Source organism: Pecten maximus, chromosome 4, assembly GCF_902652985.1.
Source record: "Pecten maximus chromosome 4, xPecMax1.1, whole genome shotgun sequence".
Lineage (NCBI taxonomy): Eukaryota > Metazoa > Mollusca > Bivalvia > Pectinida > Pectinidae > Pecten > Pecten maximus.
The window spans coordinates 23,767,463-23,839,551 of record NC_047018.1 but is presented as its reverse complement, the minus strand read 5'-3'; the positions used below and the strand labels follow the sequence as shown (position 1 = coordinate 23,839,551).

The following is a 72,089-nucleotide window of genomic DNA, read 5'->3' as shown; positions in this document are numbered from 1 at the left end:
GTCCCGTTTCGTTGATCAACACATTTTACTTAAACATAGAGAGATGTGCTGTGATATATGCGCCTGCCAGGTGATTAGATAACATTTTATCTCTTTATTTTATAGTCATTTATTGATAGTTATTTATAAACAATTTTACATATCCATAGATGTTTATTTCATTGCTGAAATTGTGTTGGAGGAGTACATATCAAGACGAAAAATGCGTTACGTTTAGTTACGTTAGGGCTGAAGCTCGTATTAAAAATTCAAATCAAGTCGCCCAGGCCTCCCCTTGTCTAGTAACCTACACGTTAGCCCTAGGGACTCTAAATATAACATAATATGATTGTTGTTTTAATCCAATTATAACGAAATAGAAAGATCTACTGACATACATATTATTTGAATATATCTTTTAAATATTATAAATTAACTTCTCCTTTCATTTTGTTAAAGACCAATATGTAATTATTATCAAAGAGCCGAGAGGTATGATAGGTAAGTTTTTACAAGTTGTGTCAATAACCTAAGAGGAGTGTTTCCGAGATAATTGTTGAATAGAGTCCCCGCCCCTTCTACAGTTACCGTAGATACAGGAGTGGCAAATTCGTAATAAGAATAAATTATCTCCATAGTTTGTCACTTGTCCTTGGAATGATATATACTCCTGGTACCCTTTCTGCCATCCGCCATCGAATAGGCAGCGAGGTAGTCATTGCATAGCATATCTAAACATCACTCATGCCCTGTGTATCGAGTTTAACATTCATCTCCAAAGAAAACTAGCCGCAATCATAGTACTCTAGTATATTAATACCAGGTTTGTACGACCAGTATAATGCCAAGCGCGACAACAGCATAGAGTCATTGCAAAAATAAAAACAGAAAAACAAAACATAACCTTTCAGGTAATATGTTACATATTTTGCGATTATTATATTTTACGTAGAATGTAATGCTTGGATTTGTACTACAACCATAGAACTCTTCCAACAGCAAAAAAGAAAAGAACAGTATGTGGTGCAATAACTGTTATGAAAGTGATTGATTAAATGTTAAAATAAACAAAATAATGTTAGTTAAAATGGGAATAAAAGATATATATAAAAATATAAAAGATAGGATAACGTGCCATTATTATCGGTAATTTTGAACAGTTCCTTCAGAAAAAATATCTATTACCTCGAGTCACTGAGATGGACAAACAATACAACAAACATCTTCATCGCAATTTCTGGGCGTGTTCTAGTCATTGCTCAGGCTGTATTTTCCCACTTCCCTTCCTTATCGATTCAGTTGTAACAGTTCTGATTCACTATGCGTATTTAACAATCATTAACATTTTAACAATCAGTAGCATTTAATGCTTAGAATGTGGTAAAATTACGAAACTTAGATACACGGAACAGCTGTGTAAATCATAATTCGAAATCCAATGTGCCTATTACTTGTTCACATTTGCATATATTGTTAACTTTCTTGTACAGTATAATGCTTATATACCGAGGCAAATGGCGATAATCTAATGCATTATTGCCAATTGTATGTACGGACTTTGTTAAGATATGGGATTATGTACAATTGTTGAAAGCTTTGACAGCTCGAAGAAATAATGTTACTGTTATGCCTAGTTAATGGCTTTTAAAAGTATTTCCTCTTTTAGAAAAGAAATACCATTCTGATACAAAATGCTTGACATCACTATATTATAGCACTTGACTCATCTACATTGCTGAGCGAAATTCAATTCAGTTTCTGAAAATGTATCAATGTTATTCAAGCCAAACCTGGCAATAAGTTGCTTTGTAGTATTGACATATCTCCTATTGGTTACGTGTATCGGGTGGTGAATTGTTACTATAGACCTGGTCAATGTGATGTTGCTTATTTTTCCACGCCTTTTTAATGTTCTTTTAGTGTTGCAACATTTTTTTAACATTTACTCCTATTTATTCCTGCTGACAATTTTGCATATAATTTCATAAGATACCCTATATTGTAAAAAAAATGTCTTAGAGGTGTACCGATAACTCTGGGTGTTGTCAATATTATCTCATTCGGGCGCTGAAAAGGTGTTTCCTCATCCTCCAGGCAAAGCCTCAGATACCGTCGGTATGTAGGGTATGGTGAACCACCATTTTTATTTGGTTTGTCTGTCATTATGTTACGTCTATCACGGTTTTTTTTATTTTCTACATTTCCTTGATAGCTCGTTCCACACTGTTGATTGATCACTCGTGGTATTCACAACGGCTAAGTGGTCTGTATGCGCTGTTCTTCCCTCCACATCGTTTGTGTAGAATCTAAAATTTGTTGTTCACATATTTCCAAACTGATTAACCTTTTTTAAGATACGTGTTGTTGTCTAACTTGCTCTTGGTGACTTGAACACTTGCATTTTCGATATTTCTTTTTTCTTTTTATTTTCATTATGGTTGATTTCTTATTATTTCCTATGGATATCATGTTTACGCAACTGTGTGTTTCAATGATAGCTAAGCAATTTGGACCAATGTATATTGTTCCGCACTGCGGTAGCCGGTTTTAATAAAATGATTTATTATCTAGTTATGCTAATAACTAAACAAAGGTTTTATCTATAAGTAATTGCCATGTGTAAACGTATTCTATGCTATTTACCTGACCACACTGTGAAATATAGCAACATTGTCTGAACATATTAACATAGAATTGCCTTACCTCTGTATATTATTCCCACGTTTTCTATGACTGACATTTGTTGTAGATCTACCTGCCACCAGGCCTCTTTTTGTCCCAACGCTGTGTGTGTACAGCAGCCGTCAGTTATACGTTGTAATGTACATCCGTCTACGACTTTAGAGCTGACCCAGTTATTGCCGAAGTCAGAACTTTGGGTTGTGAATTTTTCGTGAGCAAGATTTTCTGAAACAGCGCAATAGGGTTGATGTCATATATTTAATGTAATCCAATCGGTGTTTAAATAATTTTACAATGGGTGTTTCTACACAAACCGCATTTGTATGAATATAAATATATTTATATTAACTAGATTTGATCGAGATCAAAATACGGGATTTCCATCTAGGAAAAGATCGCAGACATGTTTTTTTTTTGTTCTGACGGACGCTTTTGTACGTTTAACCTACGTTTTCTCTTCGTTTTCTCTTCACTTCCCTTCTCTAACCGATCATTTGACTTGTGTCTGCGACCTTGCATACCTTTTGTAGCCAGTCAGTCATGAAATATATATGCCAATTATCAAGTCTGTAGGTGTCAGAGTATTGGAAGAAAAAAACATTTAAATATTAATTTTAGGATAATTGGAATTTTGGCGGGAAAATGTGTTTTTCAAAGTGCCGTTTCTGCGTTATTTTTGACTATTTGACCTTTAAATGTTGCAAACAACTTCAAAGGATCATTTTCTTCTATAAATGATCAAAATCAACCGTTTTTAAGAGAATTTGGAACTTTCGATTTTTTATCATTTGACCTCCGTGACCTTGAACAAAGGTCAAGGTCAATGTAAAGCAATCTGCTTTGTAGGCACTCATTCATGCTATCGATGTGCCAAATAGCAAATTTGTATTTGTAAAGATAAAGGAGATGAATGGAATAAAGCGCTATTCGGGGATTTTTGAATTTTGGCGGGAAAATTAACATTTTTCGAAGTGTGATTTCTGCGCTATTTTTCATCGCACGACCATACAACTTGCATATTTCGTTTCAGTGAATCATGCTCTTTGATAGAATATCTCATTTTGAATTTTTGATTTTTGACCTTGATTTGACCTCGTGCTTAGACCTTGACATTGACATATTTTCTGATAACATGTAACTGTGAAAAGTTAGCCCTGACCATGACTTACAAGATACACTGAACGTGCAAGAAATGAAACAAACGGACAAAAAACCTGATTCAAAAAGAATTTTTTTAGATTTGATTTTTTTTGATTGTTTGACCTTGAATGAAGGTCAAGATCAATGAAAAGTAATAGGCTATGTAGCCACTCGTATATATTATTGTTGTACCAAAAATCAAGTCTGTAAGTGTATATATGACGGAGAAGAAGCATTCTAAGTACATTTTTGCCTGATTTTTGAATTTTGGCATGTTTAATCGTGGACCCCTTTTGTTCATTATATACATTAATGATATAACAGATAATATAGAAAGCCTTTCAAAACTTTTCGAGGATGATACTTCTCTTTTATGCTCTGATAAATCTCCGCAGGTTATTGAACAGAAAATAAATAATGATCTTTTAAATATTCAATCGTGGGCAAGTAAATGGTTGGTCATGTTCAATCCTGCAAAAACTGAAGCGTTGTTTATCTCTAATACAGAACTGGATCATATTATCGAAATAAATTTTAACAATATAAATATTGAATTTGTAGACTACCATAAGCATCTAGGAGTATATATAGATTCTAATTGTAAGTGGAGCAGTCATATACAACATATTTATAAAACAGTAGCGAAGCAATTAGGTGTCCTCCGTAAATTGAAATATATCCTAAATAGAAGAACATTAAATATAATATATAGATCCTTTATTCTCCCTGTTTTAGAATATTGTTGTTAACTTTGGGACGGTTGTTCGATTGCTGACGCCGACAGTTTAGAAAAATTACAGCTAGAAGCTTGCCGAATTATCACTGGTCTACCTTCATATACAAGCAGAAAATCCCTGTATGCTGAAACGGGATGGGAACCTTTATCACAACGGCGTTCCCGTCGAAAACTCCAATTGTTCTTTAAGATACACAATAACATTACTCCTGAATATCTAAATACTCTACTCCCGCCCATTGTTTCTGATCATTCTGAACATAATCTTCGCAATGCAGAAAACTATACCTTGCCTAAGAACAGATTGGAATCTTCTAACCTATCTTTTTTCCCCCTCAACAATTAGACAGTGTAATCAATTACCCTTAGATATTCGGCATTTGCCATTCGTAATACAGACCTACCACAGGTAAGGTACCAAATTTGTTTTTATGTGGTAAACGTAAAACTAATATCTACATACACGGTTAAGAAATCGGGCCAGTGCATTAAGAAATCATTTATTTAGAGCCAACCTTATTACTGATCAACGGTGTCATTGTGGCTTTCCTACTGAAAATACCCATCACTTTTTCTTTGATTGTAATACTTATGCGGAAAAAGAATTACATTATTCCGCCATCTAAACCGCTATATTCCTCTCAACGTAAATCTACTTCTTTTTGGAGACACGACTCTTTCTGAGCAAGAAAACGAATTGATTTTTCCCCTTCTCCCCCCCCCCCCTCTCTCTCTCTCTCTCTCTCTCTCTCTCTCTCTCTCTCTCTCTCTCTCTCTCTCTCTCTCTCTCTCTCATGATGTTTCTCCACGTGTGACTATATGGTAGTGTGAGATAATGTATTTTAGTATTGTAAATAAGCCATCTTGAATTTTGTAAATATATACAGTTTTATTGTAAGGAAAGGGCTTTGTATAAGTTGAAAAACTTGTGCCCGATCCAATTGTTTAAAGGCAATAAAATATGTTTAAATCAAAATTAAATTTGTTTGTCGGGTTTATTACTCCGTAAAAAGCTAGGTTCATTTTGAAGCGGGGTGTCCTTTTATTAGTAGTTGATGACAATAATGAGAGAAGAGAGAAAGAGAGAGAGAAGAGAGAGAGAGAGAAAGAGATTCATTTGATTCCCCATAAATTCAAGCACTATTTGATAAGAATCGGGATGCGAAAATGTGCTTTTTTAGAACAACTAGCAAATTCCATTTTCTCATACTGCCGTATAAGTCGCCTTTAAGAATTATGGGTAGAATTTCCAATAAACCTAAGGACAGTGATAAGTATTCCCCATATATAGGCATATTAAGACAGAAAGCTAAGTATACATTCCCATTCAAACAAAGGTTGACAATATTTAACATCACCCCATCCCCCAAACAAACAAGAATGTGTATATGCCGGAAAAAACATGTCGTTATCTCCTTCGCGCATTGGCCTAGACGTGAACAGTGGGCTGGGAAAGCCCAGATGAGGAATTCCTTCCTGTTTGCACCACGCGGATTACTTAGTACGCATTTTATTTTTTATATGAACGTATGTTTTTGTTTTCCGAATCTTTAGCTCTTCATTATCGTATCAATGAAGTACCTAATCCAAACGTTAATACCTAAAATTAATCCACACAAACATCAGCAAATTGTAACTTAAAGCTTACGAAAAGTGGTCATGGTGTCGAATGTTCAAGCTAAGTTATGTGCATATACACACATATGACGTGCGGAAAAGCTCACAATGTTTTATTTTAAGCACTCTGACACACTAATGTGTGTTACAAGAGATCACATAGAATTAATAAATATACTGCATAGTTGCATAGTTTCAAAGAAAAGCAGCCAGGCCGGGAACATAGAATTACTTAATGCTTTGTCAAGCTTTTATATAAAACATGATAAACAATCCTTGTATTTTTTCTAAACAAAACAATTTAATTTGTCTTGAATAAGTACATTCATATCTTGGTATGTATTTCTCTCTTCGGTGTTAAAATGAACACGTCTCCATTGTAGGAGTTACATTAATTACAGGTTCGCCATTGTCGAGGAAAACCTAGCGATCTTCCCGTTTCTACAGGTAAATGTATATTGGACGATACATTAACTACTGCTAAAATACTATCATTATAGATTTCAGTGTTATTGGGTATCTTCCTGGTCCATCATAAACAGTAAAATATGTTTACGTTTTATCAAATGAAGTATATGTTTACATAGCTGCAGATGGATTTGTTTTTCGGTAAGATATATACACTTCAAATATTAGACATAATAGTTTAAGGTAAACACTAAACACCTCTACTGTTTCCTATGTTAACAGTTAACTTGCAAGTATTTATTCCAGTAGTATTCAAATTCACTGAAAGCTGGTTATAAACCAACTGGTGTTTCTGATAACAGGATGGTATCATTGTTATATGATACAATGCACAGCTTTAGATATACTCCAATATTTTCAATACGATGAATGTCTATTGTTTGAGGACAGTTAACATTTTTCTCATCAAGATTGGTTTATTTAAGGATAGATTGTCAATTTTGTTGCTTGCATGGACTGATGAAGGGAAGTGAACCTCGTGCAAATGGTACATGAACTGCTTCGCAGTTCACTTCATTTGATTAAGTTTTTAATTTTGTTGACGTAAATATAAGGATTGATTGTCAATTTTGTTGCTTGCATGGACTGATGAAGGGAAGTGAACCTCGTGCAAATGGTACATGAACTGAACGAGGTTCACTTCCCTTCATCAGTCCATGCAAGCAACAAAATTGACAATCAATCCTTATATTTACGTAAACAAAATCAAAAACTTCGCCACCAGATTGCAAAATTCGATCACAACGTTGTGACGTAAGTATGTCATTTTGTAACATTGTTATACGTATCGTACTTGTGTGCACAGTAGTGGAACAGCAGACAGTCAGCTATTATCGTCGCCAAGGCAACACAAAATATAGTCCCATATACGTTTTGATTATTACGATGTTGATACACATAAATACGATATTTTCAAGGTAAAATATTCATTTATAACAAATATTTATGATATTGTATAATAAAAACTTAGCAATACCCATATCAATACGAATTTAAAGTGCAGAGTTGACAGTATAGTATGTGTGTGATTTGGTCACTCGAGACACAGGGACTCGGTTAAAAAAATGAGCACAAGGTTAACGTGACGACAGCTGTTCAGTGAAATATCACAACATTAAAATTCAGAGTTTATACTCTCTAAGGCCTTGAAAAATGTATTTTGTAAGGTTTTATAATTTGAGTGAATGTTGGATTTTTAGTCTTTCGATTATTTATGGATTTCATATGTTACTCAAAATTTAACGCCGAAACCCTGTGACCGTATGTGATGCAGTCTAATGGCCGGGATATTCAGAGCTCCAGAAAAAGTGTAATAATGTGGATTTTAGTCGCAGGTTAGCTGATGATGTACATTGTGCTCTTGAAATATTGGATTCAATTGTCGTACTGGCGTTTTGGAATGTAAATTTTGATAATAGTAAGTAACGAAACATTGATTTGAAAATCGCGGTATTCGACAGCTGGAAACTTGTGTCCTCCATATGTTTAGATTGAGTCAAATTACGACAATAATGTGTCCCTGTGCTCGATGTAGCAGTCTGTTTTGTGTTGTTAAATAGTGTTAAAATTGAGGTTTATTTTCTGTGACCACTAAAATGGTATCAAGCATGGCATTCGAGATACAGCTAACGTTAGACCTACTGCGTTACGTAGGTCATGAGCGCGGTGCTATCGGGAGTGTCAGTGTTTTGTCATATCCTGTTTGCTAAACATTATACTGGCATTTTATTAGCACATAAAGCGGCTATTCCACTTGCGTTTATATACGTTTATAATAATGATACACAATTCACAAAATGAAAGCGCATTCAAGTCTGAGGCGGTACAGAACTCGATCGCCATTGTAAACTCAGTGAATGTATTCACACGCCGGCAAGAAAGTGATTCGTCTCTCAGAACAGAAGCACGCGACCCATTATCTTCAACGGGAATTGAAGTGATCTGAGTTAACTAGGTTCATTGAGGCGGAGCGAAGTGAAAATGTAAATATTTATCATTGTAATTATTTGGAAACGAAAATAGTGATGTTTTTACTCCGTTTTAATCCGATTTTATCATTGAACCAATCCGACTGTTCATGTCCATTTTTAGCATTATACTTATCCTTATTGTTCTATAGTCATTAACATATGATCTTAAAACAACCATCTGTAATTGCTTATCTTTTAACAATGCAGCGTGTTATATTTCTGGCAGATAAGAGTCTGTCACGATGATTTCTTATGCGCAATTATGTTTGAACTTGTGACATTTGACAATGTATATTCAGTTTGAGGTAAACATTTCATGAAAAAATATGATATTGAATTGCTTAAAATACGGCATATAGGGACCACAGAACCAAATCAAAAATAGATTGTGGGTTTTCCCCGTTTGGGTAGAAGATTTAATAGGAAGGTGAATGCATCGGGGCCTACTGATTGGATATTTAGGTGAGAGAAGTTTCCAAAGTTTTAATATGTGGGCTGGGCAATACATGTAGATGTAAAATATATAGAAAAAAAGTTGTTTTTTTGCTAGCCTGTTTTTGTCAGGGGGAGTTAAGTAAGTGTGTATTTTGTTGTAAATTTAGATGATTTTTTGGTGCTGAACTCAATACAAGATGGTGGCCCCCATATAAAAAAAGTTCAAATTGGTAGAATTTTTTATCATAGAGGTTTCCGAGATGACATACTTCAAAATTATGGCTACTGGACCAGTGTTGAAAACTCCATTTAAGTAGTACAGTGATAAACGTTCACATTACCGTCTATGGGAAATCATTTAGTTCCGTGGTCCCTATAAAACAACATTAAATGGGATAACTTGGATGATCGAGAATGCTCTAAATGTGTACAAATGAATGAGCAAATGACGTCGGCATTGAGGCCACATACACGACAAAACCACAGTAATGGATGCGGCTGTTAGACATCTATATGGTACCCCATAAGGTAATATGGCTGCCACGCAACCTTTTTTCCAGCTTGCCAAGCATCATTCTGTGTATAGTTTTGTATACAATCTAGTAGTCATGCAAATATCGCCTTATCCTGACAAAATGTCCTCACACATAAAGATCAAAGCTTCCGAGACATATTAAGTTTAACTAAGCTATATAATCTGAATCAGCTTATATCGAGAATAAGTGTCATTCAGAGATACAGATAAGCATAGAGATATTGTTATCAGAAGTAAAACGTGAAGTCAAAATATACAGTACAAAGCTTGAGGGTGCTTATTTCGATCGTGCTATCCCGGGAGAGAGAATCAGTAAAGTTGATCAGGAACGTGGAGGTTTACGGGAGGATAATTGCCTACTGAAATACAAGATGAAGGACAAGTGTTTTGATTAGAAATATCCCATTGTGATGAAGATAGAGAGGCCGTTGTCAAGGAACTCGGTAAGACAGAACTCGGTAAGACAGAACTCGGTATTCAGCTTGTCCACCGGCTAAGGAGGAAATAAAAGACTTGCTTCATTTATTCCATCCGGTTTTCAAAGAAGCCAATAGACAAGGAAGGGACACTCTCCTGCTAGGCGGTAGCTTTACGGTGACCATAATAGCACGCATCAACCGAAGGTCGCGAACAGCCACGCCCCCGAGTGATCAACATAATTTCCGTGATACTTGTCAAGTGCCAAACTCTCCTAGTGCGTGTAACCCCATGCATTAAGCGCGCGGAAGGAGGTAAATCTTTTGACCATGGTAACTTGTCATGATTAAAAACACTTAAAGACACTATCACTATTTACTATGATAATTTGGATCATTTACAATTATCTTCTGATTATGACTCTGATGTACAATGTAGTCCAAATGCAGATGCAAATGTGGTAGTATAGAAATTATTTTCAAGGAAAAATATCGAGTCAGTTATGACTTTTCCTATAATTATAGAATTATCCCCAAATGGTTACAAGGTCACCATAATAGGTTATTTTAATGTTAAAGCCGTGCTAGAGATTATTCGTTCATTAGGCTATACTCATAACTCATAATTTTGAAAATTTTAAATTGTATATTGTTGTTATATGCAGGTCTAGCCAGTTTACATGGAAAGTTGATTATAAGAGAAATTAACTTCAATGGTCAGATTGGAAATGACGTGCGAATAGGAAACTACACAAACGATCAAACTTACGATTTTCCTAAGTACGACTTGCCTGTTTTACTAAAGCGTTCGTAAGTTTTCGTCGTAAATTTAACTTAGGAAGATTCGTAAGTTGCGATCTCAACTCTCGTGTGTTGGAGGTAAGTTTCTTCTTAGTAACGACGCCTTGCAAGCGCAATGCGTAGTTTCAGTTTGGCCTTCGTCGATTTTTGGCACCGTCATTGACGTCTGCTACCGACAGTCGTGCCATGGGCGTGAAGCGGTTAAAAACTAACTGGTCAGAGCGTGAGTGTCTCGCCCTTTCAAATGCCATATCCTCTCAAAACAGAGAACCATCGCCATCTATTACATCGGAAAGCAAGCACTTTGGGCTGACAATTCAATTTGTACTGTAGGAGATTTAACGTAGCTTAAGGTTACGACACAAATCGTAACTTAAGAAATTTAGTTAAACTCACCACATGTTTTTAAATAATATATTTGGTCCATTGTCCAAATAAGAATGTTTAACTATTGTATATTTAATGATGCATGTATTTGTAATGGTAAATGTTATGAAAATGTACATTCTGAAAACGAATGAACATGGTCTTGTAAAACATATAATTGATGACTAAATAGGCAACATAAATATAATTTATGATAATCTAATAATCTAATAAACAAAATACGATATAAGCAAGAACTAAATGACTAGCATTGCAAATTAAATAAATGACGTTATATTTACCCTATAGAAGAATAGATACAAATTATACAATAGTCATCGTCAGATGCATGGTCGATCGCACAACACTACCCTATACTAGCGCAATGTAGTGAAATCCGTGGACATCCGACGATGTATTGTATAATACATTAACACATGATAAGTCTATTATGATCTCAAAACATCTGTCGTTGCTATGTTAAGAAAACAATGATTTAATGTTGTCAACATTATCTATCAAGTGTACCCTTTGTTCTTACCTGACGCCTTCACTGTTGTTGCGATGGTCAGTACTGACCAGATGACAACCAATATGTACTTGTTAAACTCCATGTTGTCCGGATACGACGCCAGAGACTGTTTGTGTCCTTACATCAAACAGGAAGTGCACAGTTTAAAAAGGTTTAGTCAGTGTCTGTACCACCTCCTTGCTGCATCGGATCGCGATGATACGATGTGATGAGTAATAATTGGGTCGACATATATATACATTGAATAGTGCACGTGACTTTGAAGGGCAATCATATTGGAGACCTATATATATTTTTTACAATTTAAGTGTAATACATAAAGATCTCTGATAGCTGTGTCTCCTCATATAGGTTTGAATGTGCTACAAAATGAAATAAGGATCAGCATTGTTCCGTAATGAACTGTAAACATAATGGGCATTGCTTTTATGAATTAATACTTACTACTCGATGAGTGAATTTGGTTTGGTTTGTTTTTGTTTAACGTCCTATTAACAGCCAGGGTCATTTAAGGACGTGCCAGGTTTTGGAGGTGGAGGAAAGCCGGAGTACCCGGAGAAAAACCACCGACCTACGGTCAGTACCTGGCAACTGCCCCACGTAGGTTTCGAACTCGCAACCCAGAGGTGGAGGGCTAGTGTTAAAGTGTCGGGACAACTTAACCACTCGGCCACCGCGGCCCCCCGATGAGTGAATGTCACTGACATGATAATATCTAACTAGAGCAAGTTGTGTAACTTTTGAACAGAACCATCAACTATGAATATGGATTATACATTTAAAGCTAATTTGTTTAACCAGTTAATATGGCGAAGAGGTCATGATAAACCATGTTTTTGGATTAAGAGGATATCTTTATAATACGCTATTAATTGTATGTTTAAAGTGGATATTCAATTTCACTTGTTTGTAGTGCTATGACATATCTACCTGTACTTACCAGCAAAACTAGCATGTACCAGGTGACTGTAATAGATAACAGAGAAATATAATGGTCTTCTGTATTTACGGTGTATTTAATCCTCTGCATAAACAAATACGATTTGTCCCAAAATTATTTCACTAAAAAGTTCAGTTTAAGGACAAACGGGAAAAAATCGTGAATATTAGAAAAAAAATGGTTATTGATTAAGAGGTCGGTCTGTCGAACTCAAACAGCTTTAAGTTTCACCCCTTTTGCCATAAAAAAATATGCATGTCAAAAGTATTCATATACATATATGTATATAAAATATTCATTTATATACAACCTGTAAAAGGGCACCACTTCAATCCAATACTCGAGAGGGATATGATCAATGCCATGGTCAGAGCAGCAATGACTACTCCACTTCAAACGTCTATTCCGATCGCAGCGTCACTAGGCGTATAAATAACTTCAAAATATGTCATATTGATTATATTTCAGATTCAGCTAGTTAAGCATGAAATGTAATAGTGCATAATGTTTGCAGTGATTAAAAATTTCAGGTCCTTCATAAATATGGATGAAAATTTTGTTTAAAAAATATTCAAGATGTGTCGATCCGAAACAGCCATGAAAAAACTATTTTTGTAAAATCTTTTAAAGTAAAAAAGGACAAACGATGATTTGAGATGTATTCTGTAATTTTCTCATATTTCTAATTAACGCTATTTTACAGTAAACATATTTCCATCCTTTCGCAAAATCACTCATTTTCAAAATTAATCTTAACATGTTCATTTTCCTTTAAAAAACACACTTTCTTAAAAGTTAGTGGACCTTGGCTTGATATTTGATATAATACATTCCAATTTGACAATAAACATATCTTTATAAATAAATTTCAGATACAATACAGATGTTTACACAAACGATGAAAACAAATGAAAAAATAAATAAATTCCTGTAATCAATAGGGTGTGTTGATATGACGATATGTCTTTAATGTTCAATATTGATTTTTTTTCCAAAATTAAATCTTAGATATTGATCAAATTAAATAGTTTTTGTATGCTGCCTCCCGACTGGATGAAGTTTAATTTACTAAACCATTGTTGATATAAATGAATAGGTACACCTCAAAGCTTTGGCTTAATATTCCTTTTCAAAGTTTGCTTGTTGATTAAATATCCATGTTTTGATATGTCCATAAATTACTGAATCTAGTAACATTTTATACATTTGGTAAAGAAAATTTGACCACTTGAAATTAGATAAATAATTTTGTTGCATTTAACATATCAAATTTTAATGTCAAAACATGGCAATTCTCACTATTCTTTCATATCTTGTGGGTACCTTCTCAACACATCAAACAACATATAGTCCTGGAGTACCACTTTTAAGTTATTTGAATTTCTTTTGTAATTTTCTCGTTGTAACGTGATACTGAAATAAAGATGAACACCAGTAAAACACGATTTAATGATATATACAAAACTAAGCTAGCTACAAATATAATTCACAATTACAATTAAGTGGTGTACAAAGTGGTGAAAGACTCAACACTGTTAATAACTTAAAGTATAACTACGGAATAGCATTAGGGCCATGAAGCAAAAAAATTAAATTCATTTTTTCATGTTAATAACTCGAAGTTTCTACTTACTAACTCGAAATTTCAAGATAATAACTCGAAATTTCGAGATAATAACTCGAAATTTCGACCTACTAACTCGAAATTTTGAGATAATATCTCGAAATTTCGACTTAATAACTCGAAATTTCGAGATTATAATTTTAGTTATGGAGATTGGTAATGCACTAGATTTAGTGAAAAAACATGTTTCTCTTAATGTCACACTACTGTAAATATCCTGTTTTTGTCTGACAAATAGGACATGATATTAAGAGGAATGCACTGTATGTATATGTATATATAGTTGAAAAATATAAATTCAACATGACAACTGTTATGTTTTGTTAACGTTTTCAGGCCTAACGGCCATCTTCAGGCGATTCATTTATTCAACGTCTAGGTTACCACATTATGACGGAATTACAAGTACAATGTACAGATGGTATCGAAGACTTTGATTAAATGAGTTTAACAATTCTGCTTAAAACTTCAAAAAAGTCGAAAGATGGTCACACATGTACCTGTATATACACGTCATAACTCTCTTTATCAATTGTAAACAAGTTCTGAATAACAGTTGGACTCTCGTGGTATTTATGCTATATCTATTTAGTAATTTTTTACACCTCTTTGCTTGTCAACAACCACTTGCCAATCAACACAAAATATTGGTGACCTTAAACTACTCACACATTCTGAGGATGTACGAAAATATACAAGCTTAGACAGCGATAGGGATTCACAAAATATGCTTTACACAAAGATTTCCGAAGATTGAAATGTATGGTGGTATTTGATTGGTTGCTAAATCTAGCGCCGAAACGAGATTCACTCTGCCAATCGTCATATGTTTTTTGTACATGAGCGTCAGGACAGTATATCGATATATTATACTGTACATGTAAATATATAATATACTATACAGGATCAGAGAGAAAACATCTTATATAGAATCCTTAGCTAAAATCTTAAATACTTAATGCATAAAATGATTTGGTAAACATTCTTGTGGGATGGCAGGTAAATAAGTAATAGATAATGTGTTGTTTATGGCTATGCTGAATTTACATCGTTACTTATCTTGGATTTCGAATAATGGTAAATATCCTGCCTTTGTGACCAAGTAATATCATGATCGGTAGGGTTATCCCAAAACAAGTTGTTTCCCGACCCGGTAGAGTAACCCACAGGAATGTTGTATCCTGGCACGGTAGGGTAACCCACAGGAATGTTGTCTCCTGACACGGTAGGGTAACCCACAGGAATGTTGTCTCCTGACACGGTAGGGTAACCAACAGGAATGTTGTCTCCTGACACGGTAGGGTAACCAACAGAAATGTTGTCTCCTGACACGGTAGGGTAACCAACAGGAATGTTGTCTCCTGACACGGTAGAATTTCAACAAGCATATTGTATCCTGATACGGTTACCCACGGGATTGCTGTGTATTCACAGGGCAGGTTGATTATCTTTATTCAGATTTAATCCGATGATAATTTATCAAATACAAGATAACGACCAATAAGTGGACGATATACACATACATTGTACATACTTGTCACAATAATATGATAGTAAAAAAACAAGTCTGCTACTCAATATTAATGTAAACAAAAAGATACTAATGTTTTGATTTTTTCCTCTCTCTCAAATTTCAACAATTATGACGTAGTGTCGTATAGATGCGGATCATTCTCTTCCCTTGGTCCAAGGTGTTCATAACTGTCCATAATTTGCAACTCCTTCCTTGGTCCAAGGTGTTCATAATTGTCCATAATTTGCGACTCTTCCCTTGGTCCTAGGTGTTCATCAATGTTCATAATTTGCGACTCTTTCCTTGGTCCAAGGTATTCATAATTGTCCACATTTAGCGACTCTTCCCTTGGTCCAAGGTGTTCATAAATGTCCACATTTATCGATTCTTCCCTTGGTCCAAGGTGTTCATTATTGTCCGCATTTGGCGACTCCTTCCTTGGTCCAAGGTTTTCATAATTGTCCACATTTGGCGACAACTTCCTTGGTCCAAGGTATTCATAATTGTCCATAATTTGCGACTCTTGCCTTGGTCCAAGGTGTTCATAATTGTCCATAATCTGCGACTCTTCCCTTGGTCCAAGGTGTTCATCAATGTTCATAATTTGCGACTCTTTCCTTGGTCCTAGGTGTTCATAAATGTCCACATATATCGATTCTTCCCTTGGTCCAAGGTGTTCATTATTGTCCGCATTTGGCGACTCCTTCCTTGGTCCAAGGTTTTCATAATTGTCCACATTTGGCGACAACTTCCTTGGTCCAAGGTATTCATAATTGTCCATAATTTCCGACTCCTTCCTTGGTCCAAGGTATTCATAATTGTCCATAATCTGCGACTCTTCCCTTGGTCCTAGGTGTTCATAATTGTCCATAATTTGCGACTCTTGCCTTGGTGCAAGGTGTTCAAAATTGTCCATAATTTGCGACTCTTTCCTGAGTCTAAGGTGTTCATAAATGTCCACATTTATCGATTCTTCCCTTGGTCCAAGGTGTTCATAATTGTCCGCATTTGGCGACTCCTTCCTTGGTCCAAGGTTTTCATAATTGTCCACATTTGGCGACAACTTCCTTGGTCCAAGGTATTCATAATTGTCCATAATTTCCGACTCCTTCCTTGGTCCAAGGTGTTCATAATTGTCCATAATCTGCGACTCTTCCCTTGGTCCAAGGTGTTCATAATTGTCCGCATTTGGCGACTCCTTCCTTGGTCCAAGGTTTTCATAATTGTCCACATTTGGCGACTCCTTCCTTGGTCCAAGGTATTCATAATTGTCCATAATTTGCGACTCTTGCCTTGGTCCAAGGTGTTCATAATTGTCCATAATTTGCGACTCTTTCCTTGGTCCAAGGTGTTCATAAATGTCCACATTTAGCGATTCTTCCCTTGGTCCAAGGTGTTCATAATTGTTCGCATTTGGCGACTCCTTCCTTGGTCCAAGGTATTCATAAATAACCACATTTTGCGACTCCTTCCTTGGTCCAAGGTATTCATTATTGTCCATAATTTGCGACTCTTCCCTTGGTCCTAGGTGTTCATAATTGTCCATAATTTGCGATTCTTTCCTGAGTCCAAGGTGTTCATAAATGTCCACATTTAGCGATTCTTCCCTTGGTCCAAGGTGTTCACAATTGGCCACATTTGGCGACTCCTTCCTAGGTCCAAGGTATTCATAAATGTCACCATTTTGCGATTCTTCGCTTGGTCCTAGGTGTTTATAATTGTCCATAATTTGCGACTCATCGGCCGTCGTTTGTTCACTCAGCCTTGTGTCGAAACCACCATTAGTACCGTCTAAAACGAAAAAAATGATAAAAGGTTAAGCTTAATGATTTTTTACATATGAGCAGGCAAATTAGATTTAACAAGTATTTTAACTTCAATTTGCCATCGTTTTTATTTGCGCTGAAAAAAAGTGTTTTGCAATAAGAAATGATCTACAACCTGCATCTGTTCGTCGAGCCTGTCGAACTCGCAACAGGGATATGTCCATTGTGGAAATCGATGTGTCTCTCAGAATCCTTAACCGTTTCCCTTGTGTCTGCACAATCAATGCGATGATCAGCGCAACGATGACTACTCCACTTCCGATACCAATCCCGATTGCAGCCACCTTGAAGTCATCTTCATCACCCGGTAAATAAACAATTGCAAAATTGGGTATAAACATTTAAAAACAAAATCTAACATTCTTGAATAAATCATTTAGAAAATTCAAACTACGTATACGCCTACTGGCAGGCTTTTTGTTTTCTTCTTACTCTTTAGTTTGGATACAATCTGAAACCTTAATCATGCTTATTGTAATGTATGTGATTAAATCGCTTTGAGCTGACAGATTTTCTTAGATATTATGAATAACATAAGTTCCTCTTCTTCGTATAATGACAAATCATTCATGTATATATTAAATTACTTATTTCAAGAACGATATTTAAATGTGTGACACACACGCATCCTGATAAAAAACATTTTAAGCCTGATGCATTTCGTATTGAAAATCCTGGTTGAACACGTTTTGTAAACATGTAGTTACAATTCAGGCATACAATAGCTCGTGATAGGGCAAATTTATAATCATCACACGGTCACGGGATTTGCAAACTTGCTTGGGATTTTAGTTTTAATAGATCATTTAAATATTTAGCAAGAAGTAAATGAAGCATTAAGCACCATTTGATTTACATCTCTACCTCCTTAGGCTTAGTAAATTCTGACTAGCGTAAACGCAGTAAAATAAAGGCTCAGCCCATAACAAAGCTCGTTAATCTGTTGCATAATCGTGACGTTACCGGAACGTCAACTAGACGGCCAAAGGACTAATCAACGCAGTTCTAGCGTTTTCTCCTGTGACCCGATGATATCTGTGCAAAAAGCTAATACCAAGTAAGTACTTAGTAAGTTAGTAAGTCAAAAACTAAACTGAAGATTGCGAAAATTATTTAACTTTTCCACGGGGTAAGCTACAACGAATGGCTGGAGCGTACAGTTCATGTACAACATTCGACCACGTCATTACTAAATATGTGTCAATACCCGCTATGCTTGACAACCATAGTAAATCCGAAACGGAAATTCTGAATTGTGAATAAAGCAATTAATTGAAAATGTCAAATGTATTAACAAGAAATGTTAAGTTGTTTCAATGCGCAACACTTTTTTTTTATTTTCTTATGGTATTTCAACGATTTGTTTGATATACATATCTGCATTTACTGTGTTTTATAGCGTTTACGGTGGCATGAACGCAATGGGATACATACAAATTAAATATATAGCGCTAAAGCGCTAAATAGAATGTATCTGTATCCCATTGCGTTCATTACACCGTAAAGACAATAAAAACACCGTGCAATCTCTATATATTAGTCTTTATTACTACAGCAAGAATTCAGTGGCGACATATGTATGAACAGTCGTTTCCATAGGAACCCTGTATACATTCTATAGACACAGAAATGTAATAAAGCGCTATAAACACCTGAATCACTAGTGCGTACCTACATGTAAATACCGTTTTCTTGTATCATAAACAGCTGATAATGTCTCAATCTAAATTACAATTACACACCTTGTTTAAACATGAACATTTTAAGCTGATGCCATTCATTTTATTTAGTTTTACCTAATTATTGTGATTTTTTCGTACCTTAATATGTTGATTATTACACACTATTATGATTATTTCTTACATTACTATTGTGAATTTCACCTACCCTATCATTTTCATCACTTATTACTTTACTATTTTGATTATTTCAAACCTTACTATTTGATTATTTCTTATCTTACTATTTTAATTATTTCTTACCTTAATATTTTTACTATTTCTTACCTTACTATTTTGTATATTTCTTACCTATATATTTGGGGATCATTTATCATTTTTAGACTAGTATCAGTTGGAAAAACAAATCTCCAGAAAAAGTTATTTAAGAAATAATTAACGACGATTCGTGTATTGTTGCAGGATATACAACGAGGACGAGGATATTTTGCAATTAAATTAATAACAAAGGCCGCAGGCCTGAGTTATTAATTAAGATTGCAAAATATCCGAGTCCGAGTTGTACATCCTGCAACAATACACGAGTCAAAGTTGATTATTTCTATTCTACCATGTACTGTTTAGTTCCGAGATCGATCTCTTTCTAATAGAAAAAAAGCTAAGAAACCCCGAGAAAACCTTGTAATTTATTTCTGGAGTATTGCATTATTTGTTGATGAAATATACAGGCAATACAGTACTTCGATCAAGAGCATCTATCATATGGCATTGATTTTGAAAAAAAAAAAGGATAAAAAAAAAATAAAAGGGGCGGGGGGGGGGGGGCCTCCGTAGGATTCGAACTCGCATCGTGATAAAAATTTATTGAAAGACTAACCCATTAGCCCACTCGGCTATAGTAACCTCTTATAAAATGTGTGAATATTAGATATATAACATTGTAACAGCCGTGACTCACTATCGTTTATTATTGGCACGAGCGTGGGTTATTGGAAAATAATATATGGTTTTAAACCAATCAAAACTGGCGTTACATAGCAAACATGGTAGAATTATTGTTAATACCCATTGCACAGTTTTTTCAGTCGAACTATTGATTCCGCACGATGTTTTAATTATACACATATTGGTACATGTACTGAACGGCTAATGATCCAACCATTATCAGGAATGTCCAATTCAACAGTTTTGAAGATATATATATATATTTACTTACAAACAACCAAATATTGTATTTAATTCTTCATTGACATTCAGCTAAAGGTGATTATAATGCTTTAAAGGGGTATTCCTTCGTTCGAACTGCAGATATGGGTTTTACACTAATCTATCAGATTTACATATGAAAGAAGCTTGCACTCATTATTATGACTAAATGCGATACAATAAATATCACATTTTTACAGAAAATCTGGTCTTAACCACACCTCTTCCACTTCATTTAAATATCCTGTGACATCACAGACAACCGTACACAGATCACAGTATGGTCGATTTTGTTGTGTGTAAAAATTTAACATCGTATTTTCTGTAATAACTTATGTTATGCTATTCTGCATACAAATGCGGTCCCTGCAGTTACACGGACAATCCTTAGAACAGTTGCTTCAATGGAATCCTGACACACACTTTTTAATTAGACAGAAACTGTCAAATATCGACAAAATTAGCTTAACATGTCAATATCAATCGGATCAATGTTTTCATCTCCCGTGCTGCCATGTCACGGAAAGTAAAGTAAGCTACAAGTTTAAAAAAATAAAGATTGTTTTCATTGTCTAGTGTGCTATTAGTACACCTAGGATTATTCGAGAAGCACCTTACCTGTACATTGACCACTCTCCATGTCACATAGGTTGTGCCTACAGTTGGACGGACAAATCCGATTACATTGATCACCATGAAATCCAGCTTCACATTCTATAACAACAACATGTTGCAATGAAATCCTAACAGAGTTTTGCTTGCACGTAACGAAATTTATTGTAATTGTCAAGCCGTTTTCAATTTTGGAGGATAGCTAATAAACAAATATTTGTTCCTAAAATATGTGATGGATATTGAATAATTTCCTCTTAAATAAACATATATTTCAGATGATTGACGGCATATCAATATCTTACATGGGTGCAACTCGTAACCTTTCGCAAGCAAAAATGAAATTCTTAAGAATCGCCTAAATGTGTCATCCTTTTTCTCTTCAAAACATTTCTTCCGAGACACGAATAGAAAATACATCGGATATATTATACCTTCCAATGGGATTTTAGGCTAACCTGAAAGTAAATTGGAGAAGCAATTAAGATTTGATATTATTTTCTCAAAATCTAAGATTTTAACAGAAAAGTATGGTTAAATATACACATGACGTAGTCTCCTGGGTATTGAGATGTCATACTACAATGTCTAGTTGGAATAAGTTATATCGGAAAAAAATATTGAAAAACATAACATCAAAGTCACGATCTCCAGCATTCCTAACACACACAAAAAGTAACTAGATAGTTAATTATAGACCATTAGGTCCGAACATGAAGAGTCTGAACTAACAATGCACTAATTTCGTTTCAAATTTGAAATTTGAGCCACAGATCAAAATGGGAAAAAAGATCATTCCAATGTTGTATATTAACTTGCGCCGTTGTTTTATATTTGAATTTCTATGATGGACATTCATTATTATCAAGAACTAGTATATCCATCTGAACGTTAGATAAAACAATGTTGGTACATCTAAAAATTATACATAACAGTATTCAACTACCTTCACATTGTCCATTAGACTGGATGCACGTGTAGTCATTACTATTTTACTAATTTGAGGGGCACGGGTAGCGACAGCCATGTTTCCCTATATAATAACTATATGAGTTTGATTTACTATCTGAAGTCTAATCATTGCCTCTAAAGTTTGATTTCTGATACCGAATTTTGAATAGTTAATGGCAATGGATTTCGAGTCTTAGGTTTATTAACAATATATACCAAGAACGTTTTTTTTATGCGGGAATATTTAACGAGAATTGTTTACGACGCATAATGCCAGACAAAGGGCGAATGCAACGGGTCTCTTGAGACTTCGTCTCAGGTGATCTAAACACTTACCTTTTTCATCCTTAAGATAACTATAAAGAATTTCCTATAAATGGCGTAGATAGCGTTCTGATTTATAAGCATCTCGACATTATAACAGGCCTTTGTCACATTACATTCCAGAATATCACAAAAGTACTGTCTGTCTTAGAGTTCCGATAGGCGCAAAACATATACCTAAATCCAATCCGACATATTTGCTCTGTAACGAGAGAATATCGATATGCAACTATCATCTAATTATTGGCTGATTAACCCGGTAAAACTCGACGTTGTTTGCTCGAAAGCATCAGTTTCATTTTGAGTCAATAAAAACGAAATAAAAACATGGATTTTAAAAGTAAATCTAGATGAAATATGAATGCCTTACCTATATCTTTACACAAACGATTCTACAAACTGGAAGAAAACAAAGGATCACAATGAGCTTTTGTTTTGAATTCTGTATGAATAATTATTAAGATCCATTTTACTCATGAAAACAAAACCCGGACGTTTTGATACACATGCCTGTGTTGCAGCCACGCGAACATGGTAGATACGTAGGTCCGTAAAAACCATCACTGCATTCTGAAAATACCGTTTGTGGCTGTTTAACCCTAGAGCTTCAACAAATGTAACTATGCTATATTTCCATTATAATGTAACTAACAGAAATGTAAGTAAAAGTCAAGTCAAAGTTATCACTGTAGTGTTCTGGATATTAGGTAGGCCTTCTATTTTTGAAACAAAATGATAATTGATTGGTTTTTAAGTTTATTTAGATTATATTTGAATTCTTTACCTGTATGTACATCAGTTTCAGTTTCTTTTATTAGCTTAAGTTTTACAACTTATCACTAAACGCAAGATAATTAGTAAAATGTTATTTTTTTTTCATTCCTGGAACCCAACCAGAAAGATATATATACTGAAACGAAAAAGAAACGCAACTTCAAATTGTAGGTTTAATAAAATAATACTTGTGAGCATTATGTTTAAATTTCATATGTAATAGTTAATATTGAATATTGATGTAACATCCTTTAAATGTTTAGAGATTTTTAAGAACAGGTCACTTTGCTAGAAGGTCATGATTGGTAGTACCCTACGTGAATCCAAGTTGAAATGGCAGCAGTTTTGAAACCGTGCCCTAATATCGTGTGTGTCCTCCTCGAACAGTTATCACATCTCTAATTCTTTGTTGCATTGAGTTCATCAGGGCATTGACTTTCCGTATTGGAATGTTATTCCATTCTTGGACGAGTGCATTTGCTAACTGAGGGAGGGTATTTGGGGGGTTACGGCGATTTCGAATTCTTCTGTCTAATTCATCCCACAAATGCTCGATTGGGGACAGGTCGGGGCTATATGGAGGCCAATCTATAGGAACAATGTTCTGTGTCGCAAGAAAGTCTCTACAGACTCTTGCAACGTGTGGTCTCGCGTTATCTTGCTGAAAGGTTAGATGATGCTGCCTAACAAACGGCACAACATGGGGCCTAAGGATCTCATCCCGATAGCGTACGGCCGTTAAATTCCCATTGACTATCACCAAAGGCGTCTTCAAACCATGGGAGATTCCCGCCCAAACCATAACTGATCCACCCCCAAATCGGTCGTGTTCCAAAACACAGGCGTCAGCAAAACGTTCGCCTCGACGCCGGTACACACGTTGACGGCCATCTGCTCGAAATAACGTGAATCGAGATTCATCGGTGAAGAGCATAGACCTCCAACGTCTCATAGGAAAACGTCTGGGCATATGTGCCGTTGCCCATTGCATACGACGTGCTCGACGTTGCGGTGTTAGTGGTAAACCAACGTACTGTCGCCTTGCACGCAAATTAGCCTCACGCAGTCTGTTGATCACTGTTTGGGGATGAATTCGACGGTTATGATTACCAATCGTATTCCTTGCCGTTTCAGCGGCCGTTAATCTCCTGTTACGCAGGTGTGCCAACCTAAGAACCCGGTCTTGACGTCGCGACGTTACGCGTGGACGTCCTGATCTCGGCTGGTCATCGACTCTTCCTGTTGCGTTAAGACGTGAAACTAATCGACTAATAGTCGATTTGTGAACTCTGAATTGTCGAGCGACGTGAAGTTGCGTGTTCCCTGCCAGAAGCATCGCTATAGCACGTCCTCTATCAACCTTTGATAACCGTGGCATAATTGTAAAAGGAATTATTGTTTGCAAAAGTATTGGCGATGATGTGGCTCAATGTTAGTGATGAATTGATACTGGTTTGAATGAAAAAAGAACGCATATGTTTGTACAGGCACGGTTTTTGATGTTTTAGGGGGGGGGGGGGGAGGGATGGGTTTGAGGGGGGGGGGGGGTGATTACACTTACCTTTTATCCTAAGAAACTTAAGATCTTGCGTAGATGCGTTCTGAAAGCATTCGAATTATAACGCCTTGTCACATTACATTTCAGAATATCACAAAAGTACTGTCTGTCTTAGAGTTCCGATAGGCGCAAAACCTATACCTAAATCCAATCCGACATATTTGCTCTGTAACGAGAGAATATCGATATGCAACTATATTCTAATTATTGGCTGATTTACCCGATAAAACTCGACGTTGTTTGCTCGAAAGCATCAGTTTCATTTTGAGTCAATAAAAACGAAATCAAAACATGGATTTTAAAAGTAAATCTAGATGAAATATGAATGCCTTACCTATATCTTTACACAAACGATTCTACAAACTGGAAGAAAACAAAGGATCACAATGAGCTTTTGTTTTGAATTCTGTATGAATAATTATTAAGATCCATTTTACTCATGAAAACAAAACCCGGACGTTTTGATGCGCATGTCTGTGTTGCAGCCACTCGAACATGGTAGACACGTAGGTCCATAAAAACCATCACTGCATTCTGAAAATATCGTTTGTGGCTGTTTAACCCTAGAGCTTCAACAAATGTAACTATGCTATATTTCCAGTATAATGTAACTAACAGAAATGTAAGTAAAAGTCAAGTCAAAGTTATCACTGTAGTGTTCTGGAAATTAGGTAGGCCTTCTATTTTTGAAACAAAATGATAATTGATTGGTTTTTAAGTTTATTTAGATTATATTTGAATTCTTTACCTGTATGTACATCAGTTTCAGTTTCTTTTATTAGCTTAAGTTTTACAACTTATCACTAAACGCAAGATAATTAGTAAAATGTGATTTTTTTTCATTCCTGGAACCCAACCAGAAAGATATATATTAGAATAGATATATGTACATGTGTAATGACTGGTTTTTATAGGATATGTGACAAATGGACATCTACAGAATGTTGCTTAGAATCAAGACATTCTGCCAGCTGAAGTGTATACGTAAAAGAATTCGATATATTTGTTAAGATGTGTATAAGAAAATCCGATATTTTGTTTGTACCATTGGTTGCCGTCATAGTCCTATTTTTAAAATCTGGCATTTTAGTCCAAACATGGAAATATGCAAGATTATAGCGCCTCTTTTCTGCCAACAATGAAATAAAATATGAATGTTTTTTATTTTAGCGAAAATGCTACAATACTATTATTATATATATGTATTATATTATTATTGGATGTGTGTGTGTGGGGGGGGGGGGGGGGGGGGGGGGGGGAGAGAGAAAAAAAACTGAACATAATAATACATATAAGTTATATATGCAAAGCAAGGGGCTACAGTTCTAAATATACCTTCGATAAAGGAGATAATGTTTTGATGGATTTTGAGAACATGCTCTTTTTATATTAAACTTCCTATTGTCGTCAACTTGATAATACGTGCAAAAAACACCCCAAAAAGTACGGATGAATCGCATAGCAATAGCAATATATGTTTTAGTATTTAAAATTGATTGACAACATTGCTATGTAATTTCAAAAGAGAAACGAGCACAGAGGAAAATTTGTTTTGCATTGAAATATTGTAAAATAAACTGAAATAGAGTGTTTATACCTGGACCGGCACCTACACTAATAATCAACAAAAGCGAAATTTTCACTTTGAAAATGGCAATCATGCTCCCTGATAACCACAAACATTAAATGTTCTTACAACTGCTGCATCAATCTGCTGACAAAACGTGTATTCTAACATTTATGGGTCCTAGAAATTCATTCAAACTGGTTGTTATCATTCCATCGAGTGCCTCGGTGACATCAATGAAATAGTTGGAGGAACGCTGTGTTTTGAAAACCAGCCATTGCTTGTAGTGTCCACTCCCAATCAGGATTTAGTAATGAATATATCATTGTTAGTTTTCAGGTCGTCATGTGGAATCTGTTCAGGTTTTAAAGAATGCATCTTTGTTGTCAATCCAAGTGATTTCAAATCTGGCAAGACATCCCTAAATGCACTATCAACGACATTGCCATATCTCTCCATCCAGGAGAGACCATCCATGATGGCTTTTGTAATCTTCACATCATTATCGCTTCCAAAACAAGTGCAATCAATGATTCCGAAAGCTCACCGGCGGCAGCAATCACACTATGCATTCATTTTTATGTATGTATAAGCATGTCGTTTTGAAATTGTATGTCACATAATATCTCTCCTAGACCTCTAATGGATGTATAAACCAAATAAAAAGGGTGTGGACGTACAAGCTTTCAAAACTAACCCCCAAAATCTTTAAAGTGAGTTTTTGTGTCAAAAAAGTAAGTCCACTAAATAGTAAAACGCCAATTTTGTTGTGCATGATTTCTCTAATGAATGTATACACCAAATTAAAAGGGTGATAGGTGTATACTTTTGGACTTACCCCCAAAACTTTAAAGTGAGTTTTGGTGCAAAAAAAGTCTACAAAATGGTAAAATGCGAAAAAAATCACAATTTTTTTTCTGCATGATTTTGCCATAACATCATTCCTAGACCTCTACTGAATGAACAAACCAAATAAGAAGGGCATGAGGTGTACACTTTTGGAAGTTAAGTCCACAAAATTGTAAAATGCGAAAAAATCACAATTTTTTTCTGGATAATTTTGCCTTAACATCACTCCTAGACTAGACCTCTAATGAATGTATAAACCAACTTAGAAGGGCATGAGGTGTATGCTTTTGGACTTGCAAGCTTTCCAAAAACTTACTCCAAAAACTTTAAAGTTTTGGGGTGGGGCGCCGACGCGGACGCCGGGGTGACAGCACTCGTACCCGGTAAGCTAAAAAGGCCCTACTGTGTCCAGAATGTTACCATCAGGCAGGGCTATGATAATGAACTTCAAATACATATATGTAGTTTCGCTTCTTCTGACGACAGTAGGGGATTATCTGGAGCTTGTGCTCAGAGCAATACATGTATATGTACCGTAAATTATGACAGTCGCCCGCTTGAAAAAAAAAAAACAAACAAACAAACTGTGTTGTGATCACTTTCTCTTGTCAGATGTTCGCGTCCAAGAACAATAGTTACGTTATGTGTAATGGTTGAATGAAATGTTTTCGATATACTGGAAACTGACATACTAAACAGAGTTGAACATGTTTTCCATGATAGGTGCGTCTTAAATTTTACCCAGAATATCAGAAGTGCATCCTCGTAGTTTTGAGTGTCAATAGAGGATGAACAATGTGAATGAATTTCAAGAAACTGTGTTCTAGTCCAACCTGTCCAGGCTTTGTCAAGTGTTTGTCAAGGCATTGCTAAACCAGATTGACTTCCTAACCTACACACAAGCTTTCCGAATTACACTGAAATGTATGTATTTTCAAATCATTTCCCGTTGGATTATCCAGAGGAGACTACTAAATGTGCATCCATACAATCCATCTTGCTTCTGAAGAATGTTTTCTTTCTATTGGCTCATTTTCGTATCATTTCTTACAATTAAGCACTCGCTATAACAAATACGCAAAATCAAATTAAAAAAATTAAACGCAAGAGTGATGTGAGTTGCAAATGCTATAACATAAATATATCATGCAGTAACTCTAGTTTCTCAGTATCGATAAAAACAAAACAAATGTTCTCTGAGCCAGAAAATATAGACGTCACTGTTCTGTACAGGCTGGATTCCTGATGCACCACTGTAATATTTAATCTACAGTGTAATAATCAAGGTATTTTGCTTCTTGAGTAACGAGGTTACAAATGTGAAATGTTGACTATGTATAGATATATTTAAAATGCATTTTCTAAATTATCAAAATAGATTTTTCACTTTTTTTTTCTTCTAAAAATGATTTCGTTTCTTCATTTACGAAGCGCACTCATTAAACCCATACTTCCTTAACCTGCCGTGGTTCCTAGGTAACCTTTTCCAAACTGTGATCAACGTGCACGTGTCTGGTACGTGTTTTTGATTAATAGAATTTAACATATTTTGCACAAATACAATTATTTGTAGTTTCATAAACGATAATATTGAAAATGATTTAGACCATGATAAAAAAAATGGGTAGGTTTTCATCCGGATACATCTGAATCAGGTTTATACAAAACATGCAGATTACTTATATTCCCGAAGTGGCATCTACAGGATGGTTATGTAAAGCAGGATGCACGTTTTCAAACTATGGTACACCCTCTGTAAGTTTTTGTTGATAAAACCAAAAGTGTATCATATTCAACTTCAAAAGACTATATTAATCTACTTTTCTTCAAATTCACTCAGTTTCGTCAACATTTCTTCTGTAACATATTTATTTCTTATCAAAAGTCGATTCCTCCGTTTTTCAAAACACAGGTTTGTGCATGCGTACATGATATTGTATCCGCGGCTCGTGGATACAGTGAATGAAGCACCATTTTAGATATATCCCGTGATTTGAATAGCAATTATAAAGTAACCGGTATGAAATATTATGTTAAATGTTACAAGAACTGTTTAAGCTGTCATGATCTCGTTAACGGTACAAAGTATGTTATGCGAAACATAGCTCTGTGAAGTCAATCATATCTGATCATAAGTGACTCGTTTCATGAAAGAATGTAAATTTCGAATTATGCAAACAAAAAATTAAATGAATATTTCCGTTAGTAAGGGTGCAACAAAATGTTTCCTTATGTGATTTCTGACATAAAGATACAATCCAAACGAATAAAACAGATCGTTCTATACTCAGTTGCACGTGCCAAAAAATTAATGTCTAGCCAAAAATATTGTACGTAGTTAAAAGTTGTACATAAATGAGATCATCAAGGTTGATGTTATGAGAGGTCTTAAAAGGAAATGATGATATGCAAACTTAATTCCGACAAATTGAAGCATTATAATTCAGAATACCAACGATAAAACGATTCAAGTACTTCAGCTCACCTAAACAATTTCCAGATCCACTGTCACATGAATTCCTAGCGCAATTAATCGGGCACGGAATGCAATTCCCGCCATTCTTATAAAATCCAGTAGCGCAAACATCTGAAAAAGAATTAGAAGCAAATAACATTAATGGAGGGTAATTTATATTCCCATGACAATGGCGTGGAACATACACAAAAACATGCTCTTAATATCACGATCTATTGCACCATATCACCTAGCCAGGCACATTTTATAACGCATACCCAGAACTGTAACCAATGCACCAAGTCGACATGTAACAAATATAGTTTGTGAAAGACTTGCATACCACCTATATCTGATGTTTGTTGTTATCTGTTACGGAGACAGTTCGGTAAGACATACGTACCACATGTACCGGATATTGGATGACATAGGTTGCCAAGACAGTTTGTGCAGTCGTTATTGCAATCTCCATCCCCATACTTCCCTACTTGACAACCTAAAAGAAATGGTGATGGGCACTGAGAAAATATAACCATTTTATCGCCATGTGTCATTACCCTGGTATTGACCTATATACGAAACGCGTACAATTTTAACGGTAGTTATCATTTTCGTCATGGAATGGACCGCTTCGTTGATTAATCCAAGCAACTCCAAAGTCCAAAGAATAAAATCTAGGGGTCAGGACCATGTCAGAACGTCTAAGCATGTAAAGCAATTTACTATCATGTTTGCCGAAGCAGATGAGTTGCAACAAAGCATCTATTATATCTGCCTTTCTTGAAAATGAAAAAAAAAAGTTCAACGTGATAAATATAATTGCTGAAATTAAAGTCATCGCTTGAGGACTTAGTTTGTGTGTCGTTGTAATAGGTAATGATATTAAAGAACGCAAATAAAATATTATTGAAATTTTACTGAAGCATAGGTAAAAATAGGTACTTTCACTATCCGCCCCTTTTCCGAGTGACAGATATTATTTGCAAAAAGCCTATTCGATTTGCAAACTGTTATCGTTAGATTTTAGCGTCAACGAAAAGACTTGTCGATATCGATCTATGATCTTGTGCACTTCAAACAACGTACATCATTTATCACCGAAATGTCATAGGTAAACAATTAATGGATGTGATTTACCGAAGTCTATTCACAAACGTGAATGATACCTGTTTTCAAGTATCGTGTCAAACATCCATACAAACATGACTCAATCACTCATATCTCTTAACACGTGTAAATAATTAAATAAATATCAAACCAAAAACGCGATGTCCCTTCTGTTTCATCTTTAAATAAGTTTCTTAAATAATGACAGCAATCTACTGAAGACAACCAAACGCTTAGAGAAAATGGCTAAATATCTAGTTTTCTAGCGTTGTATATATAGCTGGTTAGCACACTGTCAACAGTCTCCTCTCCTAACTTTTGTTAAAGAAACTTCATCTCAAGTTTTTTTTTCAGAATTATGCTTAAAAATATGCTACTTAACAGACATTCATAGAAATATTTCATGATGATACGTTTCAAAACCTTGACCTGTTGCATAATCGTCATTAGTAAAAATCTGAAACATGTTTTCAAGGGACATTCCGTCAATGAAATACGTTAATGATTTAAAAGTAAATTGGAATCTTGATTTTTTTTTTTCAATAAGCAAAAGTGATTAATTTAACCGGAACACAACGCTCAGTCTGAAGGTAACAAGATTTTTTTTTTTTTTTTGAAAATATAACTTCGAACATTAATCGCCGTCAACAAATATCAATACGATCAAGCGCAGACATGTTCACAAAGCGAAACGGAAATGACGTACACGGCTCTTTGAGCTAGCGATTAGCTAATGGGTCACTGAATTCGGAATCTACGAGAGCGAAGGAGGCCGCGTCAAACGAGTCGATCGAGGAATTCGCATTGCTTTGGAAGGGTCTGCGGGATATTGCACTCGACAGCCTGACAGATTCGTATTGAAGGTCACACTTGCTACTGTGCTGATACATCACATACATGGGAACCATATATAACCTCATCGAACCATAATAAATGAATTTGTTAGTATACTGTGTATTTGTTTTTTCTTCATACTAAGTATTAAGCCAGTTCCTTCATTTACATTTATGCCAAACTTTGTACATGGCACACTTATTTGTGCCCTATGGTGCTCCACATGTGTTTGTGCCCTATGGTGCTCATATTTATGCGATATTGGTCACGACTAAGATCGTGTTTGTGTGTAATATTAAAATGTTTTGATATTCTTATCTATTTTTGTTACCATAACATACGTACATGTAATGGAGGAATAAAATACTATAATTAGGATTTTGATCACAACAAAAACAATACACATACATCAATCGCCGTGATGTGATCTTTTTATGTTTGGTGTCCCGTGATGTCTAAATATGTCTGAATATTCCAGTGCGGATGCACAGTGACAGAGGTTTTCGGTTTTTCTTTACAAATTTGATATTTATTCAATAACAGTTAGTCAAAAATAAGACCGTAAGTTTCTTTCATCTATAAATCTTAAAAATTACTATACAACTAATATCTTCCGTTCTAACGAAGGAATGCCCCTTTAACACGACAGAATCCTCAAAATTGTCAATAGGTACACTATGTAGAAGTTTATAGGGAAAATGTATCAATTGTTAAATTTAAACACCATCCTTGATTTTTAATATTGATCGACCTATTGTTTATCTCTTGAACACAAGTAAATCTTTTAGTAATGTATGTTTAAAACACAAAATACCTTCAAATTTGATATGCAAATGCATCACAGCATACTAAAGGACCCCTTTTCACGAACAATAGAATTTTATTCACGAACCAATCTGACCTAAACCAGATGTTATCTGTAGCACCCTTAGTTGAAATAGGTTTGAAAAAAACAAAAGGTCCCAGGGTCCTGTGCTAAACTTACTGATAAGAAATGTTTGTTGTGCTCCCTTGTGCTTTTTATTTGCCTTATTTGCATATCAACTCAAAAATATGATCATAGCTAAATTTTTTTTTTTTTTTTTTTTGATAAAACAATGAATGAAATAAAATGTATCAGTCAATACGCCAATGAGATCCACTTACCATTAACGTACACTTCACACAGTTCCAATATAGCTTTATTCGAGTACCAGGATTTGGCTATAACCCGCCGATCATTGTAGATGGTCACATATCTGGCGACACCTGGACAAGTCACGTGCTGTGTCGCTGACATGGATGATAGGTTAGCAGTGATGTCCTGGTAACACCGTTCTTCTGATTTCCAGTCGGATGTGTCAGACAGATATATCTCAAAACCGGCTAGTCGGTTTAAGACACTATTGTGTCCTGCAATAAACATGTAGATTTAATGTTCAATTTTAATTATTTTATCACGACATGATTCGAAATACAACATGGCGTACATAAAATTTGATTATAATTACCTATCTTCACTCTGGTTCAAACCACATATAAGAATTCCCAACTTTTTTGCGATAAATAACTTTAATAGCGTAACCGAAGGCACTCCATTAGAACATTCGTTACGTGACCCGGTGGTAATTTTCTTGACAAAAACGAGACAGTAATAAATACAACAAGAGGATAATTGAATATTGAATGATTTAGATCGTTTGTGTTGAAGCACCAGTGTAATTATGAGCTAGAAAACAACACAAGATAACACTCAATTCATACGTATCACAGCAAATACTAACTACAGCAATTATACCACAATATCAACACAAGATGTTTGCTTGCAACTTCTTTCGTTTTAGTTTTCACACTTCTGAACGGCTGAACTTGATCTGAGCTTACATAAATATAATAATATATGTGAAAGTCAAACTTTTACATTGTTTTAACACTTTTGACGGATAATACCAGATAGATCCTGGCCAGACTGTGCTGATACAGCTGTAGTCATTTTCCTGGCTAGTCTTCCCTTCAATCTAATGGAAGAATGTCAACTCAAGAAAGAATGAGGTTACTGAATATTTATTTACCATTCCTTGATCTGGACTGAAACCCTATCTCTGCGGATCGATGGACAAATTCAGACATTTTATCTTTTAAAGTTTATTTTATATTAATCTTACTTTAATCAGTTTATCGACACCAGACAAACATAAATGTTGTCAGGATGACAATATTTTGGACTCCTACTGTAGGTCGGGGACCTTAATTCGTATCCCGGTCTAGTCGTTTCATTCCCCCTCTCCTGTTACATTTGGCACCCAGCTAATTATGGTAAATAATCTAAATTGAAATATTGTTTGTTTTGCATTGACTGGAAAATCTCAAGAAAAACAATCTGATTTTGCATAAAAGTTTCGATTCCTCGTTATATTCTTTTGAATGACAGCGGAACCCCGTAATACCACTTATGAACATACTACAGTCAAACCTGCTCTAACGACCCCCTGTATATAACGACCGCCTGTCTATAACAACCAATTTTAAGATTCCCTGTAGGGTTTTACTACATAACGACCCTCTGTATAGCGACCACCGGTCTAATGTGACTAACGACCGGTGATTTTGGAACGGCGGTCGCTCATTTATTTTCTATAGCGTCCGATTTCTGTCAGCCATCTTCTGCTCTCGACAGTCATCCCTCATAAAATCCCCGGAAAATGCACCCGGTGAAAACACGTCGACCCTGACCTGATTATATAACCAAAGGACAACCACAACTAGGATACATCACTTCAATAACAAACACTGGTCATATCTGTCAACAGGATTTACTCACATGAAAGGTAATAATGCCTTTCTTAATCGTAGCTCTCGGTACTAGCGTTTGTACTGCCGCCATCTTCAATTAGTCAATACTTATAAAAAGTGTAGTTTAATATGAATTTTGAGCAAGCCTAGATTATGAAAAATCAATAAATTTCGACATAACTAAAAATCTGAAACATCTAATAAATGCATGAATACTTTTTTTTTTCCAATAACATGTTTCCCCTATGTACGGACATGTCTATAATCAGGTATTGGGACCAGAAGAAACACCAGTATACCATGCAAGATGGTGGACATATTAAGTCGGGAAAGATAGATTATCTTGCTGTCTTTCAAAAAGAGAACAAGGGGACAGACTCAAATGATCAAACTGTCACCTCAGTGTTATATTCACTTTCTATCAGAATACCAAAGAAAGTATACTAAATTTATCATTTTTCTGTGTATAGTATCACCGTGTGCATCCTGACAATTGGGGATACGGTGTTGTTGGGGTATTGACACTGTCTACGAGTGTTTACACATAAAGCAGGGAATCGCAATAAATATTTTAGACAGTTAAGTCATCGAAGCATTTCGTCAACCCGTTCACATCATTTTAAGTCTAATGGGTGTGTTTAGAAAAAAAGATAATTTAATTTTGGTTGCCTTTTTGGTCACCCTGCCGCTTCGGCGCTGACTCCCCATATCCCACAATACCGCATCCTCAAATGTGAGGCTGCAAACGATGAGTATTTATTTCCTAGAAACGCAGGAAAACCGATTTGGAACTCAAGGAGGAAACAAATGAGCAATGTCACCAAGATGAGAATAAAGACCATAACTATAACCAAACTATTTCAACCAATGTGTCAGTTGTAAGAAGAAGAAAATTCAGCCCTTAAGGAAAAGATGGGGGAAAAAGACAGTTGAAATCAAATTCTATCAGTTCACATAAAAGTAGAAGAGTGAGAGTGATTTGAGTACAGATGACAAGAAAGACCTCACACTGGTATTCCTAGCATAAAGCTATATGGTGGTGTGGGTAAGCATAACAGTGCTCGATTTTAGGAAAAAACAACAGGAAATCTAAATGCAACAGAGGACATGTTGATGACATGAATGAAACTAAGACTGGGCCTTTTGGATCAAGATATTGCAAACAGGTTTGGAGTATCAACATCATATATTTGCAGAATGTTCACAACTTGGATCAAAATTTTAAGAAAATTCATGGGTAGTCCATTTATGGATCACAGCAAAGAGGAATTTAGAGAAAGCCTCCCTCCTACTTTCAGAAATGGTAAGTATTCAGATGGGTTCTCATTGATAAACTTCAAAGCATTCATTTGCAGAATGGTTGCTGGAGTTACTATAAACATCACAACACAGCCAAATATGTTGTTAGTATCAATCCATTTTGCACCATCAGTTTCCTTTCTTTATGTGTGTGTGTTTTGGGGGTTTTTTTTCAAGAAAAACAATGTTGGAAACTTTCATCACATTAGTGATAATAAATTATCACTCTTTCATCATACCACAGTGTTTACACTCTAATGTACGTCGACCAGTTATTTATCTTGGGTATTATAGCCCAACACTTATACAATGAGGTTTAAAATGCATGTGCAATTGCTGCATTTTTCAGAAGCTTGTAGATTGTCAATTTACGGACAAGCTGAGAAAAACAAAAGAGGAGAAAGCTAATTATTTCGCAGTTTTAAAACTGTCTCGTGGTGATGAACACATCAACAAATAACTATGGATTAAATTGGTGTTACATTGTGTTGTATTCTAGTCCATTTGTGTCTAACACACGCGATATCAATCCTGAATGTTCGATAATCCTCTATTTCATTACCGCCCTGTGTTTGATGTTAAAGTTGAGTCAAGCGCTGCTTCCGGTGACGTCAGTACGACATTAAAATTCATTTCGCGCCAAAAAAAAGAAATATAATTTGAGTATGAAATCGATTGACATTTTCTTAATATTACCTTTATTCTGTAATTATTCATGATAAGTTTGGCGATAATTTGTTAAATACGCGCCAGGTTTCACTTGAATCATCACTACTTGTGAAAAATAAAATATCCTTTCTTCTCTGATCGCTTCTAAAGCAAAGTTAAATTTGCAATATAAGTTGATCAATACAGGTCGTCAGAGTGTTTAAATTGAATTGAAATTTAACGAGAAAACTTTTACAGATATGGCGTCCACGACGAATTTGTTGACGAGAATACAAAATATTGATTTTCTCCAAAAGTAAGAATTCTTAATATAGCTCAAATGGACAGAACCGTTATTATGACTTCAGCCTGATGTCTCTGTTTATACATAATTTTTTTTACAAATAATGTGTTTAAGCATTCTTATTTCTAACTCTTTCTTCCGCCGGCGACACTTTTCTGGAAAACCGTAAGGCGGAATGCAACAAATGTTTGTATACCATCAGCCATGTGCAAGAGTTTTTTGTTGTTTTATTTTAAATTTTTTTTTCGATTTGTCAAACTGTCAAACGGTCAGAGGCCTCTGATTGGTCGAAATTTATATCAAGGTTTTCGACAGTTTTTTTTCAAAAATAATAGAGCGGAATTCAACAAAATTTCACATAAGTATTCGTGTATAACCAGAGGTACTCAAGAGTATTTTTGGTCAAACGGTCAGCGGGACAGAGGCCTCTGATTGGTCGAAATTAAGATATTTTCCAATCTTACTGAAATTTTGTATCTACTTAATTTGTAGATGTAGTATTGCACAGCAAAAATATTGTCTGATATTGATGAGAAGTACATCAGAGGACACCGACCACTCTCGTAACCTTACTTTCACATTTTAAGAAAAACTGCCATTTTCCGGCCTCTAATTGGTTGAAATTGATATATTGCTCAACTTCGATGGAAATTGGTATGTAGGAGTATAAAGGGACTGCGAATGTTGCCATAACAGCCGCAGGGACGCTTCTGATTGATTGCTATGTAGACATTGAATTTTGGTATGTAAAGGTAGTACGACATTTTAAACACTATAACGGTATCAACTTCTTCATTTACGGCTGCGGGAGTCGTTGTGTTATACATGCAGATCTATGTATAATTGTATTACAATCAGTTTCTGTTGAAATATATATTAATACAATGGACAATAACTATGAAAGTTTGTGTTGTTAAATTTATTCCTACACTGTCCAAATTACTGTAAATTGTAGAAAACAGTCTACGAACTATAAAACCTTTTACCAACGACATTTTGGCAAATGCAACACAGAATGTAGATATAGATACGTAAAACTTGTATGTCGTTCATCCGACCAACCTATGTAATCTATGAATATGATCTGAACATATTTAACATATGATAACCTCACCTCTATATATTATATCCACGGTTTCTATAACAGACAGTTGATGTAGGTCTACCTTCCACCAGGTCTCGTTCTGTCCCGCCTGAGTGTGTGTACAGCAGTTCTTGTCAATATCTTGTGTTGTACATCCATCTACGGCTTTAGAGCTGACCCAGATATTGTTATAGCTGGAACTTTGGTTTGTGGTTTTATTGAAGGCAAGGTTTTCTGAAACGGTGAATTTGGGTTGATTAATATCCCCGTAATTTTACAAAGTGTTGCAGCATTTACAACATTTTAAAGTATAAATCAAGCCAAGTAAGTAATAACGACGGTATGGTTTGATTAGGGTACTGAATTCTAACAAATAGACTTTCGCATGATACGTTTTACTGGAAGTAGGTAATTATCTCCAATTATTTTCAAACTTCCTCTTATGTAGATTTTTATACTGTTGCTAATATAATTTTAGACACGGAATTGGTCTTTGATGACAGTGAATACATTAATACTGAGGGATTTGTAAAGACATTTAGTGCTTGGAAAGAATCAACATTTCATTATCAATTGTCCTTGCATTTGGTGATAATATTTCAGCTTTGTCTTGGTATCGTATTCTGAAGATTTCAGACAGATCGTCAGGTGAATTAGCATTTTCCCAGTGAGCATCCGAAAGGGAAAAAAATGTGCCAAAAAAGCGCTGGGATCTGTAGTGTAATCTTTGGTGTCGTGTCCATCCAACGTTACGCTTCACAACACAGCGTTATTTTGAATGTACTTTTCAACGCAATTTTAGCGTATTCTGATAAATAAAAACTGCCTCCACGTGAGCATTTATACAAAGCAAAATAACCACATTGTCTACATTCGCTTAGATGGGGAATACCCAATCTCTACCTGGAGTTGTCGCTCCTTGCACTTACATTTTGATGATGGTGGCTTATTATAAGGCCAATTTTTGTGTGCCTACTTCTTGTGTTTACGCCCCAAGAACTCTTTCTGCAAAAGCCATTCATGCCATTTTTGCTGATTCGCGCCAATATCTATGACAGTTACCTTTAAAGCATTTGACATGGAATTTGTAATAAACTAATTACTGATTTTTAAAGATATTTTTAGAAATAATATAAGTAACAGTTTCATGTAATGCTGATATTAAGCTATATATCAATATTAACCCTTTTTCGGACTATTTGGCCTTCGGTTAAAGAGCATTCGGAATATAAGGTTGTCAACAGACAACTAGGTAAATATAGGTACCAATGAGAGTCCAGGACAGTTGGCACGGGCTCAGCTGGTCACTGACAATAAACGTAGGTATGTTATGGCACGGGCTCAGCTTGTCACTGACAATACAAGTAGGTATGTTATATAATTTTCGATGCCGTTTCACGTTCTTTTGATATCCTTAATGATCTCTCATATCAGAAATCTGCCTTTCCTCAATTATTGTCATATTTTATACATTTTAATTCATTGTTGCATTCAAACATTCAAAGTTATATGTACATATGTATTTATTCATAGTCTGTGATAATTAAACGTAACAGATGATAAGATATACCGTCCTTTTGACATGATTTTTCGTTTTTATCAATCTATTTATCATCCTACGTAACTAATGAAATAATATGTGTATTTTACTTCAGGTAAATACATGTATGTTAAGATACATGATTAAAAAGGTAAAAACAGGCGTTAATCTCACATTATATATCGAGTGTCATGTCCAGCGAGTTTGACACCCGGGCTCCCCGGGACACGTATACTAAAACTATACACTATTATACCTGTTTGCTTATGTATACCTCCAATTATACACGCTTCGTAAGAACTATAATATTTCAATACAAGTTACTTCCCTTCCGTTGTTAGGCATTACAATGTCCATCGTAACTTCATAAGATGTAATATTAAAATTCATCTGATCGAAATTTTGCATGCTGTAAGATAATGCTATAACCTGTACATTAACAAATTCCTGGGCTCAAAAAATCCATCCCTTGGCACTCCAGTACATATTGTAAAACGCTACTGAACACTGCCTGGTGAGACTCATTAGTACACCGCCAAATTTCATTTCATTTCTAAGTTATATTGAGTACACAGCAAATGTTTACCTGGGAATTTCGGGAATACTCATTACATAAATAAAATAGGTACAATTGCAATATACAAGCATGCATATTTTGGGGCCTACCAAAGCCTCTTGTCTTAAATGGCCTCACACCTTGAGGATTATATCTAAGTCTCTGTTTTAGATATATATCAACTGCAGTGTCCTTTTTTGTATCTACGGATCTACGAAAGGAGCAGAGAGACTCCAAACACTTCAACTTTTGTTTAAACTTTTATTGTTTCGGATCTTAATTTACAATTAAAGGCTGCTAAGGTTGTAGCCCTGGAATCAGCTTCCTTAAATCAAACGTACTCTAACAGGAATGTTCTCATACATCATAATGTGAGTCTCGACAATTATCAATTCCTACATTTGTTCACCTTTTTACATGATACATTCAACCATCGATTGCTGAAGTTCAATCACACATTCAACATTTAATTCAAACAAACATATGGTGGTGTGTTATGATTTTAAATAACTTACAAAATTCATGTAGATCTATTATATTTTGGTATAAAATGTATACCTTTACATCAATATTTTTGTATGCGTTTGTTTTGATAGCTCCAAGTTTTACACCACAGACATGTCGTTAACTTAATGCTTTTTTGGATAGTTCCACATATTTGAGTATCTTTCGAGTATTTTAGGAAGGAAGGGGCGAGTGTCATAAACAGGCTTGTCCAAGGCTTGGCGGGCATCATTTTCTGGTTCTGGCAGATGAGCATGCTAATATTCAGGTCGTCGTTGGTCACATGTAAAATATTTAATTTCCTCTCCACCTGGACTTTAATTATATGATTAAATTATACATTATAGATATAAATAATATATATGACTTCCTAATATATAAATATACACACATTATATACATAATGTATACATGTAAGCATTAGGTTTCTACTCTAGCAACATCAGACGTCTTCTATAAAACATACCTGGTACATTATTATCTGGACAGAAAGGAGGAGGATTTTAAAACCAAGGGCCACACAAACGGCTAAGCCGGTATCACATACCCGTCATTCGGGCTTTATTGTGATATTAGAACCCATGATCTTGACGTGTGCTTTCAAGAACTACACTTCAAGTGAAAGCTAAGTGAAACATATATAGTGATAGATAGTATATGATAGCTGTAAACTACAGTAAACTCAAGGTCTGTATTGTAAATGAAAACATTTGTACCTGGCGAATACAACTCCGATCTCATAGTTTTGCATTACCCATTATGATATATCATTTTAAAGTGCACGGGTTACCCTGACTAAAGTTATCCTGACTAACTCGTATATGGCAGAACATTGACCTAATGAATTACAATAATAATGCTTGACCTAAGATCTCCTGACAATGCTTATTATAACCATAGTATGTATACATACTACATAAATACACTTTCACAAGTGTTTCTTTCGTACATTTAATGCATACACATAATGACAATATTACGACACTTTATGTGTCACATTAATTGTGGGTGATGTTTTACATGAAAGTATATATACACATACATGTACATGAACATGCAGTACTATATATGTAAAAGGGGAATTTCCCTTTAGCCTTGTGGTAGGATGTTTGCCTTGATAGCTAAAGGTCGCTAGTTCGATCCCCAGCGGGACCAGGATATTTTTCATGACTCCTTCCTATTACAGTATTATTAAGTACCATGTGTAGATGTGGCTTCGCTCTGTACTTCCTGTGTCGCTGATTCATTATATACACAACAATACAGGTTATTTAAACGTTGTTATGCTATTGTTTCTCAATTTCTTATATCTCAAATTAAAAAACTATGGAAAAAGAACTTAATTCATTGTTGTCCCCAGCAGTGATGGATGTTATGTTAGCTATAGTCACATGCACACTGTTTAGATACGTGTCCTCCAGTGACAATGATTTTATACACGTATACGCTTTATTGTTATATGTAGTAGGAGAACTATAAATAGATTAATAATTATGGTCCTTGTGACTGTTTGTCAAATTATTCGCTGACAGCATTATTACAATGAACAATACACCCAGCTGCATCATAGGCCTTTCAATTTACCAACTGATGTTATGTTTTTTATGAATTGATAATCTAAGACTTAACATAAAACTAATGCATTGGTAAAATAATGAAAATAAATAATGTCGAAATCAACCCCTCCAAAATCATGTTCTCTCTATCACTGAAAAGTTGGAAATTACCGCCCAAGGGGCCCTTCTGAAAACCGATAAAACAGGGGTGAAATAAAGGTGCAAGTTTCCCATATTTTATCTGCCAACAAAATCATTCACGTAAAAGTAGATATATGCAACTTCTGTTCTATAACTGCGAACAGTTGACAACCTCACAAACTTAACACTTAATGAGCTGCAGATTTGTTTGTGGATTTTCTTAAGAAGCGTCCATATGCTATGCTGCTACCAATGTCTGATAAACGAGTTGTGCAGTGATCATTTCGTACCCTGCGTTATGTAGCGGACTGTTTAATTGCCATGACCCTTACAGCCATTATATCTTCTGCCACGATTGTTTACGTTGAACGGATGCGCTAGAATTACATCACTGATCTCGGTGTAGTCAGCGTTTTATTATGTCACGTGACGTTTTGCCATTTTAGTAAACAAAGTTATGTTCCCTCGAATTGTCCCTTTAAAATGTTACAATAGCTTACTCCGGTATAATTTACAGTATAATTACTTCATACCCTCCTAATGCAGTACCTTGATTTATCATTTACTCTTACCATAAACATAATATAATATAACAATATAATAATACTGGACGCAGGCAAAATGCCTATATATCCGGATCAAATGTTCTCCCGACAGTGGATAAGTTCATCATTGTCTATTTCATGGTTGAAAAAGCATTCTGGTTGTTCCCAGTACTCATCCAGCCGGGCTTCAAATGTTTTCAGTGTCAGTGATGTGACGACATCATTTGGCAGAGAGTTCCAATGGTTGACCACTCTTTCTTTAAATGCATATTTCCTTACGTTTAATTTATATGTTCCTTTCTCTATTGGTAGACTATGCCTACTTGTTCTTTTGTTAACATTTACAATGTGTAATGGTTATTCTCAAATACATATGGTCGATAGCACTAATAGAATCTTTCACCCCTTTGGGGTGAGATAGGGGGATCTCAACAAATATATGCATTGGAAATTAGCTTCTACGGGTTTATACCAAATCTGTGAATTTATCACCCCTAAAAATTGTCATGCTATGGTACGAAATCAACAATTCAATGTTGCAATATCGACATTATCTGCAAAGTGTACCCGTGTCTTACTTACCTGACGCCTTCACTGTTGTCCAGTTGGACAGTACTGACCAGAGGACCACTACGTACTTGTTAAACTCCATGTTTAGCCAGATACAGCGTCAGACGCATTTCTTTCTTTATATACGTATATGTATATGTATCCGTGTCACCTCATCAACCAGGAAGGTCACAGTTTAATTACGTTTAACTGGTGTTCTTACCACATCCATCCTGCATCAGGTCACGAGGATATGATGTAGCAAGTAATAGTTAAATGTATATACTATAGCTAGGATGAGGCACTTTTAGGATGTCTTTAAAAACTACTCACAAAATACTCACACAGAAGTCTCGGTAGATTATGGAGTACCACAAAAGACAGTACTCGATTAGGTACTCGGATCACTTTTTTCTTTACGTCACATCAACGACCTACCGGACAGTATGAGATCAAATGAGATCAAATGAACGTCTTTTGTGGATAATTGTCTTTTTTTTAAAGATACATTTATCAATCAGTACAGTGACCACCAACTACTACAAGCAAGAAGACCATCATACTTTGGAACAATGAACATGAAATTGGGGTATGAAATTCACACCAAAAATGCTTTATCATGAACATGAAAGAGAAGATCCTTAGATTTTACGCTTGAATGTACACATACTGGAAAAAATGAAAACAAACCCATACCTCGGACTTTGACTTCCTCAAAGGAAACCTAAAATGCTTCCTATCCTTATATGCAAATAAGGATTGAACGGTGTTTCATTGCGTTTACCGTGGTATGACCGCAATGGGATACAGACATATTCTATATAGCGCTATATATTGAACGCAATGGAATACAGACATATTCCATAGCGCTATATATTGAATATGTTTGTATCCCATTGCGTTCATACCACCGTAAACGCAATAAAAACATCGTGCAATGCATGTATTAACATCGAACAATTCTTTGAATACCGTTCGCAGAAAATAAAAGTCGTGATGCGTTGCGACGTTGGTAACTACGGCAGTCCCGGTTGCTAAGATCATATAGTTATTTACGTACATTTACGTAAAAATACCAGTATCATTTATGAAATCAAAAGAAACAATTCAACATTTTTTATTAATACATTTCACGTTTTCAATTCATTATTTTTTTTACAATTCACAATTTCCGTCTCGCATTAACTATGGTTGTCAAATACAGCTGGTACTGACGCAGATATAGTAGTGACGTGGTCGATTGTTCTATAGGAACTGTACACTTCAGCCATTTGTTATTAGCTCACCTCGAGGAGAAGTTAAATATTCACTCGTTTCCGCAATCTTAAGTTTAGTTTTTGAAAAAACACTGACTTGACATTATCTGTTGATACATCATCGGTTATCAGGAGAAACAGGTCAGTCCTTTGAAAACTGCGCCGTCTAGTTGACGTTCCGGTATATGCTACCGATTCCCGCGCTTATCAATCAACTTATCCCTTTTTCACTGCTTTACGCTAATTATAACGCAGTCAGAGTTTACTAAGCTGAAGAAGGTAGATATGTTAATATATATATATAAGCATATATACCTCAAGTACGACGCCATATATTATAGGACCCGTTCACCAAAAATATTTCACATTATAATACGTATTTGATCAAAGTGTCACATGTTAATATAATCACAATAAAACAGGCATTTGAGGCATAGTAAGATATAAGATGTATTAACTTCCAGCCAATTATGGCGTAGGAGAAACTATATTTAAGACTGTACCTCATTTTGACTGCGTGTACGGTAGTATGCCCGCAGTCATCTTCGCTAGCCAAGGCTTCTGATTACGTTACACTCCACGAACCCTTGGCAGATATAGGCGTCAGTTCTGGCCCTCTAGCGGTGATTCGAAATTACCACCCTTCACGCATGAAATTTTCGACCAATCAAAACAAGCGTTACCGATTTACTTCATCGGTGATGTTTACAAACACACGTCGAGGTTTGGTGTCATTTCGATGAGATATGTGGTCAATGACTTATATGAATTGATCAAACACTGCGAATGTTCCCCCAAAGATTGTGATTTTTGTATTAAGGTAAAATGCCATGACATAGTCGGCAATGTAGCTCTGTACTGGGTGCCGCATTTTTTGTTTACTGCGAAACCAAGCCAGAATGTAAAACGCGATTTGATTGGGTGCCCTGGGATTCCAGGGCGCGACGGTTTGAACACGACTATATCCGCCAAGGTTTCGTGGAGTGTAACGTAATCAGAAGCCTTGGCTAGCGAAGATGGCCCGCAGTTGGCAACGAACCTTTCTTATTGTTAGCGCGTTAGCGCTCCATAGGATATATTCGTTGCCAATTGCGGGCATACTATCGTATATTTACATCAAATAAATCGTTTAAATACGGTACGAAGATAAAAAAAAATCCAGGGTGTGTTGCGACGTTGGTAACTACAGCAGCCATGGTTGCTAAGATAGTATAGTTCCAGTAAATCTACATCGGTATTGTTAACAGGATTAAGAGAAACAACTCAATTTTGTTTAATGCCTTTTACGTTTTTAATTAATTGATATATTCACAATCCAGAATTTCCGTCTCGGATTAACTATGGTCATCAAGCACAGCATGTAATGACACAGATTTAGTAGTGACATGGTCAAATGTTCTCTAGGGACTGTGCGCTTCAGCACATTGTTGTTAGCTTACTTGTGGAGAAGTTAAATATGTATCCATTTCCGCAATATTCAGTTTAGTTTTTGACAAAAACCTCACTTGAGGTTAGTTTTTTGTACAGAGATCGTCGGAAAACAGGAGAAAACGCTAAAATTGCGTTGATAAGTCCTTTCAAAATAGCGCAGTCTAGTTGACGTTCCGGTAACGTCACAAAGAGACGACGTCATGATTGTGTTACCGATTCCCGCGCTTATGGTAATCCGCTAAGCCTTTTTTCATCGCAAGTTTAGGTGTTCATAAAACCATTAACCAAGGTATAAGTATTCCTAGATTTTATTAATAGGTGTAGCACCACATGTAAAATTAAAATTTGTGTAATTAACTTTTTCATTTTCAACTGTTATATTGTACAAATCAATATATTTATCGCACCATAGTCATAAGACTTCGTTTGGTTCTCTAATTACCATCAACACGTCTATAACCTCCATGTATATTATTTTCACGTTCATTATGTATACCAAATTTTCCTATTTTTATCCAAAAATCCCTTTGTGAATCATTAAACACATTAAAAATTCATCCCGTTTTGACGCATGGTAATTTCTTTGCTCCTTACGGAATACCATATAACACTTTTCACGGCATTGTACGAATGTTTCTTTCAGGAGAATGGTATTTGAAACGTAGCCTGTCCTCCTCACTTTTAGTACGGGTTGCCCATAAGGCAGTTAATTCACTAGTCAAATAAGGTTTACACCTTGTAAAAGTTGACTTGGACCTCAAATCTCTGTTCACTTGGACTTTGATCACGCATTTTTTTTTATCCAACCGCTTTAGATTAATTGAGCATCCGCCATATTTACCTGATCTCGCTCCGTCAGACTTCCAAAACTGAAAACAGCTATTTCAGGCATCGTAACCTTAACTCTAATCCTAACCCTAACATGCAGTGGATGACTTTCTGAAAAGCCAAGAAAAGAAGTTCTATAAAAATGGCATTGAGGCTCTTAAACACCGCTGTTTAATGTGTGTAAATACCGAATGGGATTATGTTGAAAAGTAATACGATGTCCGGCGAAAATTCAAATCCTTCAATACGAGGCTCACAACTTATCAATCAACCCTCGTAATTGACCCAGATAAATCAATAATTCTACTAATTAATAGATTAAGGCACATACCAATGACGATAAGTGACAGTTAATTAATGTCGATATAAAAACTGTTGATCAATTTGACAAAAGAAGTCATTGCTGCCACAATGGATCTCGCAATTGCTTACAAATCCATACTGTATGTGATTAATTAGATTTTTAGACATGTGACTTTATGACTACAACATCAAGAACAGGACTGGCTGTCAGATATAGTGATATCGGTTAAATATGAAAAGAGAGAAAATCAATTGTTTTCTGGTAGAATTTAATACCTTGTAGGTCAACATTCTGTTTGAATATTTGGTGACAAATAATCAATAGCAGACAGCAATATATGTCTAGATACCGGGTATCATTATGATAGACGAAATACATTTAAATTCATACATTATTCAATATCGTAACTCAACATGAACTTCTTTCATTGGCTAAATTTATTATTGATATAAAAGAGATCAATTAATTCACAATACTGATGTCCACCCTGCTTTACCATGTATCATTGTTATCCATTTGTTAATGTTCATATTCTCTGCACTTTACTGTTTATGAGAATAAACAATTGTCATTGTCATTAGACAAAAATAGCTGTCACCAGATGCACTTTTTCGGGACTATGACGATCTCATGTTTTAAAGTAAATATAGCTCCTTTTCGTTAGGCCCATTTGACTGATATCGTGTCATTAATAAGGATTCCACGCCGTAATAATAACATACGCAACAGTTGGTCTGTTCTTTCAATTAAATTTCGATGTAGGAATCTAAGGGTTTCATTAGCCTTGTTACAGAGATTAAAAGATCTACATTCAGAATTGCCAAACTATTTTGCGGATTTAACACGAATAAGGATGTGGCCAATTTTGGATGACACTTGTCAGTTTTTCGATGATAAATCGAATTCTAGCAAGAACCTTGAATTTGTGGTATACCTTGTCGCGTGCTGTTGATCCTCGGTGCAATCATTATGGACATTAGTGTTGTACCGTAATGCTTGTATGTATGTAATTGAGCTTTGGACACTCTACACAGGCAAAACATCTTCATGTCAACTAAGGTCAATTTCAGGTTAATATTTTCAGGTCAAACTAACCTGAAAAGAGCAAATTTGTCAATTCATGTCAAGAAATTGACCTGAATTTGACTTGCAAATGACCTGAATTTGACATATAAAAATCGGATCAAATTCAGGTCAAATTCAGGTCAATATTTTTTTCAGGTCAAAATTACCTCAAGACATTTTGCCTGTGTATGTGCTAATTAGGATCCAGTACCTACATTGCACCATACTGTCGCTATTACTTACTGGACTCTCTTATATGTGATAAGTAGATTCCTTCTAAAGTAGAAAACAAAAATCACTAACATAACTGGTCGACTTTGCTTGAACGACAACACGATATAAATATTACATCTGTTTTATGCGAAGTAAATCTAGCCTACAGTACGAAGGCTCCATACTAAAAACATAAAGGGAGAGAACTCTTTAGTTCTTGCATAAAGTAACGCTCTGACACGGAGTTTGTGTGGCTTCCCAGTAAAATGAAATGACATTATCGGTTGTACTGGATGTTCAATCGTTAATAAGGGGTTGAACACATAAGTGTGGTGATTTTGACAGAATACACAAATTTCAAAGTATTATTTGAAAAATGTAAAATCGAAAATGTCATTTTAAATTCGCCGTACGCCACAACACAATTCAAGCATTTTCTGCTGTTTATTTTAGTAAGAAGTCCTCACATAACTGGTTTGGTTTTAAAATGTATACATATTCAGCCTTAATTATAAGTACCTATCCATCAACAGCATTTTAATTGGAAAATCTATACATCAAAATGATTCGTGTGGTCTATACAAATGTATGACAGTGTATAATCACAATAATATCAAAAGCGGCCATTGTTGTGTTTATCAATAAACAAGGTTCATTGTATTTTTTTGTGACGACATTACTATTTGCTTAGTCGAAAACAATAATGAATGACGTCGCATCACAATATTTTCTGTATAAACGGCACAATCAAATTGTTTAATCAAAATTAAGTCTCGTCGTTAGAGTGTAACACAGTGCTTGATGCTCTTTTGATATTATCAAAGTAATTAAATTTTCACCAGGTATTATTTTTTTATTTCATTCTATAGTTGCCTCAGATATGAAATTTTTTTTCTGAACTGCTTTCATATATTGCATTATGAATGTATACACATACACGAAACCATTGCAGATTCGGGTATTGATAATGGAAATGCTCAGATAAAAGTACAAAATATAAAGCAGTTTAAATTAATTTCATCAAACATGTATTACAAAGAAATCTTTGATTTATTCAAATGTCATTATCTTGAAACGAAAATAGAAAACAAAGAAAAAAAAAAAAAACCAGAAAAATACAGGTTTGTTAAAAAAATATAGAGACAGATTAAATCAAGTCTTGGGAATGCCAACGTGTGTAAGGGCAAATCTAGTTCAAAATGGGCAATATATAAATAGATTATTGATGTACAAGGAGATCATTGAAATAGTTCAAAGGGAATAGTACCAGGTAAACGCCTTATGCTTCCTCGACGACATCTTCAAGGTGAAATAGGTCAAATATCGGCTATTTTCGAAATAACAAAAAATATAGACATTGTAAATTGTCTGTATATTGATGAATATGTAGCATCGTTAGCAGATTCCTAATGAAGTGTGTTTGAGTGTGTTTATCTTGAGCCTCAACAGTTCCCTATGTCAGTATATATATGCTTTCCAATCCACATTCTATATCTGTAATCACTTCTGGCCTGCTTCATTACCATGCTCGGTATCAATATGTTTATCCTTGACTTGCTTGCCTCATCACTTTACCATATATATATATGATGGTATTATTCCATTTCCTTTGTCTTGGATATTGTATCGATATCGTATAGATTCTCGTTTTCAATATTTCATTAACGCTATTTAGATATATATTACATTTCATCATTTTCACCTTCAATTATCACTCTCATTCCATGCTAAACATTAATACATATAAATACATGTGATATTCAGATTTTAAATGGAAAGAAAGAGTTGCCATTATTACACTTTATTTTCCCAGCTTCGAAAAATATTGATTTAGTGAAGCTATCGTTTTGTGCGTATAATTTGTATTATTTCTAATTTATCAATATGATTGGGGTGCCTTTAACACATATTTCTTTTTTAATATACAAAAACTGTATGTTAAGGCATGAAATTTAACGTCAGACAATAGTGATCTCCCTTTTGCTACCTTGACAGATTTATGATTAAATCTAAGTTTAGCGAGTTGTCGACCTTCCTATGTGAGTTATTATTCCTGTGTTTGGTATGGTGTCTATGATTGGCCATTGTTAATATGTCTGCTATAGATTTTTAAGTATCAATGTTTGAACATCTTATAACAGCTTCAAATACAATAGCTCGTCTTCTCTGCTAGCGTAAGGAAATCAATTCTAATCTCGTTTGATTATGTTAGTAAGCAGATGCAAATTAACTCCATTCGTTTTCGGTTTTACTGACCAAAACCAACGGTTAGCCTGGTTCCATTTTTTTGTATGTATATTGCTACTTCATATGGTAAATATATTTCTAGATATTCATATCCTCGTTTAAGTCAGACTTACAATCTTCTTCACTTCTATATTTTGGTGTGGTAGATGGTAGTAAGATGAATATTTTGCATGCAAGGCTCAGACACCAGTGTTGTTCCCTTAATTATGATCTATTTAGGGCAAACCTTGTAAATAATGAAGCATGTACTTGTGGTAATCCTTTAGAATGTCTTTCACTACTTTGTGGAAAGCTCTCTTTTTGTAAATTAATGGGATATCTTTATCCAGCGTTTTAAATGGTGAATTCAACTAAGAAACAGTCTTGTTTAGAAACCCACATCATACTATGGACCTAGATTCAAGAATATTTAGATATGTGCAAACGTTTATTAAATCCAGCAACAATGTTGATGGTGACACTTATTGATTATAGTAGACATGTATATTTTTATCGTCTTGTATGTATAAATCTATATTGAAAGAAGGTGTAGATAAGTTGAAATAACTTCTGCCTGATCCTTTGTTAGAAGTTTAACAATGAATATACATGAATACAGCTTTGAGATCAATCATATAGTTTTGTGGTGCTGATTTCCAGAAATAAAACCTCGTACAAATAGATAGCGTCTAAATTGATGAATTACAAATTTCGCAAGATTATTAACGTATCAATTCAGGCATCATATAAAATATCAATGAGCCCTTGTCAAAGTCAATGATAATATTGGATTCATGTTGTACATTATTCCAGTGTTATGTAGAAAGTACAAAGATGTATAATGACTTTTTGACTCTTGTTTTATAAATCGTAGATGAAACTCGTCTAGAATATTAAGTAAGGCTAGAATCTGTCCTTTGTTAGAGACCAAGTTATATTATACTCTTATTTATAATCTTAATATTCTAGAGACAGGGGGAGGGGGCGTATATCACTTACATCATATACATGTACTGTCATCAGTTTTTTTATATCAATATCCGTCCTTCGATTTTGAATTTCATCGACTTGTCTACATCTTAATTAAAACCAGTCCTGTTATAATTGACGTGCGTTGTGGCCGTTCTGAAATCGGTTCGGCGTAGGTCATTTAAGAAAAAAACTTACCATTAATGTTCATGTACAATATTTGTTTGGCTATCAGGATTGGCCAGTGTAATATCCACTACTGATATAGATAGTCGTTTAAATTAATTAAATATGTATGTAGGTTTCAAGTATCACATGTTGCTGTACTACTTTTAGCTTAGAGATAGACATGTGTTATTTACAAAAAAAATAAATATTCAAATTCAAACCGAGTACCAAATGCTCTTCTTTGACTACCAAATGTTCTTTTTAAAACGCGCCTTATAATAGATTCAGATTGAAAAGAAAACAATAATGTAGTATGAATAATGATGCTAGGCACCTGCGTCACGTGACTCGCGTGTGTCTCATATGGCATAATAATACAGTATTTGGTTTCGGAATCTGTCGCTGAAGATTCTGTATGAGGGACAAGGATTATAGTATCCCGTGATTTGGGGTCGTTGGAATATACGATATCAGTGAGATGTGGTCTGTTGTATATGGTAATAGTCCCCTCGATGCTAATCTGTAAGCTGCCTGCAAGATACCTCACTTTTTAGTTGAACCTTAATCAAGCGGATTGCCTAGGGCACGTTCACGGAACTTGCCATTAGTCCCCGGCCGAGGATGATTGGATAGGCATACTATTGGTTGTTGTTAACGCCACTTCACCTCAAAAGTCACAAGAAGAGAATTTTATCGCGCGAAACAAAACAGGAATTTAAACTTCGCATGCGCAAGGAGCATATTGACACGTACATAAAACGGGGAAAATAATGATTTTCGGTGTGTTATTAGACAAAATCAATCAAAAACGCACGTGAATTGTTACACACTGTCAAAATATGGACTGTGGACTACGATATCAATATTACATCGCCCCAAGGAAGGTTACTTTGTCTAGGTTCTATGATTAGTTTACCGTTCATATGATTCTTTAAATTTATGAACTATATATATGTACATATAATGTATGTCACCGGATCACGTCAGTCATTTATGTTTTACCGTACACACCGTATATGTAACAAAACTTGAAACCTACCAGAACAAAGCTTTCTCTTTATCATAGTATCTGTCATTGTGGAAGATTTAAGTTCTATTTTTTTTTCTGAGTTACTGTCTGTTTCCATTATATACATATTTGTTTCATCAACTTTGTTAAATATTGCAAATCTTTGTTGTTAAAATTTTGTTAATATAAATGGGGTTGTCATTTGAGTTGGCAGCTGATAATCGCCTGTTATTTTTAACATCCATTTTAACATAAGTATAAAATGTTTGTGCGTGTGTGCGTATATGGTAACATTTTGCTAGTATATGCAGTCCCTGAGCCGCATAGTTATTTCAATATATCGATTTAGCTGGAATTTGTAATAGAAGTTAATATTTTATTTATTTATTTATCTATTTATTTATTCACTTATTAGAAAAATTAACTAAAAAGTAAATAGAACCCTAGTTTGTGGTATAGTCATAACGAATTGGTTGATTCGAGTAAAACCTACTTTAATACGCAAAAAGATGAAAGCATCCTTAGATATATCAAAACCAGACGATTGTTGAGGTGATACCAATTATCATTTCGCACAAAAAATGTCTTAATACATTGCTTTGGTTCCATGTGACTGACTCTTTATTGATGTTCACATTCCCAAAAACCAGAGTTCTTGTTGTCAATTTAAACTTATTCCATGTCTTTCAAACATTCAATAGGTCACGTACTTTAGCTGTTGATTGAATGATAAACTGTTATTTTATCAACGGTATCATGTTAACCATTGTATGGATATTGACGCTCAGATTCCGTTTACTTTATTTATCATCGCGATTGCGAAATAATGGATTGTTGATTTTTAATTCTCACTCTCCTACTTCCGGTGTCATATATCAATGTCTATGATGAGTATATGTATTTACTACAATAGCATTATATGTGTTTTATTATAAGATGTACTTGGAAAGGGTTAAAAGTTAATAAGATAATCTGCTTGTTATGAATGCTAGATTTCCCGCGTCGCACTATGTAAACATTGAGTTAACATATCCATAATTAGCTTCCCATTACTATGTAAACATTGAGTTAATATATCCATAATTAGCTCCAATTACTATGTAAACATTGAGTTAACATATCCATAATTAGCTCCCATTACTACGTAAACATTGAGTTAATATATCCATAATTAGCTCCCATTACTATGTAAACATTGAGTTAACATATCCATAATTAGCTCCCATTACTATGTAAACATTGAGTTAACATATCCATAATTAGCACCCATTACTATGTAAACATTGAGTTAACATATCCATAATTAGCTCCCATTACTATGTAAACATTGAGTTAACATATCCATAAATAGCTCCCATTACTATGTAAACATTGAGTTAACATATCCATAATTAGCTCCATTACTATGTAAACATTGAGTTAACATATCCATAATTAGCTTCCATTACTATGTAAACATTGAGTTAACATATCCCTAATTAGCTCCCATTACTATGTAAACATTGAGTTAACATATCCATAATTAGCTCCCATTACTATGTAAACATTGAGTTAACATATCCATAATTAGCTCCCATTACTATGTAAACATTGAGTTAACATATCCATAATTAGCACCCATTACTATGTAAACATTGAGTTAACATATCCATAATTAGCTTCCATTACTATGTAAACATTGAGTTAACATATCCATAAATAGCTCCCATTACTATGTAAACATTGAGTTAACATATCCATAAATAGCTCCCATTACTATGTAAACATTGTGTTAACATATCCATAATTAGCTTCCATTACTATGTAAACATTGAGTTAACATATCCATAAATAGCTCCCATTACTATGTAAACATTGAGTTAACATATCCATAATTAGCACCCATTACTATGTAAACATTGAGTTAACATATCCATAATTAGCACCCATTACTATGTAAACATTGAGTTAACATATCCATAATTAGCTTCCATTACTATGTAAACATTGAGTTAACATATCCCTAATTAGCTCCCATTACTATGTAAACATTGAGTTAACATATCCATAATTAGCTCCCATTACTATGTAAACATTGAGTTAACATATCCATAATTAGCTCCCATTACTATGTAAACATTGAGTTAACATATCCATAATTAGCTTCCATTACTATGTAAACATTGAGTTAACATATCCATAATTAGCTCCCATTACTATGTAAACATTGAGTTAACATATCCATAATTAGCTCCCATTACTATGTAAACATTGAGTTAACATATCCATAACTAGCTCCCATTACATCCCGGACTCGTGTGTTTACTATGTATTTTTCTGTCAAATATTTTTAGCAATTTTTTCAGTTTTAATTATCACTCTGTACCAGTTTAAATTTTGAAGATTTTATCAGACTTATCATATATAACAAATACCGGAATGAATTTTAATGGAACGAGGAGTTCTTTTCATTTAATCTGTATATATCCACACATATCCACATATGTATATATATCCTCATTGTCTGAATATTTCCATTTAATCTGTATATATCTACACATATCCACATATGTATATAATACAGATTGAATGAAAACATTTCGACAATGTGGATATATCCACATTGCCAACCATCATACGTTTGAAATGCTGACAAGAATCACAAAATAGTATTGTAATTTAATTCAAAGCATAACTGGGTTTTTTTATATATATATTTTTTCATTAGAATGAATACAAAGTATAAACAGCTATACACATCTTATTCTGGGAAATTAATTCAGAAAAATGCTTTGAAAACAGGCCAAATGAAATCAATATTTACCAGAGCTTGGAATGTACTTGTAAATAGGAGGTATTAATATTTACTTATAACGCTTTGACTATGGTACTGATACACATACGTCTCAGATTTAACCAGTTATGCAAAGACTTGATTGAATAATAGCAAAATATGAAAGAGTATAATAATCATATATGTTGTCTTTTACGAATGTAACGTGCATTTAGGAATCGTGATAAGAGCTCTGTTCCGGTTTTTGAAGATTGCCCTGTACGACAGTTATTTAATTGTGCTCAATTTGCAGGCCCTTTATCGTAACAGTCCGGTAACATTTTCACCACGTTATCAAAATGCAGGATAGAAATACTGCACGCTACTAGATATCAAAGTAACGTTAGGATAATTTGTTATAAACCCAATTTTATTTCATGCCAACTGTATTAAAACAACCGATACCATCAATATGAAATTATGAAATTTCATTTTATTTCAATTATATTAACAAGAAATGTAACTATATTGCAAGACACAGACTCTGATTTTATTTCAATTGTATTAACAAATAACATTACAAAAATTACGAAATCATAGAGAGAAAAATGATTTGGTTAGCGATAGTAAATCAGTGTGGTGGCTAGCCGTCCAATAAGCCGAGTTTTATCCACCATTAACAGCAGCGGTAGGGTTGGGTTTGATTAGCAGGAATGACTCCATTGTTTCCAACGTCATATATTTGATCAATGTCACTTACTGAATGAGAAACGCTGAATATTTAAAGTAAATGATTTAATCATAGCAATGACTTAACGAATCAGCAGACATTTACGGTATTGTGTGCAAGCTGTTAATTCCGACGCCACTCATCAACACCAATATTTACACAGTAAAATGCGCAAGCCGATGACAGATTAATACTGACTTCAAAAAGAACGGTATAGCCTGAGCCTCATCGATTGCTGCCTAGACTCCGCCCACCTACATATCAGGTGTCACATGATCAATAAACTGTCGTCTGCCTCTAATTGACACATGGGGATATATTTGTTAACTGTTCAACGAGGTCACCACCACAAAGATCTAAGCATTCCAACCAAACAAATATGTGTGATGTATCTTTCTTTAGAAAAAAATACAGGCAATAGATGACATCCCTATCCAATATACACACGTTTGTTTGCATGAGTTTTGGCGAAGCATTGATCAAAGGAACAAGGAATACCGACATAAAGAAAAATAAGGAATATAATATTTTTTTGCTGATTCAAAACAATTGCAGATATCAAATCACTGAAAAGTTATTCAATGATTGTTTGTGTTTTAAATATCACTGCATGTCATAACCCAAATAATATAAATACAATCTATTTTCATTTTAGACAGGGGCATTAGAAAACAAGTTATGTGATAGTCACTATAGATCAGTATATGGCGTTACAAACACAATCAAGGTTTGTGTATCGACGATTAGTCCACATCAAGTGTACCAGGTAACTGACATAGTCATTTTCAGAAAATACACCGAAATGATTATGTAATTGTTACCATTTATCCAATAGATATGAAAATGACTATAATGATGGTATACCTATGTGCATTATATATACTAGAAATGATAATATTTCGCACGCATTTGTTTATGTGCAAATTAGATGAGATACAGTATGTTTAAATAGACAAATGTGCATATACAAACCTGGAGGTTTAGAGAACATGATTGATTCATCTCGCTGCATGTCATTAGAGGCGGCTTATGTATTTCGGAGTGCCGTGCAGGTCTAGGTGGCTTTCCAATCGTCAGCGTTTAGACAAAACGTAAATCATTTTGTCAACCATTGTATATTTATAATGTAGGATAGCTATAGTCCAGCAGATTCCGTAACATTTGTTTGCTTTCTCCATAGCAACCTTTTCGATCTGATTGTTTGCCTTTCTTTCCGGTCAGTTCTTTCCCTTTTTTGTTTTCCTTCCTTGGTGTCCCCTTGGCACCCTTCCCTACCTGTACCTTTCTGTTTAGGACGTTATTCCTGCTTGATTCAAATGCTCATAAAAGTACGTGATTAACATTAATATGATCAGCATATTTGCATTAAAATTTCTAATGAATATTGCGTCATTTAAAAGTGTATATACGTTGCAAACGTGATGTGGACATTTCGTTTCCGGCATATGTAGGATTGATAGAAAACGTGCTTATGGCCATAATGTGTTTTTAATGGAATGTTTAGAATAATTATATTCCAAGATTCCCAAGGGGATTAACTAATTTCTTGTCCTAGAAAGATTTCAGTTTTTAATTAAAAGCGCAAGATCATGGTACTACGATTACAGTTTAATTTGGTATGACGTCATAAGTCATTGATACACACTATACTACTAAAGGCCACGTTTGTAGGAAGGCTATGTAAACAACAAATAACCGCAGTGGCAACAATGCATCCATCAGATCATACTAGAAAAGTATAAAAAAAAATCTTTATTTTTCTCATTTAATGATGATTCGATCACTTTTACATCAACAGGATTTAGGGTAGGTGGTAGGGTTACATGCAGCCAGATGTCAGATAGATATGCATAGCATCGAGCATTTTTCTTCAACAATTAGTTAGATATAGTTTCAAATGTATCTTAATGTAAAGCAATTGTTTGAAATGCAAAGCTACTATTGATACTTTAGGTAGTCATTAAATGTCATATACATTCACCAGACCTAGGTGTAATGTCTGCTATGCCATGGAATATATGCCATCGATGCGCACAAAATATGGATTATTATTACTATCTGCCTTTTGCATGGTTCCCATGTATGACGCTTTGTGTCGAAGCGGACCTCGTTTTACATCTCTTAGGTCTGGCCGCCACAATTAAGATGGTTGTGGTAGTCTGTGCTATTAATATTTATGTGTGCGGTTGTTTCATTGGTTTTGGTGCAGGAAGAAATGCGTTTCCATTCATTCTTTGTTCTGAATTACAATGTATTCGTCTGGCGTGCATTCTTTAATTCCATGTGCCCTGGCTGCTGATGTCAAATTTGTCTCTGTATCTATAGTTATTGTTGACGTCAAACCTCTATCTCTGTATGTAGTTACTGCTGATGTCAAACCTCGTTTTGTATCGAGTGACTGGCGATATCAAACCTCTACCTCTGTATGTAGTGACTGCTGTTCAAACTCTGTATCTGTATCTAGTTACTGGTGATATCAAACCTCTACCTCTGTATGTAGTGACTGCTGTTCAAACTCTGTATCTGTATCGAGTGACTGGCGATATCAAACCTCTACCTCTGTATGTAGTGACTGCTGTTCAAACTCTGTATCTGTATCGAGTGACTGTTGATATCAAACCTCTACCTCTGTATGTAGTGACTGCTGTTTAAACTCTGTATCTGTATCGAGTGACTGGTGATGTCAAACCTCTACCTCTGTATGTAGTGACTGCTGTTCAAACTCTGTATCTGTATCGAGTGACTGGTGATGTCAAACCTCTACCTCTGTATGTAGTGCCTGCTGTTCAAACTCTGTATCTGTATCGAGTGACTGGTGATATCAAACCTCTACCTCTGTATGTAGTGCCTGCTGATGTCAAACTTCCGTCTTTGTATCTAGTTACTGGTGATATCCAACCTCTATATCTGTTTCCAGTGACTGCTGGTGTCAACTCTCTGTATCTGTATTTATTGACTGATGCTGTCAAACCTATGTATATGTATGTAGTGACTGGAGATGTCAAAACTTCTGTATCTGTATAAAGTGATTGCTGATGTCAAACCTCTTTATATGTTGGATCGTTGATCGTACGCAGTGTTTTAACACAAAGTATTCACTGTATTACATCCAGATGTATTGGTGATCTTGTATAGCAACCGATTGTGGAAGTTCACCCTACAAAGTCTACCGGAATCAGTGGTATGTGTTTGGGTATTTGCTGTAAACCCAATGGCACGTCCGCCTTTGTCGAGATTTTAGGTTTATAAAACAAAGGATTATGAATCATTATATTCAAAGAAATAACCAAATCAAGAAAATGACTTTTCGATCTCCTGTAAACATGAATCTAGTATTGCCCACTTTATATGTACACTTGTTCCGCCCTACTCAGCATCATTGCTAAAGACCTAAAGAATGGAAAGGAAGTCATAGAAATCAAAATAAGTGTGTATGAATGCTAATATATTGACAAGAAGTTGAGCTTGCTCCAAAGCGAAATCAATGTCGTTAAGTTTGGATCATGAAATAAGGTTTTGATAGATCTCGGGAACTAAAAATATATTTTTAGTAAGCTTACAATATGAAGACCTATTTAAACGTTAAATGCATTTTGATTTCAGAACATTTATCCTTTTAAGAGATATATAAAAATCAGGTCGGCGATGATGTATGATATAAGAATATTCTCATTTATCATAATTTCATGGCAATTAGATACCGTTGCTTAAAATTATATAGAAACAACGAGAAGACAAACTTACCTTTGATATTTGGGTTAAACCATATTTACCAAAACTGCCCGCCTTCATCAAATTGTACAAAGCATACAACTGATAATATGTCTGAATGGTCTTCTCGACGTTTTGGTTAGATATTATGTTAGGAGGTCCTCGTATAAAATATTTACATATAAGATGACATCAATAATACTTATCCAAAAATCAGATAAAATATATGCTATTTATACTCGATGTACATGTCACGCGACATAACACATTAGATATACACAAACATAATAATTTTTTCTAGAAATGACTAGAAATGAATTGTTTGTTACATTAATAGGTCTAAACAAAAGGATACGTGCTACAGGAAACAAATAGTATAAAACATTTATAAGTCTATGTCATGTTTATGAAATTCATAAAACATTATGCCGATCAATACTTAGCAAGGAAAAGTGCATTCGACAGAGCTTACTGTTGTAAGTCCGGCGCTACCATCCTGTTAAACAGATCAACATTTCAATCCATGCTTAAACTACTTCCTGACATATTTGACCGCAGCTTCACAAAATCACTTTAGATTTTGTCTCTTTAACTTCCAGTCGTGCGCCTGACAGGCGCGATGTTTACGCTACCTACGAGATAGCCCATGACGTTGGTCGGCCGACCCCCACACCAAAAGCTCGGACGTGGAATCAATCCTCGATCTCCGAGTTCTATGTATATATTAGCCTAATTGTTAGACTATCACCACTGAAACAGCGCTTCTCGTCCCTCTGTAATGGTCCATCCTAGATTAACATCACGTTCGGTTGCGACATTTTGCATATCAAACAACCACTTAAACAATACAGTGAAGATTTAAACAGGCAGTTTTAGTGGAACGGCTTCAAAGGGTGACAACGCGTGCAGTGCGCGTTTCGTGGCCTCGCTGACAGGTCGATCGTTCAACAGCTTAATGATCTCTTGATTCAATACACAAACAAAAACCGATACGGTTGCAATGATAAGGACCAATCATTTTAACGCGAGTTTGATGGGACTAATATGACAGGCAATTGTCCACGCTACAAAGGCATGGGAAGATGTTAAAAGCATATTTTGGCTTCCATTGCTTCGTGGTGAACAGGACTCGCCATCTTATCTGATCATGGACAGTATTTTTTGCCAGTGATAATTGTTCCTGAATATGTCGTTTTGGGAACTGTAAAAGGCAAACCCCAAGTTAATGGGTTGGATGCTTCAATATTAAGATAGAGATAGGGACGAACCAAACCAGATATCATCGCACGTGTGTCTATAATTAGGGGTGCAAACATGCGCGCTGATGTATATCGTGTAATGGAAATTGATTCCATACCAATACGATAAATAAAGCACTATAACCTGATCAGAATGAACCTAACAAATAAATCATGTCTAACCCGTATTGGTTGAGATCATGTCTCTTTGGAAGACTTCGAATATCTCATGTTTTTATGTAAGAAATATTTCATACTTAAACTTTCTGTCTCGCAGTATTCGAAAGGATGATTGAATTTTTGGCCGACAACATCTTTGTCGAATTTGATGAAATGATCCTCTTACAGATTGTCGCAATATACATGTGTACCCATGGGAGTAAACTTTAATAACAAACAAAGAATGTTGACCATGTTGATCGGATATACCTTAATGAACATGAAGTCAATATCATTCTCCAACATTAATCGTTAACCATGATCTTTATAACAACCAACCTGTACGATGAGTGTTGTAGCTGCCACTTTCCAATTCTAAATTTCCCATTCCTACTACTACTACCTACGGAACTGCAGTTATTATGACTGCGGTTCCGGTGTCACTATTCTTGTTTCTCATTTTGGGGGTGTGACATGTGTCGTCAACGAAGCAGAAGGCGTTTACCTTTCGAAACACCTGCTTGTAAGTTTCTGGGTTTTTTTCCAATGGTCTTCATGCAAATCTACACCTTATCCACATTTTTTGCCTTCGATTCATACTTTATCGATTTTGAGTTTATTGCAGTTTCGTTTTCAACCTAAAGAATGGGTTTAACTAAGTATAATTATACGGGAACGTAAAAAGAATGTAACGGATGCTGACATACGTCTCATTACTTATTTGTGATTATATGATCAATTATTTTCTTCAAGCTATGTTATTTTTTTCAGTGCTTTGTTCTTAGTGGGTTTTTTTTAAGAGAGACAATCTATTTAAGACTGGAGATGCTAAGAGATCACTACATGCCACATCAATCTACAAATATTTTAATTTTTCTGTATCTTCAAATCAGGCACCTTGACGGAGTCTGCGCAATGTCAGAGATCGAAGTTGAATACGTTTCACTTCATACGCAATAAGCTCTTCCCAAACGACATGAATGATATTGGATATTGGCGAAGCGGTTGTCATGTGACCGTATAGCTGTGGTTAGATCGTTATATGTACAGAGCTATAACCTCGAGACATTATTCTGTTGTATTTTTTATTAACATATATAGCAAATGTATTACAACAATAATAAAACAAATTCAGATAAGTTTGCCGAATCATAAAGCAAAACCACATACCAGTTTTGTCCTCGGTATATGTCTCGTCAATGTTGGAATCAAAAATGTGGAATTCTAGGTCTTGTCAGCGATGCATACCGAATCAGTGGACATTACCGATGACTTTATTAGGTCGGATATAGTGACCAATATTTTTTATCATTTGACTACTTAATTAATCAATAAAATGTTTGTAAATGATTGTGTTTGGGGTTACGGGGGTGTTGTTGTTTTCTCTAGGGCCGATATGAAGCATCATATCGCTTGAATATCAAAGGATTGGCATGGTAACGTGACGTTCAATTCCTCCACGTGATAACAGACCTGCTGACTACGAAAAGAAAGAATATAAGAGAAAAGACAAATCTGTAACATTAATCTGACCTTCTTTTTATATTAGTTATCTCAAATGTTGTAAAGCCAACAAAGATTATCACATTTTACACTGAAGATCAATATAAGGTAATTATAGGTACACTATAAAGAATGATCTCGCCAGCTATATCAATATTGAACGTAATGAAATCATTACTCATTTATACCTGTGGTCGGTTGGCCATTTTGTTTATTTAACCAATAATGTGACAGAATGACTAAGACTGATATTATTTGCTCATTGTCCACCATGTATTTAGCTTTTGGTATAACTTTTTTCTGTATATTTAGAGGTGACAACAGAATACAGCTCAGACGGGATAAGCATATCGTAAGCAAACCTTTTGATTTCGGATAAACATTTTCGTATAATATTGATTTGTATTCATTTAGATAAATATTGTAGCAAATTATCTATGTTTTGCTTTGCACATATTCTGACCGTTTGTAAACAAGCCTTATCATTTAGGCATATTACAAATAGAAACTATGGAGGAAGGTTCCGTGTATTGGACTTTCTGTATTGTTATTATTTAGTTAGTTATCTATTTATTTATTATTTATCTATTTATTTATCTATTTATGTATTTATTTATCTATTTTTTATTCTATTAGACATATACATTAGTCGAACATAACCCTTTATTAAAAATATTTCATATTTTCCGTTCGGAAATATCTAGACACTTCACATAAGGTAGTGATAGACGAGATACAAAAGGAACCCTATCTTTCTTACAGTACCTTATATTGTCGTTTACTTATTGGTGATCGATTACACAATGATATTGTAAAGTAAATCTTTAAGGAAATATTTATCCTGTGGGGTGTTTTATTTAGTCCATCTGCTATCCCTACATACTTGAGGATTCTTCATAACCAAAAACTAGTCCTCTGTAAACAACACAAACTGTAACTACTATTTTTAAGAAAATAAAGTATAAAAGAATATAGATACTTGATGATATCATTATTGGAACTAATATCTTAGAGTTGTGGTCTTTCAACGCTGAGGATTACTTTTTATGAATGCATTTTGCTGTGTTTATAATAGGTTATAGTACGATTTAAGATGCAGTTCTTTATTCGAGTGAATCTCAATTGACAAAGTATGCAGACCATAGAGAAGATAGAAATGAAAGGCGTGGTGCTGTGATGGTGTCAATCGATAACATGCAAACATCTAATTGTAATAAAATATCTTGGTATATTATCATCCTTCTATAAGGAAAGAAAGTGAATAAATATTTTGTTAGGGAATGATTAGCTGTGTCATTTCTATTGTTCCTCATGCTTAAACATGGCCTTGCATTTTTCTCACTGGATAGATTAACTTGAAAATTGATCAGAAACAGATACATCCAATTGTCGATTTGTTATGACAATAAACTCTCCTCGAATTTAATGCGAGATTTGTAAATGTGTGTATAGACGTTTCTATGTTTAGCATGCAACTCAATGTCGACAAATTGAATATATTTGTAAACATTGCTCTGCCATCTAATATAATCAATTGCAGTGATTAGCATGATGTAAAAACAACTCAACAATGGGATTTTCATGTCATTATCCGGGCTAATTTCACGGACCATAATTTTATTCAATTGTCAGGTAAACCAAATATTTATTTTTCACTTCTAAGCTCGTTCACACTCGTCTTCAACATTCTTAATCACCTCCTCATAGTTTGTGATGTCTCCTAAGTGATATTACTGCATCAATGACATATTATTAGGTGAATGTACAGTCTGTAACCTGATAGTATTGTGTCAAAGGAAGAAAAAAAACATACCCGTTTCACACCCTCAGGAGTCGTATTGTAAGATAAATGGTTTTTAATAATGACGATCATGAAAGGTATCGAAAATATTTTTTGTGTGAATGTAGATTTCTTCGAAAACAAGTACGTGTTAGGTAATTGGGAAACATATATCTATTTGATTTGAATTGTTGTTGTATACAAAACGGCAATGTTCGCTGCATGTCAATACTGAATGACCGAACAACCCTATACATTAGGATAGATATTCCACGAACAGGTCTATGAGTACATCCTGTATGCATTTAATTGGTGTAATAATTTTCAAATTAATTTCTGATAACGCTACCTCCTATTCACGTTTCACATTAATGGTATGTATATAATCTATTTCAGTCCCTTTCAATTATGTGTTTACTTCCTTAAGACATGAATAATCAAGTTAGGTCATAGAAAATCTACACATTAAGCAAGACTTCAAGAGCGAAAGGGTTACTATCTTAGAATCTTCGCGATTGTGTAACGTGGTAGATGATCCTCCGATTTGGTTATTGAATACAAAATAATCTATTTACAGCAAAATGTACCGTATTAAAACAAATTTGAATTTGTTTGTATTAACACGATGACAACTTCAGCCGAGTTAGTTTGCAATTCATTACTGTAGAAATAATATACAGTGTGTAGATTCACGTTAAATTATTTACTTCATGTCATATGTACAGTATTGGTAATTAGGTCTACTAGATTTATCATAATAAACTCAACTCATATCATATAAAATGATTTTTGAATTTTCTTTTTCACGTAATAATATTTAATGTCATCTCTGTCCAACAAGGAATGTATATCAATGCACTGTGTGTTATCATCACACAAATCAAATCAATACAATATAGAAGTACACCGTATGAAACATATCTCGGTTGAAGGAATTCAAAAACTTATATATATATTATGATATGAGGATGTTTTACGTCTAATCTTGTGGTAAAAAAGATACAGGTGAGTTGTGACTGAATCGTAAGAACATATCTAATCAAAAGTAGTAAACCTGGGGTTTGATCGCCACATTTAGGATCTCCTTTGTTAACAACCAAAAGATGTTCATGATATAAATAAACATTGTCCGAACTATTCATATTAAAATAAATATATAATATGAATAAATATAACATATATTGTAGAATCCACCTAAACAAACATTGCCAGAACTATACATATTAAGAAAAATATATAGAATTAATAAACAGTATATATGTTGCAGAATCCACCTAACATTTGGTTGCAGTATAACTACACAAGTTCTTGAAGTATTCGTATATCAACAAATCTCAATTTTGAAATTTTCAATAATTATAGGAGCTTTTCGTATAATCTTTATGAAAAGATTTTTCAGGCACACATATGAAATGATAAATAATGAATTAATATCCTTCACAATGCGATACAGTTTATGACAGAACAAAGAGGCTGAACATCATACAATGTACTTTAATTATACTTCCATACAGTTAGGGATGGTTATATTGCTTTAGGGGTAAATGTAGTGTTACATTGAGAATAATAATGGTATATAGATTGATATAGATATAATGACATATGGCTTGATGACGTTAGCCATGTATTCCTATATAGTTTTATATAAACATCGCTATGATAGTGTTGTTTCGCTCTCCATGCATTACTATGAAGGCCGATATCGGCCGGTCACTTTTAAACAATGCCGATGTAGACTATGGTAAGTATCGGCATTCGTACATTACACCTCTCCCGGATATTTTGATTAGAAAGCAAGAAATTTAAAGGTTTTTTTTCAATTCAGGATTGATTTTAAATTTACCAAGTACAGACATACACTAAGGTACTAGTGAATTTGATAATAGATAGTTAACGTGTTTATATAAAATAAATACAGGTATAATATACAAACTGTATAATATACTCCAGTGTTGGAGCTAATCATAGAATTATCAATATATGTATGTCGTTTAAAGTCTTCAGCACAAAATCAAGGCAAGTAAATATTCTCCAGTTGTTCACGGGAGATAGGATGCATTGAAATGCAAACCGTAAGTAATTCGAAATTTGTATAACTATCAATATATTATCATTCTGACCATTCGAATGTGTCTAACGGTCACATTTATCATTGTGTTTCATTTTAAAATATTGACCTTGAAATACGTAGTTTAAAAAAAAAGATGATGACTTGACACACCGTGATTTGGAATTTCTACTAAGTTGGTCCACGCATGTGTTTAAGTCGTATCATTAAAATATGGAACTGGTGTGGACCGTACCATAATCCACTTGTACCAATACTGTTAAAACCATGCTATTAACTTCCTGTCATGGGATGTTCTTTTATCAGATTCATTCTGATTAGAAAAGAAAGCGGCATTAGTAAAAGCCAGTTTATATTTTACAAGATATGTGTCTCGATCAATATAGTTTTAAAACATATATTCGTATAAAGTGGTAGGATGTACATGGTAATCATAATCTATCAATCCTTTAAAACTGTTATAAAATATATGAAATTGACGTGGAGACCTTTAAATTCTAAAGCTATTTCATAAAGTAACAAATTGTCAATCAAAATGGAATATACGGGCATTTTCGTCGTGTGGCGAAAGGCACGACCATGTTGTTCCTGTCACCAGCCATGTACAAACACATCCATATAGCCCATATCTCGTGAGAATACAAACCTGGTTTTCGGCTGGGTAGACATTCACTTAATCAATTAGTCGTACAACTTACGTGTTATCCGATTTTTGAATCTTTTTATGTTTTATAACATAAACTGTTACAATGGTGAACTGGATGCATTAAACATATCACACAGCCATATTTAGACCATAAATCAGGAGAAAATTAAAAAATGAACAAGGTATTGCAGGATGTTTTAGTACTTTTGTTGAATGTCTATCTTTGATCCGTTGCGGACGGTGATTACGTGTACATTCCAACGTATCTGTCACGTGGGGTAAACCTGACTAAAATTATAATTTATGATGATGTTGAACATATTTCAAGTTTACCTGTATAGACATTTATATCTGTATGACATATCACATGTGTTTATAAGTAACCAACTACCTATGTGTAACATAATCAACATATGTAAAGAAGGGGATAAGAGAGGATCTGATCCTGTCTTGTTCTGGTATGAAATCGTATCAAAATTATATTCCAATTTCAGTAAATCTTCTCACTTGTATTAGATACTACATTTACTTATTATTTGATATTGGCTTGTAGTACGTGGCTGTTGTTAACTGTGCAAATTGCATGATACTATAGAATGTTTCGCCATGTCAACTATACCGTTTACTTAGAAATTTGTCCTTCATATGTACCCTCCTGTTGTAAATATTACTTTGCTTTGTATGCGTAAAAAATCAAGATAACTTGTACATTAGTTAAAAGCATTTGCTTAATTATGATATATAGTGAACATCGATATCAATTAGTGTATTTGATCACATGGTTTAAACAAATATATCATAACTCCTTCACAAACGTTAGTGGTTTGTTCTGTAAATGGAACTTTTATTTATCTACTAAATTATTCCTACATGTTATATATATCCAGCAATACATTCGTTTTTGATTGGATTAAAATTTTCGAAAAATGTACTTTAGATAGTTTAGATTTATTAAAAAAAAATCATTTTTTTATACGTGGTGGCTTTGTACAGGAATATATTGTTGAATGATTTAGTATAACAGTATAACTCAATGTACATTAAAACACAATTAAGATCATTGGTGCATACTTAAGCGTTATTTTACGTTCAGTTGTACCATAAAAGAGGGATATACAAACATTAAAGATACAATATAACAATTGGCAAATGTGCTAGAGCAAAACATAAACGTTTGAGGAGATCTGGTTACATCCCGGTAAAGTGATGCTCTGTTTGTTACACTACAGAGCGTGTCTTACATAACAGAGCTTTATCCTGAACTTAAAACTGGTTAATAAAATCTCATTACATCTGAGCGTCTTGATAGTACTCTTCCTGTATAACACGAATCAAGCACAATTTACTTGGAGAAATCATTGAAAATACGTTTATGAATTATGAAATGTGTAATGTAGGCGGGGCATTCAAATTGTTTTTTTTCTTAATATTGAATATTTTAGAGAAAGAAAAACTATCTTAATCTTTTAATTTAGTCAATACTGTTACAGAAAAAAATATAAGCAAATATAAAACACAAAATAAGTACAAACATTACCATAATAAAATATGTTGTAACATCAGTTATTCAAAAACATGGAGGTATTAGGTCCTGAATAACTAATAAAGTTTGCGTATTTGCATACTTTTATATTGCAGACGATTGTTTTAATTCGATATAATATCGGGAATTTATATACATGTACTTACTGATACTAAGCGAAATCAAATAATGTCCTAATGAAGCAAATGAGTGTATGCGGGTCTCAGGTACTCTCAGTGTAACTAGTGAGTCCCCATTACTACTAATGATGACGATTAACAGGATACACACTAATGTTTAACTGTGCATGCACTAATTCTGATTTCTTTCTCCGACAGGTAGCGAGTGCAGTGTTGACACCGACCAGGTCGACCAGAAATCGCATTCCTCAATCTATGTTGTAGCTTTACGTGTAGTAAAATATTCTATTAATTTTAGTTTGAAATGAACTTAACCTTTTGAAACTTTGGGTATGCTTACCTCTGTACAGCTAGTTATAATATCAAATGTATTGTTTTTAGTTTCAATAATGAAAATAAAATCACCAATTCCGTTTTTATCGAAATGTTTTCTTAAGCTGGCTAATCTGGGAAAAATACTCTCAGTTCGCAGACAGGGGGCATATCCACAACACCTGCACAGCTTAACCATACACGTTATCGTAACTGGCATCGCTATCTCAAAGGAGAATGTTTAATATTGAAAAGAAATAAAAACAAAAACAATTTTCAACGCATCTTGACTGCATAACCCTTTGACTTTAGGTGGCTCTGTCGAGACTAGTCGGGACTCGTCTGGCTAAACGTGGTTGCCTTGTGTATGACATCTACGGGAGCGAATCGAGCTCTTAATAAGCACGCGTCACGACAGCGTCCCATCCGATCGTATCAGTTTACCTTGGCTACAGCTCTTTCATAAAGCCTTAAAACAAAGTACAATATGCGATCGAAAAATCGTAATCTTCTACTAAACACAAAGCTATTTAATCACTGATTTCTTAAACAAAATACTCATTTGATTTGAAAATTAATAATAAATTCATTTTCTATCAAAAAGGGAGTTCATGTTTATATAAATAAAACACACTCTACATATGCAAATTTTTGCTTTTATATCACAAAAACTGTCGACTATAAAGTTTTATTCTTCCGTGATTTAACACTGATCTAATTGGTAAACAACTGTCTGTAGAAAACCTACAACTGAATATATTTGATGGTACAGCAACAAAATGTTTAAAGCAAAATGGAACTAATGTATTTAGCATAACTTTATCATCAACGAATGATAAGGAAAGACTAAAACTAAAAAATGCAATATTTATCAATTACGTAAAAATCCTTTTTCCGCATACTCTCAAAGATAATCACTTAAATGCCAGAACAATGGCTTAATCTCAAGTTTCCAGAATATGAAATATAATAATTGAATTTTAAGAAATGGCTCCATACAACGCCAAGGGCACAACTCAATGCAAACGAGACTGTTCTAACTATGATGAGCATCTGCTGCCGAAGGTAGCTAACACCATAGCTCCATTACCGCGGATTTATTCTGCCTTGTCATTTGCATTATAGTCTTGGTAAACGTTAGCTTTCATGGACTTTATATAACACTTCCAAATGGTTTTAATTCATCTTGGGAAAGTTCACTCTATCTTTCTTCAATAATGCCTAAGCCGTGTTCCGTCCATACAGATGGGGACCATTAGAGGTGATGTAGTCCGTTATCATCCCTACAAAATGGCCGCAATGGTTGGGAGACCCTTTATTGTACAGATTATCGGGAAGTGAGAGGCATTGATCTGTCGTAAAGTTTGGCGGAAATTGTTAAATATATCTACAGATCTTTATGATAAATCAATTATCACCTCGTAATGACAAAGTTACACCATTTTCACACAATAAAGGTGAGATAGCGATTTATCTCCCTTTATAGTTAGGTGGCAGTAATCTACGTCATGGAGAAAAACAGTCTCGTTCTGATCGGTGTATTGTCTATAGTGTTATTTATGCATCGATATTACTCAGACCTATAAAGACATTTTATGATACCGGTTAGTGAATTTATTTTTATATACCTCTTGTTGTCTACAAATTGGTCATGCATCATCAGTGGAACCACACTCATCCATTACCAAAACTTATAACCTACACACATTTCTGCCACATCAATATTTCGACATATTTTGACAAAGGTAATCAATGCTTTCCTTAAATGCACATGCCCAGCCTAGAATACGTAATATACTTCAAAACAATAAAACTTTTGTCACAATAAAGCGAAAATAAATCACATAAAGTTAAAACATATCGTCCTCAACAGTTTTTTTTATATTCATTGACGGATTGTCACGTGTAGAAATAATACACCGATTGGTCTCGCAGTGAGACCCCATCCAATCCTAATAATAGTTATATGATCTCAAAAATGCATGACAGTGTTTGTAAGATAAATTTTATATTTTCCAAATATTGTCAGGAAACGTTCATGACAGTTGTTTGTGTGATTTATCGGTAAGGTCATCTTGCGCACAAAATGAATTAATGACTTTTACAATAACAAACAACCAATCAACACGTATCTATATTTTTTTCTGTACGTGATTCTACATAATTAGTTATTATGATACATGCTGTAATATATATGTACATTTATAAATGTTGCCCTGACACGCTTACTCTTCAGGAACGCCTAGTTCACCAAGTTGGGACGTTATTTCCTCGTCATTTGCTCAGCCGAACCTCTAGTGTTCTTAGCTCGTGATATCTTTATGTATTTGTTTGTTGATGCCCTTCTTAAAAAGCCCCTCAGATAAATTGTATGTAGTTACAAATAAATGCTATGTAGTTCTGTAAGTTTCATTTAAAAGAGGATCATGTTAGCAAATTCAATCAATTAAACCATGCATGACTGATGTTAATATAATTCAATAATATTGTCATTAGATACCCACACGCATTTTAATTAAGGATTCCTTTCGTAATTACTTCAAATAAAACTGTGACTCAGGACTCGTGGAAAAGATTTACTGCTTTGAAGTAGCAAGATTGTTACGAAATCGCCTGATCATGCCGATTGACAATCGTATGTGTTCATGAGTATACATTGAACGTATATCTTATTCATGAAAATGAAGACAAGTCCCATCCATCTTCCCGTGACCAGTGCTTTAAAACATTGATACTTGTATTGTGAAAGGAAAATACGTTTTATTACATATGAAATGCATGATACTTTAAAGTTATTCTTAAATGAATGCGTCCCAACGCATTTTGACGAATATAGAATCATACATAGCTTTAGGACTGTCACTATGTAAATAAACGGAGATTGTTTGTTGCATCTTTAAATATTTTCCAACAATTCTATGTCATATTGTGCATATATCAATTGTGATGCTTATTTATTACACATGCAAATCCTGCACTTGATAGTCGTGGCGGAGAACGACGTTCATATAACACTATGGTAACGGATAATCGAGACTGTTTAAAAAGTAATACACAAACCTCGT

The 72,089-nt window shown here is 34.6% G+C and overlaps 2 protein-coding genes across 4 annotated transcripts in view; both read right to left on the bottom strand.

The window, feature by feature from the left end:
• LOC117325561 (cell death abnormality protein 1-like) overlaps window positions 1–12,152 on the bottom strand; it is a 20,394-nt gene extending 8,242 nt beyond the window's left edge. The window contains exons 1-2 of one of the 2 annotated variants that reach the window (XM_033881873.1): window positions 11,687–12,152; window positions 2,683–2,886 (exon numbers count right to left, since the gene is read on the bottom strand). In XM_033881873.1, coding sequence (XP_033737764.1) covers window positions 2,683–2,886; window positions 11,687–11,759 — 277 coding nt within the window. In that variant the 5' untranslated portion in view covers window positions 11,760–12,152. The remainder of the gene's footprint in view (window positions 1–2,682; window positions 2,887–11,686) is intronic. The other variant, XM_033881872.1, reaches the window with a different exon arrangement.
• Window positions 12,153–14,047: 1,895 nt separating this feature from the next.
• Window positions 14,048–43,167, bottom strand: LOC117325559. Of its 2 annotated transcripts, XM_033881868.1 has the most exons (8): window positions 43,028–43,167; window positions 37,634–37,837; window positions 32,643–32,888; window positions 29,959–30,051; window positions 29,586–29,687; window positions 21,084–21,179; window positions 17,696–17,875; window positions 14,048–17,545 (listed from the first exon to the last, which is right to left on the bottom strand). In XM_033881868.1, exons 1-8 carry the CDS (start codon window positions 43,095–43,097, stop codon window positions 15,882–15,884), a joined length of 2,655 nt encoding a protein of 884 aa, XP_033737759.1. In that variant the 5' UTR covers window positions 43,098–43,167; the 3' UTR covers window positions 14,048–15,881. The 2 variants fall into 2 exon arrangements, with proteins under 2 accessions (XP_033737759.1, XP_033737761.1); XM_033881870.1 differs by lacking the exons at window positions 32,643–32,888; window positions 37,634–37,837 and having other exon boundaries at window positions 43,028–43,162.
• Window positions 43,168–72,089: the final 28,922 nt, after the last annotated feature.

What these genes read in the sequence shown, in the direction of transcription:
- LOC117325559 (XM_033881868.1), bottom strand. Translation starts at nt 43,097, where the DNA reads ATGGAGTTTAACAAGTACGTAGTGGTCCTCTGGTCAGTACTGTCCAAC. An exon ending in GACAACAGTGAAGGCGTCAG is followed by an intron (nt 37,838 to 43,027) that starts GTAAGTAAGACA and finishes TCACCGTTTCAG; the next exon opens with AAAACCTTGCCTTCAATAAA. An exon ending in GTGTGAAGTGTACGTTAATG is followed by an intron (nt 30,052 to 32,642) that starts GTAAGTGGATCT and finishes CATTTCTTTTAG; the next exon opens with GTTGTCAAGTAGGGAAGTAT.